Source organism: Daucus carota, chromosome 3 (assembly GCF_001625215.2).
Source record: "Daucus carota subsp. sativus chromosome 3, DH1 v3.0, whole genome shotgun sequence".
NCBI lineage: Eukaryota > Viridiplantae > Streptophyta > Magnoliopsida > Apiales > Apiaceae > Daucus > Daucus carota.
Window position 1 is genome coordinate 16,443,829 of NC_030383.2, and position 70,904 is coordinate 16,514,732.

At 33.2% G+C, this 70,904-nt stretch overlaps 8 protein-coding genes, 1 long non-coding RNA gene and 1 other non-coding gene across 15 annotated transcripts; 2 read left to right on the forward strand and 8 right to left on the reverse strand.

Moving 5' to 3' along the window:
• Positions 1–1,078: 1,078 nt before the first annotated feature.
• On the reverse strand, positions 1,079–2,234 carry LOC108214035 (uncharacterized). 2 transcript variants are annotated; one of them, XM_017385810.2, is made up of 3 exons: positions 2,114–2,234; positions 1,967–2,031; positions 1,079–1,674 (listed from the first exon to the last, which is right to left on the reverse strand). In XM_017385810.2, exons 1-3 carry the CDS (start codon positions 2,196–2,198, stop codon positions 1,357–1,359), a joined length of 468 nt encoding a protein of 155 aa, XP_017241299.2. In that variant the 5' UTR covers positions 2,199–2,234; the 3' UTR covers positions 1,079–1,356. The 2 variants fall into 2 exon arrangements, with proteins under 2 accessions (XP_017241299.2, XP_017241298.2); XM_017385809.2 differs by having other exon boundaries at positions 1,084–1,674; positions 1,967–2,037.
• An 8,309-nt stretch (positions 2,235–10,543) lies between these two features.
• On the reverse strand, positions 10,544–14,824 carry LOC108213693 (uncharacterized). 2 transcript variants are annotated; one of them, XM_017385487.2, is made up of 7 exons: positions 14,678–14,824; positions 13,835–13,892; positions 13,684–13,748; positions 13,146–13,583; positions 12,753–13,020; positions 12,572–12,654; positions 10,544–10,858 (listed from the first exon to the last, which is right to left on the reverse strand). In XM_017385487.2, the coding sequence occupies exons 1-5, from the start codon at positions 14,717–14,719 to the stop codon at positions 12,826–12,828; spliced, it is 798 nt and encodes a 265-aa protein (XP_017240976.1). In that variant the 5' UTR covers positions 14,720–14,824; the 3' UTR covers positions 10,544–10,858; positions 12,572–12,654; positions 12,753–12,825. The 2 variants fall into 2 exon arrangements, with proteins under 2 accessions (XP_017240976.1, XP_063944972.1); XM_064088902.1 differs by lacking the exon at positions 13,835–13,892.
• Positions 14,825–19,219: 4,395 nt separating this feature from the next.
• LOC108212316 (uncharacterized) lies at positions 19,220–20,572 on the forward strand. The gene has a single exon (XM_017384047.1). It carries the CDS (start codon positions 19,220–19,222, stop codon positions 20,570–20,572), a length of 1,353 nt encoding a protein of 450 aa, XP_017239536.1.
• Positions 20,573–22,308: 1,736 nt separating this feature from the next.
• Positions 22,309–22,389, reverse strand: TRNAS-UGA (transfer RNA serine (anticodon UGA)). The gene has a single exon. It is a non-coding gene; the product is annotated as a tRNA-Ser (tRNA).
• Positions 22,390–27,851: 5,462 nt separating this feature from the next.
• Positions 27,852–40,241, reverse strand: LOC108214838 (serine protease SPPA, chloroplastic). Of its 2 annotated transcripts, XM_017387051.2 has the most exons (13): positions 39,677–40,240; positions 39,157–39,340; positions 36,357–36,494; positions 35,269–35,439; positions 35,092–35,195; positions 34,466–34,533; positions 33,681–33,847; positions 32,691–32,760; positions 31,197–31,351; positions 30,485–30,590; positions 29,514–29,601; positions 29,294–29,437; positions 27,852–28,531 (listed from the first exon to the last, which is right to left on the reverse strand). In XM_017387051.2, the coding sequence occupies exons 1-13, from the start codon at positions 40,088–40,090 to the stop codon at positions 28,301–28,303; spliced, it is 2,040 nt and encodes a 679-aa protein (XP_017242540.1). In that variant the 5' UTR covers positions 40,091–40,240; the 3' UTR covers positions 27,852–28,300. The 2 variants fall into 2 exon arrangements, with proteins under 2 accessions (XP_017242540.1, XP_017242541.1); XM_017387052.2 differs by lacking the exon at positions 27,852–28,531 and having other exon boundaries at positions 29,297–29,437; positions 29,509–29,601; positions 39,677–40,241.
• A 7,798-nt stretch (positions 40,242–48,039) lies between these two features.
• LOC108212317 (uncharacterized) lies at positions 48,040–57,923 on the reverse strand. 3 transcript variants are annotated; one of them, XM_064088839.1, is made up of 12 exons: positions 57,632–57,923; positions 57,373–57,444; positions 56,594–56,692; positions 51,466–51,827; positions 51,100–51,329; positions 50,742–50,960; positions 50,278–50,638; positions 49,887–50,122; positions 49,602–49,805; positions 49,332–49,424; positions 49,109–49,225; positions 48,040–48,679 (listed from the first exon to the last, which is right to left on the reverse strand). In XM_064088839.1, exons 4-12 carry the CDS (start codon positions 51,824–51,826, stop codon positions 48,326–48,328), a joined length of 2,175 nt encoding a protein of 724 aa, XP_063944909.1. In that variant the 5' UTR covers position 51,827; positions 56,594–56,692; positions 57,373–57,444; positions 57,632–57,923; the 3' UTR covers positions 48,040–48,325. The 3 variants fall into 3 exon arrangements, with proteins under 3 accessions (XP_063944909.1, XP_063944911.1, XP_063944910.1); XM_064088841.1 differs by having other exon boundaries at positions 57,621–57,923; XM_064088840.1 differs by having other exon boundaries at positions 57,529–57,923.
• Positions 52,411–53,942, reverse strand: LOC135151070 (uncharacterized). The gene is made up of 2 exons (XM_064088600.1): positions 52,946–53,942; positions 52,411–52,848 (listed from the first exon to the last, which is right to left on the reverse strand). Exons 1-2 carry the CDS (start codon positions 53,836–53,838, stop codon positions 52,413–52,415), a joined length of 1,329 nt encoding a protein of 442 aa, XP_063944670.1. The 5' UTR covers positions 53,839–53,942; the 3' UTR covers positions 52,411–52,412.
• On the reverse strand, positions 54,062–55,482 carry LOC135151398 (uncharacterized). Its single transcript, XM_064089832.1, has 2 exons — positions 54,154–55,482; positions 54,062–54,085 (listed from the first exon to the last, which is right to left on the reverse strand). Exons 1-2 carry the CDS (start codon positions 55,480–55,482, stop codon positions 54,062–54,064), a joined length of 1,353 nt encoding a protein of 450 aa, XP_063945902.1.
• A 5,400-nt stretch (positions 57,924–63,323) lies between the features above and the next one.
• LOC108213884 (uncharacterized) lies at positions 63,324–64,980 on the forward strand. The gene is made up of 4 exons (XR_001805394.2): positions 63,324–63,731; positions 64,009–64,113; positions 64,199–64,647; positions 64,775–64,980. It is a non-coding gene; the product is annotated as an uncharacterized LOC108213884 (long non-coding RNA).
• Positions 64,981–67,075: 2,095 nt separating this feature from the next.
• On the reverse strand, positions 67,076–67,594 carry LOC108212319 (protein GLUTAMINE DUMPER 6). The gene is made up of 2 exons (XM_017384050.1): positions 67,301–67,594; positions 67,076–67,156 (listed from the first exon to the last, which is right to left on the reverse strand). The coding sequence occupies exons 1-2, from the start codon at positions 67,592–67,594 to the stop codon at positions 67,076–67,078; spliced, it is 375 nt and encodes a 124-aa protein (XP_017239539.1).
• Between the last annotated feature and the right edge of the window lie 3,310 nt (positions 67,595–70,904).

The window sequence follows — 70,904 nt, forward strand, 5'->3', positions numbered from 1 at the left end:
TAGGGGAATTTGACAAATATACTAATTTTTGGATATTTATTTACAAATATCCTAACTTGTCTAAAATTTTACAAATTTACAATCTTTAAATCTCACAAGCAATTAATTTGCAAAAATATCACTTCTCATTCTTTTTTACTTCTCTCCTTTCTCTTCCTTATCTCTCTCACTACTCCCTTTCTCCTCTCTCTTCCCCATCGCCTTCTCACAACTCCTCTCTCCTCGCACTACTCTCTCCTCTGTGCACTTACCTCTCATCATGTGCATCGCTATTTGTATCCACACATTTTTCAACCACTCTTCACTCTCACCATCACCATCACCATTAGAAACAACCACAACGATCACACACAACCTCACCCTTCTCTCTCTCATCATAGCTAGTGCAATTGCTACTTATTCAGTCACCTCCTCTTCCAAATCTAGTCATCTTCTCTTCAAATCCGCCTTCTTCGAGAAAGCAACCATCTTCGCACCATGCTGACTTCTTCCTTCTAGAATCCACTCAATCCTCACCCAACATCGTCTCTTTCAGTCTCAATTTTGTCACCGTCCACTGTCTGTCGACCTACTCCAACTCTGGTATTATTTTTTACAAGTTTTTGAACCACCTGAAATTTATTATGCAACTAGGGAGTGTGGTTATTTTAATTTAGTTGATTTTGTAGTTGTTTTGGTGATATTAATATTGGCCCCGCAAGTGTACTATTTTTTGTCATTTGGCGACTTATTATGAAATTTAATGTAATTTTCAACAGATTTTTTCAAAGTTACATTTATAATTGCATATGTGTTTACTAGCCGTTGCAGATATGGTTACATATGCAACCTCTATATTTTTGTAAATAATTTTTGAAAAATAATATTTTTAAATTTTATTTTAAAAGGTGACAGTATTTTCGTGAAAATTCTTTTAGACTCGGGTACTTATGAAAAGAAGACTTTTTTCCAATATTTAAAATGAGACCAGAAATCAGACGTTCAGTTTTCTTTACCGAGCTAGTCAAAAACGTCAAAACAAAATTTGAACGCGGGAGTCTGTGATACTTCTCGAGTCAATGTAATATAACCCTACGCATCAAATTTCTATTAGGAAGAATACTTAGCACTTATATGATACCTTTTCATATATGAAGAATGGCAAAATACTGATAGAAGTATCGAATACTTAATCTTAATAAAAAAAACTTTAGAGAAGGTACCTTATACATGCAAGACTGAAATTTTCCGCTTCTTAATCCAAAAATGAAGCAGCTACAAAAAATTTTAACAAAAAACTAGTCGCAGACGTAAAAAAGGAAAACTATCTTTTCTTTCAATTCTAAAACCAGTAAATATTACTATATATAACTTCTTCTAGTTGTTTTTTGGTGCATGAGATTTTGGTGGATGATAATCAGCATTGAGAGCCACAAAACTAGTATACTTCAATTTCCTCGCAGCATGTCGATCTCTACTAGTCCTGCTACTTCGTCTGCAGTCTGAGCTGAATTTTTGCTTCCCTTCACGGCTGCATGAGTTTCCCACAGAATGAGCTGCACCAGCCAAAATTGTGGTGGACATCTCTCTTGTGTTCTGCATCTCTTCCATCAAAACCCTTCTCTTCATCATATTTCTTCCTAAGATATTGCCATTTTTTGCTTCCTTTGGAGTAAGAACACCTCCAATAATAAACTGTGATTCCCAACACCACATTTAGTTCTAACTCAAAACCCAAGGGCCTGTTTTGCTAAGCTTATTTCTGAGAAATAATGGCTTATCTGTGGAGAAAATAAGCCCTTATTTTTTTGTCTAGATAATGAATATGAAACACCTCCTTAATACTTATATCAAAAAGTTATAAAAATATGTAATTTAAGTAAAAACTTAATAAGCCGTTATTTTATATCCCAAACGGGCCCGAAATTAACCGAATAGAAAGAATTAAAAATTGTTATTTTTTTCTCATAAATATTTAGAGCTATACCTTTTCAACAGCCCAAGGATTCCTGTTTCCTGCGACAGCACCAGCAATGCCGTCATTGCCTGCAGCTGCAACTGTACATAAAACTTACTATAAAAACCCATATACAAAAATGTAAATCTTCGCTGAAACAAAAAAGTAAATATCTACCTTGAGGAATCTGAGAATCTGCATAAGAGTACCGAAGAACTAACAGAAGCATAAAGCAAAGGCTGATAAATTTAAAAGAAACCATGTTTCTTCTGATCTTCTTTGAAATATTCTTTTGTGTTGTACGAAAGAGGAAAACCTTTGAAACAGAATGGGCCATTAATAAACTCAAAAGTCCAAGAGACAAGTCAAACCTAGGTTTCATAATCAGTAATTTTAAATTAGGGTTGCTATAATCGAAAAAGTTGACAGATGTCTGAAAAATTAGCCTACAATGTTCGCGAAAAGGTGTGCCGTACCGTGGAATGGAAGATACAGCTGTTTTGCGCTTGTCTGCCGCCATGCATGCTTCGAGGAGAGTCTCTTCTTTTCATCATCATATTTTAAGTCTTACAGGTATCTCTGTTATTCAGATTTCAAGTGCTGCTTATAGCTAGCTAGGTCTAAATAGCTTAAAAATCAGTGTCCCAGTGCTACGGGCAAAACCTCAATTTCAATTTTACTTGCAGGTGTCATTAGATATCAGATATGAGTTAGTTATCAAACTCATCGTTCAAGTACATATCAATTTTATTACTAATCTTTACGGGGTCTCACTTGACTCACCAAACTGATTTGGCGGTATTAAAAACATCGAGCACTCCGTTAAAAACATCAATACTTGAACAAGAGACTAAAATTTCACATTTGCATTTATGTTGCCGTCTAAGATTAGTAACACCACATAACCATGAGCAGCGACGTAAAGAAGCAACTGAGTACATATCAAATTTTTTGGTTGCCAATAAAAATAAACGTTATATCCTAGTACCTTACATCCAAGAATAAGAAAAAATTGTTTTGTATTAGTAATTGTACTGCTATATAACATAGTTCCACCGAATATCTTATATATTTTGTATTATTGTAGTGACCACTAGATGTTGCCCCTTTTTAATCTCAATGAAAGTGCCAATTACTTGTTTGATACACTGAAAAAAGAAAGGAAAATACAGTTGACAATACTTGCACGAATGTCGGTCAATATAAATTCAAATTTTATGTTATGTAATATAATGTATATATTCTAGTTCTATAAGTGACATGAGGATATATACATAATTTACCGGACATTCAAATTAGACGTGTTTCAAGGTGGACTGAGGAATAATAGAAAAGAATTTATATGACATCACACTGCGGTTCAAGTATAACTTATCTTTATTTACATTATTTTCTTCCTCATTTATTAGTTTTTTATTTACTAAATCTTGTTTATTTATTTGTAGTGTCCTCAACAAGTAGGATGTATATAGTCTGAATTTTTTGTTATGAGATACATGTGCGATATAATCATGCTTTCTCAGAAAAATTTTAACATGAATGCGGAAGTGTGAGAGAAACAACTCAAACACTATTTTTTAAGTTTCAAACTCATTTTTTTTATTTTTAAAATGTCATCGTTTATATTTGGTAGGGTTTTGGTTCTAGGAGTTATGGCAAAAGGGAAATTAATGAGATTCGAGAGAGCTGGGCTCAATTTTTTACTCTTGAATGTGTATAATCGGTTTTTTTTTTTTATATGTAATTAATTAATTCATGTTCACAATTCGTGTTTTCTCATAGAGTAATTTCATATATATTTTATGTACTAATATAAACTAATATTATTCAGTACACATGGCAGGAAATGCCAAAAAAAGAAAAGGGGCACAAACATCATAACAAGCATGTCGAGATTATATGATAAACAGATTTATTGTGAGAGATTTCTATGGTGCAAGATATATGATGTAACTTATTTGCTTTTGTAAGGAAGTCATTATGTACAGGAATTTTTTTTATAAGAATTGTTATTAATATTGTATTTATTTCTAACGTTAACAATTTTTTAAATTTATTCTAATATAATTTCTGTGATATTTTAATTGTTGGTTGCAGTGTATTTAAAATTTCTGAGCAATGTTAACTTCTTGGTGTATTGTATTTATAATGAAAAAGGTAAAAAAAAAATTAAAAAACAAAAAGCAACAACGTCGGTTAAATTAGGAAACTAGGGACTCTATTGACAATACCAAAGGTGTCGGTTTTTTAAAGACCGACACATAAGACCTGTACTTATAGCGTCAACATTCCAAAACAACAACATACTAGGTCATGATTTCAAGCAATATCAAAGGCCTGGGCATTTTAGAAACAGACGCATTTGATAAGTACTTATAGCGTCAGTATTTTAGAAGACCGACACAGTGAGTCATGATTTTCAGCGACGGCATTTAAGAGGACCGACATGGACCAATAGCGTCGACATTATATAAAGTCGACGTTGTTGGTTCCTCAACAGCGACTAATTCCCCTTCTGCGTGTGTCATTGAACCGACGAATTTGATATTTAGCATAGTCTATATTAACCGACGACTCAGTTTACGTATACCTACAGCGTCATCTACATTTACTATGCTCTTTGACCAACGTTTTATGACTTTTTTGACTAGCGCTGAAATTTCATTTCGTACTAATGTAGTTTTTAGCATTTCAAAGTTGTTTGTTGTTTTGTGTTTTGTGTTTTGTTTATTCCGTAAGTAGTTGCATAATAAAATCATTACGTTGAGTGCTATACAAAAAAGTATGTGTATATAGTTTTATTTTTCAACATACATATTATAAATTTTAGGTATAATATATACATATATGCGAGGATGAAATCATAAGTCAATCTGTATTTGGTTCAATTCAAATAATATTAAAATGTATTTGATATAAAAATGACAATATAAAATACTTTACATATAGATAGAAATATTGGGATTAGAGAAACAATCTATGCCCTTGTTTGGGTGAGAGAAATAGAAACTGCTTCTTACTTGTGCTCCGTCCAGCTAAACTTATTTATTATTATCCGTCTCTTTGTCAATTGTAAAAGAAAATATTTTTTTGTTCAAAATGAAACTTAAGTTATTAGAAAAGCTTAATTAAAAAATCAGAATTCTTTAAAGACGTACGTGGCGAAAAAATGGTCGTACAATTTGCTTGTGTACGGGAAGAAGCTTAAATATCATTCAGGGTTCTAGGGATTCTTAATTTGATGTGGATTTGTCAATTTTCCAGGGGGCAACTTATGCTAAAAAGTGAAGTCTCATGTGCCGTTTTCTAGATATATTCACATTGGAAGCCACAGCTGGTATAATAATCTTCATATACTCTATAATCTATTACAGTCAAACTAACACGCTTAATTTCTCCATTTTTAAATACTTTCTCCCTACCTATTTTGACAATTGAACATGTGATTAAAATTATTAATTTTATAATTTTACTTCTTAATTAGTGATATTTGAGTAAATTTTTAATTCGCACAAAATTTAAATAAAAATAGTAATTATTAATACATTTAAAGCACTTAAAACTGGTGCAAAATAAAAGTCAAAAGGTCATAAAGTAAAGAATGCAGAGAGTAAATCATTCTTCTTTCTGTCCCTCTCATTTCTTTACGTTACTTTTTGAAACACTTTTTAAGACTCATTTAACGTATAATTTCATAATATATTTTTTAAATTTTTTTCCCTGAATAAAAGTTTGATATTTAAACTTTTATTCATAAAAAGAAATTTTGAGAAAAAAATTGTGAAACTATATATTATAGGAGCCTCAAAATGCGTGCAAACAGTGAACGTAAACTACCTGGAGGGACGGAGGAAGTATAATAGTTGATTAACTATTATGAAAAAAAATAGTTGATTAACTATTTAATTAACGCTTTCAAGAAAAACACATGCTTTCCCGGCACCTACGGCCACGCTGATGAAATTATTTAAAAATCATTAATCTTGAATCGGGGGTGATTATTCAATTGCATGAAAAGGAGGAAAATGTGTGAATGCGTTGAAAGGAGTCAATACAAATTGGATGAAGACTTGTGGTCAAATGGCATGGAAATTTTACATATGTTTATGTTTGGTGCTTCAAGTTCAAGGTGCAATACAGGTAGGGATGGCAGTTTTACCCGACCTGATGGATACCCGATCCGTTCCGACCCGATTGGGTCTACCCGAACCCGATTTTTTTGGATCTGGATCCGGATCTGGATCTTATTTTTAGACCCGAAAGAGTTTGGATCTGGATCTGGATCTCAGGTATTCCGATCCGAGACCCGACCCGAAGCCCGAAACCCGATTTAAACCCGATCCGAACCCGAAACCCGATAAAAACCCGATACAAAATATTATATATATATATATATTATATTTAATGTAAAGTATATATATTGAAATATTATGAATTATTAGGTATGAATATTAATATTTTACTTAATTTTATATGCCCAATACATAATTTATATTCATTTCATCAATATTTTTCTCAATTATTTTGCATTAAAAAATCTAAATATAATAAAAATATAAAATATAAATGATAAATTGAATGATTGTATATAATTAAGTTAACATGTTTCACGTGTTTATTGTACTAAATGAAACCTGTAAAATCCTTTTTTATATTCCTAAATTTAAAAAAAAATAAGCCATCACATTTTTTTAGATATATAATCTTTAAATTTTATTTATTTTTTAAAATATCCGAATTAGACCCGAACCCGAACCGAAACCCAAAAAAACCCGACGGATCGGATCTGGATCTTCATTTTCCAGACCCAGACCCGGACCCGACCCGAACCGAAATATAATGGATCGGGTCTGGATCTCAAGAAACCCGACCCGAACCCGACCCGTTGCCATCTCTAAATACAGGTACATGTCTGGTGCCCAAAGCAAGTCTGTTCGACATGTGAGAACATGAAAGCGCTGTATTACTATTAAACATTCGGCATTCCACTATGTTTGGTATTTATATTGTGTTTGGTTGGAGAGAGTGGAATTAAATGAGTAAAATTACTTGAACTAAAAGAAATAGGAGAGAAGTTTTGAAATAAATTTAAATGAGCGCAAAATTGATAGCAGACAATGTGTGACGACCCCAAATCCGCTTCCCGCACATCTGGCTCATCACTAGCATTTGACATCAAAACAACACTTGCATAGATATTAATATTATACAATATCCGACTCTCGCCCCACAAGTCCAGGGTCGATCGTCTAACTTACATCCAAACTACTAATATGATTACATATAAACAGGGTTGAAACCGAAAGGAAACAACTACAGCTCGAGTTCCTACTATTCTTCGTTGTCTGGTAGCTTCAGCTGGAGTGATGCGCCTTTCCCTTATCCGAGCTCGCACCCGCTTCCGAGCGGTTAACTTGATTCGTGCCATACTCGCTTTTTACTGCTAGTTGATAAAACGTAGATGCAAGAATGAGCACTTACATGCTCAGCAAGCTCACATAATTGTAGATAGCATTTAACAATTTATGCATTTAGGGCACAAAAAACAGTTTAAATCAACAAAGCATCAAATACCAGAACAAGTTTTAAATCAAAGAATTTGCTGGTCTTCCAACCTCTCGATATCACTACATGGTCCGATCAAATACCATTTCATGAATATCGTTCTCCTGTGTAGTCCTAGTGGTCTGATCGTCACCACTAGAGACACACCAACACTCTCTTTGCTAGCATCAGGGTTTAACACTGGAACCCTACTATTGGCCTTACCAGATAGTAACTTTCATCTCTACCACAAATTTAATAAATTCGTGTTGACCAGCCGAACAAGAATTCTCCGAGTAGAAAGAACATTCTCCAAACAAACTCTTCTGATTTATCAATCAATCACTATTAACCAGAAGATGTGAACAATACATCTTCTATCAGAAACAAATCCTTAACCAATCAATAACTCATTATTGATCAAAAGATGTGAACAATACACCTTCTATCAGAAATAATTCTTTAACCGTTCCCGGACAAAAGGAAGGTTGAATTACGTAATCAATTTTAGGAGTTCACTTTAATGATTTATAACTTATATTGGAGCGAAGGACATAGTCGAGGTATTTAAAACATTATTTGATCAAATAATTAAAGTAATTAAACAACTTAAATAGAGATAAGGATAAAGAACTTGCCTCGGGTCGTCCTTAGCTTGACAATATTTTTCCTCGAAATTAATACTTATATTTATGCTCCGTCCTTTTATATTCTTAACCACATATAAAATAATAACACTTAGTAATTTCACTGACAGAAAAAGATTTCAAAAATAATTATATAAATACATAACAACTACACCTCAAGTCGAAATAATGCTTTAGTTCTTTTAATTTAATTAATTAACTTTTCTAATTACATCCTATATTTAATAGTTCTCTTAACATATTCTCACATGTCAATTAATTAGAAAAAGATCCTTCTCATATATTACCCAATTATCCACTTATAATGAATAGTATTTTTATTATTTAGCTGACTAAATTATCTTTCTTAATATTCTATTGTTCGGTAGCAACTTAGAGCATCTGCAAGGGAACAAAACCCTTAGCTAAAATGTCTACATGGCACTTAGGTGGCATCTAGGTGTCAATTTTTAGAGAATATGTAAAAGTTTTGGACTCTAACCATATTCTTCTTAGCAAAAATTATAGATAATCATATTTTGATTGGCTATATTTGCTGAATCAACAAACTTTTTAGGTATAATTTTAGCTATCATATTATACATAATACCATTGGAGTGTCAACCCTTCCTCTTAGGTAAAAATTTACATAATCATTATTTTATTATATTTTAGCTAACAGTTTTTGTTATTACCTTTGGAGATGCTCTATTCCTCTAAAATTCCCAATTATTCAACTATCTTATAAATCCATCTCTCTCTCTCTCTCCCTCCCTCTGCAGACTCCACCGAATTCCAGCGAGTCACCGTCCTTCGACGCCGTTAACAACGACGTCGCCTCCTCCCCCGATGAAGCTCGCCCTCCGCCTCCGTCAGCCTTGCCGGCGCAAGCCACGGCCGCGCTCCGCCTCTCCCTTTACTGCTCCGAGTCTCCACCCACTAAACCAACTATATCCCAACCCTCCTTCAATTCAATTAACCAACAATAATCAACAAAACCCCAAACTCCATTCAAGAACTCTACCCTAGTTTGATAAAGCTTCTGGGCACAACTCTCTCTAATACAAGAAATACACTAGTTTGGTTTATTTAGATAGCTTTTAATCAGTGTGGTAAAGCAACAGTTTCAAAATAATAAGGGAAGGGGTCCATATGAATTTAAATATTACCATTAAAAGCCATGAACAATTAACTTTCTATTTATGAAAGATGATGGCTTGTGAAGTGATACCTTTTTATATTAAGGTTGTGCTAAAACTGATCCTTTCCAAGTTAACCTCCTGGTTTATACTTCTGCTCAATTTACTTTCCCCTCTTTTTATGTAAGGAAATGGAAGTGATAAAATGGCAAATCCTTTGGCTTTTATAGGCATTGCTAATCGTCATTAACACTTAATGACCTTCTAATCTATTATTTGTTTATTCTTCTTTACTTGCGCAGCACACAAAATTCTTGGGCACCAAGGTGTGCACAACTTTCGAGGTTTGCTTATATTATCTTATTTTTATTTTATTTTATTTAATTATTATTATTACCTCGCATCGCAGTTATGTCTCGTTTTAATTACTCCTGTTTCGTTTATTTAACAATATTTTATTCCCGACTCATTTAACTATTCCTATAAAATATATCTTTTGAGATTATAAAAATACTAGGATAATTAATTAAACAATTATTCTAATACCTCTCTACCTATTTTGAATTTTAATACTTATAACGAAATATTTATTTTAACCAACCCACTATATTTATAATCTCCGGATCACAATAAAACTATATGTCTACCAACTGATTTACATAACCGGCTACCCAATTTGTTAGCCAATATAATATAGACTCGTATTAGCTTTAATTATTTTACGTACCAATATTTTATTAACAATAAATTCATAATTATTCCAATAATAATTTTAACCGTATAAATTAAATAATTAATTTCTTTACGTACTTGAAATTTCGCGGGTGTTACATAATGTAAGGAATGGGATAAAAAATGAAAGTTGTTAACAATTGCCCATAATATAGTTCATTTTTCATTTCATTCATTTCAGAATCATTTATCCCAACCAAACATAACATTAGGGAATTGAAATTATATGTTTCTGGCAAAAAGAATAGGTGATATATTTCTCTTGGAATCATAAGACATCATTTATGAATTTAAAAGGTTTACGGGGGTGTATTCGATTGGGATTTTAATGGATTGTATGTGATTTTGATTTTGGGCGGATTCTTGATAAAATGTCACAGAGTTGATAAGATTGAAGCACAATGCTTCAAAATCCCATTGATTTTTGTGGGATTTCAAAAAACTTGAAATACACGGTAGAATGCCACAAAATCCATCATTTTATGAAATCCAAAAAAATCCATCAGCATTTGAATACCATTATATTTTAATGGATTTTAAACAATCTCAATTGAATACCATCTGATTTTAAAGCATAATTTAAAATCTCAATTGAATACCACCAGATTTTGTAGCATAATTTAAAATCCTAATTGAATACCTCAAGATTTTAATGGATTTCAAACAATCCCAATCGAATACTCTCGGATTTCATGAATGAAAAAATATGCTTTAAAATCTCAATCCAATACACCTCTTTTATACTTTGACAGGCATTTTTGTTTTTTGAAAATGAGAATGAAAGCTTATCATCTAACCATCGGACATGCAAGATGACCGGGGAAATTTAGATAATAAAACTTTAATGTCCGAAAAGAAAAATCCGTCTTCTTCCAAGCATCCTGAAAATATAAACAAATGAAACGGGGAGAATATAAGTCCATATATATGACTGATTATATATACATATATGTTATTAAAAAAATAAAGGATAATATATCCAATAAATAAAATTATTAAAATCATGTGTATATCATTTCAAGTGGTGAAAAGAAAATTAATTAAAGTCCCAACCAAAGATAGATCTTTGATGAGACACGAAGGGAAAAAATAATATACCAAAAATATAAAATAACAATTATTAACAAGCTAACAAAATGGCACATAATTGCAGCCAACAAAGTGGCACATATTGCAGCCAACAAAGTGACACATAATTGCCCCTTACAAGCCAAAAATATGCCATCAATCATATGGCCACCCATAAATGGTACAAAATTAGCCATCAATAGAGGCACAATTAACATACTAACCGATTAAATGAGAATCAAGACATTTTCAAAAAAATTCAAATAATTTCCATTCCATACAATACTTAACAACAACTAAGATCTGCTTTAAAGCATAATAGGATTCCCAGAAAATTATAGAAAATTCAAAGAGGCACTCTAACGTCCAACAACTCTATATATACTTCATAAAAACAGACAAAATATCAGCTGATATATCACATACTAGGTTAACTATTCAGCGACCTGTTGCAGCTTTAGTTTTTGTATTGAAACGAAAGTGCAACATAAGAAGTATAATGGATACACTAATTTTGTACTTTCCTTAATGCTTAGTGCAGATATTGTTAAGTAAGATACATTAACAAAGCAGAGTACTATATTTGTCTTAGAACTCCGTAACTCTCAAATTAAAAATAACAGTACATGTAAGATGAGTAGAGCAAGCATATTTATAGAATTCAATCTAATCATATGTACTCAAAGTTGCTTAATTTAGTCCAGCACATGCACACAGTAGATAACAAATTTAATTACAATGGACCAGAATAACACCACTTTAAAGTTACACGGTTTGCACACCAAGCCACCTAAACGTTTGGTTATGATAAATATATAGGTTGTCCAAAATTTTAAGTTTATTTATTAAGTTTGCTTAAAAAGTTCAAGTTTAAGTTCGCACTTCTGAAGGTTTTAATCTTAAAAAGATTAATATGAACCTTTATATTCCGGACAAATATATAGTGCCATTTGAAAATACATTACGACGACCTTGAAACAAACAATTTAACTAATAAACCTCTTTAGTTGTACTGCAACATTTATAATTACAATACCATTATGGAATCTACCATATAGAGTTTCATGTTAGAAATTACACATTTATGAATATTAGTTTTTGGAAAACTTTTATTTTTTTTAGTCAAGGTGGTGCTGAACTACAATAGCCCTGCTGCAAACACTACATAGGGAGCATGAAATATATTATACCAGTTTATAAAGCTCTGACACATTTCTCTCCCCTGACACAGTACTTTTCCACTCCTTAAAATGCCTATTACATCTAAATGCAATCATTAATTGAGCTGCTGCAGATTAGAATATTTCTATAAAATTAAGGTGTGATCCAGGAATTTTAATGTATGCATCACAATTTTAGTTTGCACGGTTTGTCTACATATATAGAAAAGCTATTACTGTAGGCTATATTATTTTTTTACACATGCCTTAGAGTTTAAGGTTTACCAGTAAAGCACTGAGATAAATCTTTAGTACATGTTCAATCTGCATACTTAGAATACCATAAGAAGATTTAAGTTTGCTTACAAATAGTCCTCGATCAGACGCATTTTCATACACGATCTTGAAGAAGGACTTGATCCACTTGACTGGCACTGGATCAGATGACACTGCATAAACATGAATAGAAAATCAGCAATCAGCAAATTAGTCATAAAAAAAAATCAGCTTGAGGTCATGTTAGATAGCTCTGTTCCTAGATTTATACCTTTCACAAACTCCAGGCCATGGTCTTCATGATCGTAGATGCAAACTCTCAAACAATCATGGATTTCTTTCTTTTATCTAAAAGCCACAAGGAAATCACCGTCTTTCATTCCTGCGCCACTCACAAACTGTAGCAGTCCTTTTCCTAAATAGCACACCTCACCTCTTTTTTTAATATTGATAGTCCACGACTTCTCAAGAAATTTAAACACAACAAAACTACCATCCTCCCAATGTTTATAATATTCCTCCCACATTGGTGACAAGATCTGGAAATGTACCAAAAATACAATACACAATTATAAATTATGCATTAATGAACATAGGGAGAAATGAATAGATTCCCATATAGTTTATGTGTACAGGATCCAACGTAAATTTTAGAGAAAATTACCATGTTTCCTCTGCTCTGATCAATATCTGATTCCACAAACATCAGATATGTGTAATCAGTTCGGTTCGAGCATGAATTGAAAGATATCGGGGCTATTGATTTTTCACACTCAAGTGTGTTGGTGTCCAGCACGTACTGAGCTTTGTTCAGTGCCTCCCACTCTTTGCTGATTTCTACATCATTTGCTCTGCCTGTGGGGCATTTACACTCAAATGCTGTATCTTTGAACAGTCTAATCACGAATAAACCATCTCCAATGTAATCAAATTGTACCAAGTTCAAGATCTTTACTCCGTAAAATTTCTTGAACCTATTCAGGCTACATATTTCCTTGCGTTCAATATTGTAGTCCACACACCATAGGACTTTTTTACAGCTCAGTCCTATCATGAACGGTAGTGTATGACCAAATGTGGCAACAAAATCTTCAGGCATAGTCTTCAGTCAATATATAAAGAACAGATGAGTTAGAAAAATACAGCAGAAAATGTGAATGTTGTCGCGTACTAAATTATGAATAAATCATCTTTTTGTTTACCAGCACACCAAAACTATTGATATCCTTGCTCACCGACAAGAAGTTGTACATCACCTGTTGCTTTCCTGTAAAACAATGTTAAGATCAATCAATCCACACTTAAAATATATAGATAAAATTGCCAGTGATTTAGATCATAACAATGTCGCACCACTGTTACAAATTCCTTCCCACTTCTCCACCAATTCTCTTTTCTTTTTGGCCAGGTCCTGTTTAAAGCAAAACTCATGTGCTATGCCGTTAGTTCCTTCCAATATATATATATATAAACTAAGCATAGATAATGACTATTATTGATGATTAGTACTATAGTTTACACTATCGTGGTTTTGTTTGTTTTGGATATTTTCATAAAACTTAGTTTGTCGGAGAAAAACAGGACAAACAAATAACAATTATTCAAAAGAGCACACTATAATGCTCTGCAACTGCTATTTTGTTCATTCGTTTTGCTGAGGCTGGGTTAATGAGTACTGATCATGGAACGCAGCATATAAACTGATGAAAAACAGAACACTATATACACATTTTGAATTCACATATCTCAGTAGACATTAAACTCTCACTTAACCTCATCCGAGGAAAGCTCCATGTATTATAGTATTAGGTTTTTTCGACAAATATTACTAAGCCAAATTATTAATCCAATGTAACACAACCTGAACTGCTCAATACCCGGGAAAATCTAATAGAGTACAAAACAAATAAGGAATAAGTTCAATAACTAAAGTAAAGCTATTAAACACCATCAAAACTAAACTTCCAAGCTCTGGATTTTAATGCTCCAGTAACCCGAGAAACCCTAAAACACTTGATTACATTTATCTCAAACAAAGAACCATGTATCGCAACTATGCTAAAAGTTTTCAACAGATGTTCCATCGATGATCAATATATGTAATGTTTTTAAAATTGAAATCAGGGTTTCAAGTTGAAAAATAAGCACATTACAATCGTAAAACATAAATTTGTATAGGTTGGTTCAGCGTTGTACCTTGCTCGAGTTTGATTCCAATATATCCAAAGCTGACTTCATCTTCTCTATCTTTACTTCGGCTTTTCTATCGTCTTCTTCGTTTGTGTGTTCTTCGTTGAGAATGCAGAGTTCCTTTTTTGGACAAACTCTGTTTTGAAGTCTCAATAAACGTTTCAACTCTTTTTAAAAACCCTTAACCATGTCCTAATCTTAATTTTATATTTTACCAAAAACTCACCAAATTAAACGTTTATTTATTAATACGTTGTTAAATTTTAATTTCAAAAAAAAATATTAGCGGTGGTGATGGAACCAAAATAATTATATTTTTATGTCGATATAGATATGAAAAAAATTAAAATTTTAGAAGTGTTTATAGTTTTTAAGTTGAATAATTGAATTTATTGTTTTAGTAGCTGTTAAACCCGAAGTACACGATTTTTTTTTTTGTGTTTTCCTAGGCTAATTCAATTGTTTTGATTGTATTAGTATAAGTTATAATTAGTAGATGTTTTTGTATAATTATATATATTGTCGGCCGAAAATAATTTACTTATTTTTTTCGTTTGTATACTTTGACGACTATACTGTCTTTTGTTTTTTGTTAGTTCAGTAAACATTACATGATACATAATAATGGCTGTTTAAAAGCATAATTTTTCCTAGCACACATCATATTTCAAGTGTTATAATGCGTATCCGTTTAGCAACTACGCCAAAAACCAAATTAATGGATTCTCTCGAGCGATCGGCTTCAGCTTTCATGCATATTAAAATTTCAAACACAACATTCCAACCATAACACACGCACGATCAATATCTCTTATTTAGAATTCCTATCATTTTTTTTGTACATTATGTAATGATCAAAAAAAATATTAAGTCCGATATACGTCATAAGAATAAGTTTTAATATTTTTATAATTATAAATTTTTATTTTAATAAGCCTCACCATCATAATAATAGTAATTTTTCGAAGGTTATTAAAATTTCCATGGGAGCTCGCGTAGCGCGGGCATAATTCTCTAGTTAGCCATAAATAGAGGCACAATTAACATACTAACCGATTAAATGAGAATCAAGACATTTTCAAAAAAATTCAAATAATTTCCATTTGTACAAAGAATCAACTTTAACATGATAAAGGAAATTCTAATTAAAGAAATTCAAATTTTTATACAATGTACTTGGAATCTAAGTAAAACATCAATCACTAAATTTACTATAGCAAATACTAAAAAGGTTAATATCAAAATTTAAAATATAAACATATGAGTCGATCACTATTAAAGGAAATAATATTGCATGATAAAATTTGTCTCTATTGTAACCGAAAAAATTAGAAATTTAATGCAGACAATTAAATTCAAAAATTAAATACAATTTTATAAAACTGAAATCATAAATTATGCCAAAAAATTAGTCAAAGATAATACAACCACCACCGCAAACCACCACCTCATCTCCCCGGAATCTAATATCTCGTATGAACAACATATAAACACCAATCAAAAATCTATGTTTGGTCAAGCTCTCAAGATTGCAAAAAACTTATTCTTACGCAAGCAAATATCAAAAAGCAAAAGATATATTTTACGAATAATAATATTAAGATTTGATGAACATATCTACATTATTAACGGATCACATAAACAATAAAAAGAGTGTGAATTAGAAAAAATACACCTTAATTTTGTGGAGTATATTCACCCAAAATGAGTCGTTTTCAAAGATGTCATTGCAAATGTCGGTGAGTAGATCGAGATCCCAATATTTGATTCAGTTGAAAACACAAATCGGATGGATCAAATAGTGTGAATAAGAGATCAAAAGAGATCAAAAACGTTATACTAAATTTTTTATCTAAACATACAAAGAAATATACATAATTTAGAAGAGATGCACTAGGGGTGATAAAAAACCGCCCAAACCGCATAAACCGCCCGCACCGCACCACAAAACGCGGTTTTTAATTTTTGTTGTGCGGTTGCGGTTTGAATTTTTCACAAATCGCGCGGTGCGGTGTGGATTGCGGTTTTAATTTTCTTGAATGCGGTTCAAACCGCACCGCACCGCAATATTTAATATATATTTTAAAAATAAAATTTATATATATTTATGTATATATTATAATTATCTATGCACAAATAAAAGAGAGAGTCATACCTTTACTTACAAAGCAGGATGTTTTCTTTAATTTTAATAACTCTGTGCATTGTTTTTTGATAGATAATAAATTAAAGTAAAACAAAATTGAATGCAAAATGAATAAATAGGGTTACCATTCGTAAAAAGAAGAAGAAAAAAACAAGAAGTATCATACTTAAATAAGGGCCTAGTTCAGCCCCTATCTACAAAGAGTATTTCTTGAGCTCATTTCATATGTTTCATTCTCCACTGGACTCTGGAGTCGCATTGTTGTGGAATCATATTTAGTTATAGGCACTGAGAGGATAAAGTAGGTCGACCCAAAGTCTAGTTCGGGCCTCACTTGGATTGGCCTCCCCTTTTCGTTGTTCGCAGGATTCGTGGGATTGACCCAGTGCATGAAGAACTCGCCCATTTAGGGATTCTTTTGTTGAAGATGGCAGTAGACCAGAAGGCCGGTTGTTTAAACTTAAAAGTTGCGATTTAAAGCTCTTTCTGATTTTAACTGAAAATTGTTTATATGTATAATAATAATTTTAATCTAAAATCTAAACAATTTATATTTGTATAATAAATTAGAAGTCAGTTTAAAGTCAGGATTAGGCAGAAACTGATTTAAAATCAGAATTTAGTTTGAGATATTTTTTCCAGTAATTAAATTTTTTGAACTTTTCTTTGATAAAAATTAATCATAAGTCATAAATTATCCATAAATCACTTTTATTTTTATTATTACATATTTAATAACCCATAAGTTATTAATAAATGAAAATTATCAAAACAGATTTTTTAAACTCCCTGCTTATCAAGTAAGTCACGTTTACCGAAGATGTCAAAACAAGTGATTATCAGTCTGGGCAGATTTGAATCAGGGAGGATTTTGGAGTCTACGATGAGATGATTTTAGTTGCTTTGTAAAGATTTTAATATGATTAAAAATGGTGTGAATTATTGGACTTCTCGGTGTTGAGGTAAGTTTCTGATTGATCTTTCTAGTGTTTTAAAAATTATGTGTTTTATGTTTATACTTGATTGTATAAGTTTGGGCTAAGTGATTATACTTTGAATTGATTTATGTTCTCGTATATGTGCGGTATTGATCAGGTTTGTGAAAATAAGGATCGATTCATCGGGTTGTAGTGACAGTATTCAGAAAATTAAGGATCGTTATCACCGGGTTGTAGTGACAGTATTCAGAAAATTAAATGACCATTTTGAGATTTTTTTTTTATCCAAAAACAGTTGAGACTCTCTCTTTTCTATTTTCAATGCACATTTATCAACAATCTTCCTTTTTTACCCTTTGTTACATCATTTCAATAAACATGCATGAGTAAAAATTAATAATTAAATAATTATTTAAGGGTTTGTCTAGTGTGTGCCCATGGGCACATGCTAAGCGCCGAATTTGATATGTTTGGGAAGTTTTGATTGGTGTAGGTGTTGTATTTGCAGGGGGATCCACCATTATTAAGATAGGAGAGCCAATCAAAATCTTTGTAAAATTCCGCGCTTAGCATGTGCCCATGGGCACACACTAGAAAAACTGATTATTTAATATATGTGAAACTCGTCTAAATTGGGAAGGAGATTACTCCCTCCTTCCCATTTTAATTGTCCACTTTGCTCAAATCACACATATTAAGAAAAATTAAATATGATATGTTGTTATCATTGTTATGCATTAATTATACAAAAACACTACTCCCTCCGTCCCATTTTAGTTGTCACATTTCCTTTTTTGTTGGTCAAATTGACTAATTTTTGACCAAAGATTACAAGTCACTCCTTCATTATTTCAAAAATCTGAAAATTACATCTTAAAGTAGATTAAAAGTTATTTCCGGTGACATATTTTTTTTATTTTTTCAATTGATAAAATATTAATAAATTGCAGTCAAACATGAGTCAATTTGACCGGCACAAAACCAAATGTGACAACTAAAATGGGACGGAGGGAGTACTAAATTTTCATTCATTTTGTTAAAAGTCAACATAGTTTGCATTGTAAATCATGAAAATTGTACATGCTAATAAATGTTAACATTGAAACTTGTATAAAATTGTATTGGACAAAGAAGTAGGACAAATAATATGGGAAATTTTTTCTTTGCAAAGTGTACTATTAAAATGGGAAGGAGGGAGTATAATTTTTGGAATTCAAATTAGTTTACATAAATTTCATGAATGGGAATAAATCGTAATTTCTCGATAAAATACAATTTTGAATTTCCTTTGAATATACCTAATATTTATTGAATGGTAACAATTACCAAAATCGTAATTTAATGCACCACTCGATGTCAGCTCAATTCTTATTTCTTATAAACCGAGTGGAAAAAAAGGCCCAAGCTCAAAATCAAGAAACCCAAACCCTAGAAATCGAATCAGCCACACCATCTTCTCAATCCATGTCTCAGGTTCCATTCTTTCAAGTCCAAGACGACCAAGTCGTTGATTTAAACGACGACGACGGGGTTGCCACACTTGAAACGACGCCGCTTTGGTCTCGACATGTTGATGGGTTTGATTTTCACACGCCTGATCTTAATTTACCAGCCTCTGAATTAGATACAGCTACTGTGTCTAATGTGCGAAATACCCCATCTCGATCTCGGATCTGGGATGGCTCCGACCCGGAACAGGACCCGGATCCTTCAGTGTTAGATGTTGATGTGGGGAATCAGATGAGTTTTGTGATGGATTTGTTTGGTCACAGGATTGAGCACTCGGGTCGTGACCCGGATCCGAATCGGGACCCGGATTTCCGGGTGGTTGAAAGGGATGGGAACGAGGACGAGGATGAGGATGTTTCTATGGAAAATTTGGAGATGGGTTTGTTTTATAACTGGGCTGACGAGTCGGATCTTGACCCGGCTTTGGGTCCGAATTGGGAACCGGATTTGGGGGATGGTGATGATGATTGTTACTCTGGGTTCTTTTGTGCTGATTGTGGTAGTGTGGTTCTTGAATCTTTGGGGGGTTCTGAAACTGTGTCTGATGCGGGTGAATCGGTGGGCTTGGTGGAGCGTGATTTTTTTATGGGTGATTTGGAGGGTGTGGATATCGAGTGGGAATCGGCGGAAAGAAGAAACGGGGCGAGGAATGATTTATTATTTGGTGATGAGAATGTGGATGCTGAGGGAATTTACTGGGGAGATACAGTGCATGTTAATAATAATCGAGATTTTGAGTGGGAGGAAATTGGGGGCTCACTTGAAGATCGTGATGTTTTGAGTATGATTTTTGAAGATGGGGCTGATGATGATGAGTCAGTTGTGCCTGTAGCGGGAGAAGTTGGCAGAGAAAGAAATGAGACTGTAGTGAATTTGGAGTGGGAAGTTCTGTTGAATATTCATAATTTGGAGGTGAATCATGGGTTTGGGCTCGATGATGATTATGGTGCTTATACTGATGATGAGCAGTACACAGAGTATGCAGCTCTATTTGCACAGTTTGGTGAGGATGACAACCCAATACAGGGAAGACCACCAGCTTCCAAGGCTGTCGTTGAGAATCTTGAGTCGATTCTTATAACTGAAGGTAGTGAGAATGATAATGTGATTTGTGCCGTTTGTAAGGATGAGATGAATGTTGGAGAAACTGCAAAGCAGCTGCCTTGTTACCATCAGTACCATGAAGACTGCATTATGCCTTGGTTGGGGATCCGGAATACCTGTCCAGTTTGTCGCCATGAGTTGCCAACAGATGATCCTGCTTATGAGCTTAGGAGGAGAGGTCTTTTAGAGATGCACACACAATGACCTGGCTTTTCAAGCCCTTTTTAGAAAATGGCGAGACTCCTGATAAAGAATTTCTTTTGTAGCTCAACTGGATGTCTAAGACAATCATTGTTTATAAGTTAGAGATTTGATATGGTGACATCCTAAATGATTTTGTATGCAATATGATTGTGTAGTTGAATGCATCCTAGCTATTGCTTATATTTGGGTTTTGTTTATATAAATTATCATCAGATGTAGAACTATCTTATCATACTTGTCTAGTTCCTGAATATGTTTGAGATTGAGGGGCCATTTGGCAAATCTGAAAAAATCTGAATTGAATGATTAATATATCTAAATAATCTGAATCAATGAGGTATCTGAATTCTGAATGAATAATATTGTTTGACAAATAAAAATGTAATATACTATCATAATCATTATTATTTTTAAAGTTTTTGCTAAAACAAATTTTGTTATAATTTGGGTCCACGATGATTATTTACATTAAAATTTCATAATATCGTATTTGATAATTTATGTTAATTAACATTAATTTATAATAAACATCATTAATTATATTATTCTTAAATAATTAAATCTTGATAAACAAGATTATTAATATGCATCAAATTAATGAATATAATTTCCTTTTTAAAATTATATTAACCCAGTTGTTGACTATCGAAAAGATAAGCTAAGGTAGTGGCACAACAGCTGAGTGATTCATTTAGAATATTTATCCTGTACCATTCAGCTCTATATTAATGATTCAACGCAGGGAAAAAATTTGTCAAATAGTCTGAACAAGATGAAGCGCTCAGATATGTAGTTATTCAGCTGCATTAAGAAGTAAACAAATGAGCCCAATATGTCAACAAAGATTTCAGGGGGCGTTTGGATTGAGATTGGGAATGAGAATCGGGAATCAGAATTACCTAAAAGGAATGCGGTTCTCATTCCATACAACCAAATAACCCAAACACTAATGCATGGAATCGAGGTTCTGAATTCCATCAACCCGACTCATTAATCATGATTTGTTTGACATATGTTAGTACTGAAGTTACAGCTGGTCGTGTTTGTAGCGACTTGAAGGAAATAGCGTTCTTGACGGCTGGGTGTTTCCTGTTGGTGATTGCTAAGATTATAGTGGATGAGAATTGAGTGTTGGGTGTTTCCTGTTGCTGATTGCTAAGATTATAGTGGATGAAAATGATGGAGATAAGATTGATGGCTTCTTCTTTCCAAAATCTAAGTACTCCCAAATGAGATGCTTTCCTTTCTTATCAATGATCATGGTCTTATTTTCTTCAATACATGTAGTTTCTAAACTAAAAAGAAATGATTGTTTATCTTTTGCTTTAGTTTTTAGTCATTTCTCGCCGAAAGATAGGTTACATGATGATGAATACTGCACAGATTTGGCATCTCAAGTATGTTTGTTTTGGACTAATGTTGAGACAGTTTAAATTGCCAAGAAACATCCATGACATAAAAGTTTCTGCAACAGTAAAACTTTGCTGTAGAATGAGAAAATCACTTGTTGCTCCTAGAAATTATCTCCCTATCAACTGTCAAACAACCTTTGACATTGTATAATTTGTAGACGACGTAAGTATTTGTCGTCTTCACCATGACAAAGTATTTGAGCTTCATTCCATATCTACCTGTGTTTTGGATAATCATCTTCAAGACCATTCTCACCTTCACCCTGCTCAACTCCAGTTTAATGCCAGACAACGACTTTTCATTCATATATAATTCCAAAAATTCGTCGACAGCAGGGATCGAACCTGCGCGGGCGAACCCAACAGATTTCAAGTCTGTCTCCTTAACCACTCGGACATATCGACAAGTGATCGAAGGTATCAATTTTATCATACATATACGATTACTATTTTGAATCAAAATTTAATACAATCAATGATTATGAATGTAGGGAAAAAAACTAAATAGAAAAATATTTAGCATGTGATGTAAAAAAATAATAAAAAATATATTATATAATTAATTAAAATTTAAATAATAAAGTACAGTTGGGTTCATACGTTTTTCAATTAACCATTTATGAAGCATTGGTTAACATCAGTCATTTCTTGGTAAGAAGTGAATACTGATGAATGAAAAAAGTCAAAAGTAACCATAAGAGTTAAACTGAAGAGCGAAAGTCTTTCAAAAATCAGTGACTTTGGTTTATAATATATTAGTCACTTTTGTATTTTTTAATCCTTTTTTGTGGAAATTATCTTTGTAAACACAAAATCTCAATCATCTTCTCAAATACTTTGTCATCTTGTGAGTTGTGGCCATGAATCGATGATGACATGGACGAGCTAGCATACTAATAGATATTCCGTCTTCATCACTTTAATAATGGAGGAATAATTAGAGTTTTACAAATGCTGATGAATATTTACCAAATCGGTCAAAAAATAATTAACTAATCGTGAATTTGTGGGTAATTTACTTAAAATCGGTGCGCTCTTACGTGCAAAGTTTCTGCAGCTTATTAATAAACAAGTTTGGATGTGAAATGTGTCAACTTTAAAACAAGATACAATTTGAAAAGTTCAATAATTATCTTTATTATATGGACTAATGAATAGGTTGTCGTAAAAGCTGCATTAGAAAATACCTGAAAGATGCTCTGCCTTTTACAATATACATGGAAGATACAGCTCATAAGTTTATAGGAACTCTTTTTTTCTTTTTGGAATTCAACACACTCATCTGACTATCGTTTTCTCGGCCGAAACCGGATGGTAAAAAAGGGGACCAGATTTAATCACGAAGACACTGTTCAGAGATTATTTAGATAATTTTTTTTTTGTCAAGATCTACATACTCATAGATGAGTTGTATCATAGATACAATAGCTGCAACACGGATTTGTTTCATCCATCAAAGTTTATCATCTAACCGAAAGATACGAAGGTATCTCCGGACGTCTAGATAATAAGACTTTAAAGTCTGAATAAGAAACCCAAAAAATCTTCTTCCATGATCCTGAAAATCAAAACAAGCAAATAGAAACATAAGAATAGTAATTTAATTAAGTATAAAAGGTATATGTAGTAGGGAAAAAATTCCAATTATAACCTATAAATCTTGACAAAAACAGAACATCTTATTAAATAAAATAAATTTGAACTTATAAAAATATGAGATAATTATAAAAAGTTAAATGTCTAACCAAAGCGAGAAACTTTGGTTAGACACACAAGTGCGAAAAAATTCATAAATCATTCTAACTTTTCTTATGAGAACAATAATAACATTAACTAAAAAATTTATATATTTGTCAGGAATAAAAATCAATCTCGTTTTAATAAAAATATAATATAAATATATTATTACTAATATTTAACCACTAAATTGCAAAATACTGACATTAAATTATTAATATATTAAAGTAAATATTTCATAAGTAATAAATATAAGCTCGCTAGAAAGTATTTGATATTTAGATTTATATATGCACAAAAAAATAAGATAGAGCTAACAAGCGATAAGTGCAATTGAATACAAGGAATAATACTTTAAATAATTATCAATAAAATAATTTACTAATATATACTAGTCATCAAATATGACCTCAACATACCTCTTAAAGGCACAATCATACCATCAATTATGGCCCCCAAAATGGTACTCAGACTATTAAAAGTCACTAAACAAGTCATAAGACTTGACCGCGTATATCAAAATTCATTTATGAACAATAAGAAATTATATGATATTTATATAATTAACCAACATTTATCGAGAGAATTCAAAATTTGAATCTTAGAGAATTGATAAAAAGGAATCAATTTCTAAATTAAGGAACTAACTAATTACAACATATATCATTCAAAAATAGTTGACCGACTTACACCACATTTAAAAAGCGGTAAAAACACATTTAAGACATATAGATCTAAATAAAATTTTGCTTAAAATATCGTTATTAGCATAAAAGAAATAATGCTAATTTTTAGTCTTTCCAAATAACCTATTGATATGAAAATTTTAAAAAAATTCATGATCCATAATAACTTAATCTGAAAAAAGCCGAGGAACAGTATATATATAACAATATTGAGACTCGTCATGAAGAACAAGAAAAACAAAAAATTTTAACGTAAATTATTCGTACAAAGATTATACCGGCATCACAAGCAAATAACCATATTTCTCAAGTTCAATAATAAGAATGCACCTCAACGAACACAAACTCAAGAAGATATACATCAAAATGAAGAAACGATCCAAACCTAATTTAGCAACAAAAAGATTCACAAGAAGGCTTCTCATTTTCCCAAAAGCAACATATAACCATGTGGTCAATATTTTTGTAAAGAGAACTATACTCGACTAATGTGGTAAAATTTATTGGTGGAGTCTAAATTTACATACAAATTTAAACGTTAACCGACACGACCCGAGACCCGACACAGTCATCACAAACACCAAAAAACAAAAACTAATCAATTATTTGAGTAAAAAAAATCTAACTGTAGTAGGCTTTTCTGGATGAGAAGCATGAGAACCAATCGATTGATATATGTATATATAAGAATTTGAAAACTTGATTAGAACGAAGAGTTTCAGCTTTTGATTGAATACTCGACGATGATGGAGAAGCTGGAGCCGATGTAGATGACTGAGTTGAGATGACTCATGTGAAACTGGTGTGTGAGAGGGAGGGAGAGAGGGAGAGGGGAGAGAGAGAACAATTTTTTTAAAAAAATGTATGTTTATAATTTGTTTATAATTGACCAACTTTTGATTGATTAATTTGATTTTTTCGAAAAATAATTTAGACCCGACTAACGATTAATCGAGATAGAAACCGTCTGAATAACGACTAATTCTGATTGATCACCAACTTTAGAACACGTTCAAAACAGTTTGAATCATTAATATCGAGTTCGCCCGAAAAATATTAAGACATCGACATGGTTTCCGTGACAAATTTTGAACCAAGTATTTTTCTTACAAAAGGTGATGACAAAATTTTGGCAAACGTAGTGGGTGTTTGGATACACAAAAGAAGCGCTTTTCTTGTCTGAGAAGTGATTTCCATATTCTGAGGAGCGTTTGGACAAATAAGCAGCAGAGCTTATTTAGAGGTTTATAAGCAGAAGTTGAGAAGCCAGGTTTCCTGGCTTTTCTTTTTCTCCCCGGGCTTATTTCTACTAATTTACTGAATCACCGGTTAGGACTTGAATTTGATGCTTACATGAAAGTTTATAAGATATATTGTAATATTATTTTATAAAATCATATATTTGTGACTAAAATTTATAATAATAAATTTTGCTCTAGACAAGTTGATTTATATTTTGAAAAGTATTATTAATTTATAAATTCAAATCATTAACAATCAATTAAATAAATTATAAATAAAATTATCCAAACATATACAAATTTATAAGCCACAACACCCAAACACTTTAATAAATTATAAGTCGTGACTCACTTATCACTTATAATCCACTTCTTCACTTTAAGCAATAAGCAACTTCTTTTAAGGCAAGCCAAACGACCCCGTAGTAATACAGTTGATATTCTCTTTGATCTGGCTGCTGGTATTCAACTCGTTTCATGCCCTACATGATTCTAAATAATATACTCCCTCCGTCCCAGCCAATTCTTTACGTTTGGTTTGGGCACGGAGGTTAAGAAATATGTATAAAGTAGTGGAAAAGAGGAAGAAAAGTGGGTGAAGTGGTGGGACCCGTCAATTTTTAATGAATAAAAGAGAGATAGTGGAGTAAAAGTAGTGTGAAAAGGGAGTAAAAGTAGTGTGAAAAGGGAGGAAAAATTGGGAAGTGGTGGGACCCATTGACTATTTTTGGTAAGTTTTGGAATGTAAAGAATTGGATGGGACATCCCAAAAAGGAAACTGTAGTATCTTCTATACTTGATGAAATTGCGACGAAATTCTAGTGGCCAAAGCACTAGGCAAGCAGGCATGCGCAAAAGTATATATATCAGTATATAAACAAGATGTGATCATCTTTCTTGTAAATTCTCCAGAAACATTGGGATTTATATCAATATCGCAATAGATCAGAGCATATAGATAAGATGGACATTAACAATGGTCCCAAAACTCTCTCCCAATGTATTTCAGTTCTGCTAATGAAGCTATCTATCTTCAACCTAAATTTCCCTCAGATGCCAGCAGTCTCGCCTGTACAGATTCAGCGGTTTTGGATTAGGCAGATCATCTCCTTCTGCTTCACCGCGTCGATTGAAATTGCAGTACAGTCTGCTCAGTGGCCGAGCCCTTGCTCTCCTCTCATCAGCTGGCTCGCTCTTGCCATTTCATTGGCCTTTGCTGCTCTTTTTGTTGCAACATCCATTGATGCCTCGAGATTTGTAGTTTTGATACATGTTTTGGAGCATTTGTCGGTCTTCTTTGCTGCCACGGCCTTCTTCATCGCCATTTCAATTCCGTTTCCTATGTATATCAAGTGCGTTAGCTGGACAGTCTATGTCATCTCTCTGTTAGCCATTTCCGTTTGCCATCTTTACTAACCGACGGCATCATCCATCGAGTAATAAACAGACGAAATCCGACGACTATCAGACTCGTAGCTGCACTCCAAAGAGACTCGACTCGACTAATGAATCAATCCATAACATTCACTAGGTACATCAACAACATTCACTAGGAAGATGAACGGTTTTATTTCAATCTCCTTGATGATGTACAGCAGCCCCAATCTTCCGTATAATATAGCTAAAGTTAACCACCCAAGGCTGTTTTCTAGCTAGTTAATTGTGTATTAAATGAAACAATGCTCTAGTAAATATTTGATATGTACCTTCTACTATACATATTCACATCACAGTTTGCTGAACACTCAATTCTGCATTAAGTCTAACTTCTTCTGCAGGTATAACCTCGAATGCGTACCGTTGTGCAAGGTAATCGGAGAGTTCAATACTCAAACTTAGTTGGGATGACAGTTTACTATCATGCATTTGGCCTATTGATGATATGAAATATGTAACAAAAAGGGCAAAACTCTTCATGCCTGCCTAAAAACAGATTAAAAGAACTAGCTACCCAAAAATTGACCAGCATTTAAGCTTAATAATGAAATCCAATGGCCAGAAAAGGTTACCAAGCAACAAAAATTAAAAAGGGATGAAGAGTGTAGGTCTAACTAGGTAGCTCTAGCTTTAATTTGATTCATATGTCAATCTGAAAGAGAAATTAATGTATCTTTCTTGTCTTGTTTTGGCAGAGAGCAAATGGAGGTATAAAATCTATATTTTGAAAAGAACACAGAGAATGACAGTGATAACAGATATGGAGTTCAGTAATACGATATATGAAGTTTAAACAAAATTCAAAATTTCAACATCCAGCAGGACTGGGGGTGGGGGAACTTAACCTTAAAACATATATAAATCACTATAGATTTCTTTGTTGTTTACATGGATGCTGAGAAGTGGGTCAAGATTGCATATACAATCGCAAAAAACATGTCCATCCCCTTCACCTTTTCCTTGATAGATAAATCCTAATGCATCTTTGTTACCTTGTATATATATCTAACTTGGTACATTAAGTACCTTGGAAGAATGAGTACCTCAAGCGAATGAGCATAATCTTACCTGAATTCAGGCGCCTGTCTTATTTCTGTTTCTGTCTATTTTGGTGATAAGAAACTCTGCTAGTCATTTGTGGAGATACCCAGTCCTCAAATAGTGCCATTAAAGAAAGCTGGAATCATGAACTTTGTACAAAATGATAGCTTCGGATCATATAGAGCTTAGGTAGTCTTTAATAAGACTCATGAAAGCGTTGCCATGTGAAGTGTTTTCGGATCCCTGAAACATGATTCCATCCATTCGGGCTTGAACTCCATCTGCAGATGCCAAACCTTGTAGTAATTCTCTTAATGTCTGGTCTACTCCAACTATAGAACTTCCTATGCCACTCAAAAGTTCAGGTAGGGTCGACGAGGGTCTTGACAGCTCAACAAGAGTAACCTGGAGAAGTTCAAGACAGAGTCTTATTAATAGTTTCATGTTCGGCAGATTACATAGATTGCAATTTTCCAACAATTTTGGAGGCATTTTCTTTTTTATAAGTTAGTTTGAAGTTTGAAATATTGCACACACACACACACACACACACACACACACACACATATACATACATACATACATACAAGATGTATATCAGATCTGGAACAGTCTGATTACTACTAACATTACTCAAGGCTCATTACATTGTTTCTGCCCTTTGGATTCCAAACTTGTATTTTTTTTTGTATCACAATGAAACATTTTTTGTATTTCACCATAAGGAATAATGAAGATTTGAAAGTAGCAAATTCTCAGTTTTCACCCTTGTATTGATCTTTTAAAAATTTGCAGCACGTGACATATCAGGCATGTTACTTCAGTTCTTGCATCTTTTTAATCATCTGACACACAGGTCTTCATAATTTACTAATATATATAACAACAATGATGACAATATAACTTCACTTCCATGCAAAATATAGAGCAGAAGTAAGCCAATAGCCATCCAAAAAAGAAATGGCCAAGTGGTAGAGGCTTGTTGTAAAGGAGCTTATTCAACCATAGGTTAAAGATCCATATTCCATACCAATGGAGGCAACTACATTGGGAAGTGGTTTACCATTTTCTATAACTTGGGGTTAAAAAATCAAAATAAGGTTATGCCAAACCTGCGGGAATATGCAGACCAAATTTATGACACTTAAAAGTCTAATAATTACCAACCTGTTTGTCCTCAGGTATATCTGCTTTCTTCTTTGCAATAGCAACAGCTCGAGAGAGTCCACCAATAGCATCAACTAACCCTCGTGAAGCGGCATCATTCCCGGTCCACACTCTACCTTGTGCAACCTCCTCCATTTGATCTACCTGCCACAAAAGTTTGGAACTCAATGGCTGATAAGATTTACTAAATTTCGATGCGTATACTCATTCACTACCGTACTGTCATTGATCTTGAAAAGGCTGCTTTGTCTCTAAATTGTGAATATGCATTTTGAGCAGACTTAGCAAAAAGTTCTTCTTCATCTGGTCTGCAAGCAAAAATATGATTACTTCTCAACTGCACAACCCACTAAGGGGCACAAACCCACTAGGAAGCTTAACAATTGCGTTCTGATTAACTTGCAAGGATACTAGGGGTAGGAGAATTCTAGCCCAAGACCTCTCCTTCACCAAGTTCTGATACCATGTTATGACTAACTACTCGGAACATTTTAGGTGTATGGGAAAGCCACTGAATGGATGTTAAATTTTAACAACTTAAGAAAACATTATTAACGGTGCGAATATTGACAAATTTAGTAGTCTTGTCTTAAGTGATTTCTTAAAGAATATTGAAGGTAGCTGGGCCTGATAATCAAAAAAACCATTATGTCTGCTAATCAAGATAAACAGATATCTAAGATTAATCCACATTTACAGTTTCATTTTACAGAGTTAATACAAACATTATGCACAATACGAACGACACAATTTCAATATATCAGACATTTTGTTTTGTGTCCAAATTATATATCAAAGGACAATTTGCATAGTATTATACACATAAAAATTCAAGACAATGTAATTATTCAAAATCAGATCAGATAAACCATAGCAACATTATTACTGCTATTTATATAAATAATTTCGGTTTTGAGCTGTTGGGTTTATATCATTGACCTGGACAAATAAATTAGTACTTGAAATGAGTTGAACCAAGCAAAGGCCTAATTGTCTCAGTAACCCCATGTTGACCAATAAAGCTACAGATGGAGGAAGGAATATTCGATGAATCCTCAATTCTAGCATCACTTTTATTATCTATATATTATGTATTATCGATACTTCATTTTTTTGCTAATATTTTCATTTTCATTTTCATTTCCTATTAGAGTTGGCAAATGTTTGTTGAGATTAATGACAGCTCTCTACCTGAATGGTCTCTGATCAGCTGCAGTAAGCTCCGCATATCTTCCCCGTGATATAATATCCTTGTTGAAGCCTATTCTCTCGTATAGTTTCCCCAAATTAAACTTTCCTGCAAGAAAACATTGAAAATCATTGTTGCAAAGCTACAAAAGGCACAAAAAGCGAGTTTGCTATACAACCTTAGTAGTCCATAAAAATACCATTATTTGGAGAGTTTGCAGTAGATATTCGATTCAGTCGTTACAAAATATAGTCAGATGAGTACGTTGTTTAGGTGTTTGAATAAACTCAGATGTACAGGATCACCCTATATAGGTGTTTTGATAAACTCAGATAAATATCACTTATATTAGTCTTCGAGTTCCATAGTTTATAAGAGGCTAAAGAATAAGTATCTCTCCAAACTCCAGTTGTTTTTTGTTTTTCACCTTTTAGGAGAGTCAGAGATAACATTTAGTAGTTTTCATGTGTAACAAACATGGTTATAAGTTCAAATACTTATTAAGGCTTTTAAGAGATTATCCTCCTATCCAAACAGGCTCTACGTGGAACTACAGCAAAAAAGAAAAAGTTACTTATTCCAGCTAACTGAAAATTTATCTCTCAATCCAAATGTCTAACAGTCTTACCAGCCAAAAATGTAACATTTACAACTATTTACTAATTACTTCTTTAGTAAAGCTAGAACCTTTCTACAATAATAATTGTGGCTTACCTGTGACAACCCCAATTGAACCTGTCAAGGTAAGATTCTCAGAAACTATAGCACCTGCTGCCATTGCCATATAGTATCCTCCACTAGCTGCAACATCAGCCATTGATGCAACTACTGGTTTAGAGGCAGCAAGAAGTCTTATTTCCCTCCACATTCTGCAGAGTATACAACACCAAATGTAATTATTACACATCTCCACTCTAGTTCTTGCATATGTTTAATTTTTGTGATAAACCATCAAAAGGGACTCGGCCCTGCAAATCAAACTGAGACCACCCTACACTAGATGAATCGAGTATTTGCGCACAAGTAGGTGCCCTCAAGAATTTTTTTTTTCAATCACAGAATCAAACCCATAACTTTATCTCTTTATGTTCTTTATACGCTTGACACCCACTAGGCCAACTTTTTTGGGGTTTGCTCCAGTTTAACTTATTAATGTCCTAGACTTGCAAATAAAGACTAACAGAAAAACATGATATCTACAGAAAACATATTAGAGGAAAGAAAATTCAAGAAAGAGTAAGCTTGAATAAGATAATTTTGTACATCACAGGAACATAAATATTTCAAATAGGATTCATCTACCCCATCTTTAAGACAGTATCTCAAATAAGATAGTATCTTATAGAATGTATTCTTAAAATGTGAAATATAATATGTTACTACATACTAAAGCAATATCAGAGAGAGTTTAGGACAATCCTGAACTTTGAAGATATGATGACAGGGAACAGATATTCAAAGAAACTAGAGTCGCCATTATATACCTATCAGTTAGATATTTAATGTTTAAGTAAAGCTAAAAACAGCTGCAAATTTCATAACGTGTAACAGGAAAAACAAATGCAAATAAAATTAGAGCTCCTGGCGGCTGTCAGTAAGAGCCCGTTGGCTAAGCTAATGACTTATGACTTATGTGATAAGCTCGGAATTTAAAATATCTGTTTGGGTAATTCTGACTTATTAATGACTTGTGAGTTATTAAAAATAAAATAATAAAAATAAAAGTGATTTTATGGATAACTTATGTTATATGGGTAATTTTTATCAAAAAAAAAAATTTTAAAAATTAAGTCACTGAAAAAAGTACCTCAAAGGCTCAAACTAACTTCTAGCTTTAAGTCAGTTTTTGGCTTATTTATGACTTTAAGCTGGCTTCTGACTTATTATACAAACATACATTTTCCAGTTTAAAGTCCGGGCTTTAAGCCCAGACAAACAGGCTCTAAATCATTAAACTCTCTAAGGTATTAATAAGATAGTCCAAACTCATTTAAACTATAACATGAGATTTTAACCCAAAACCAAAAGAGCAAGAATCTCCTTTTAAATGACAAATAACTATTTTTTTTAAATGGAGGACCATAAATTGCTAAAACATTGCGTAATTTTGTGCACAAGTATCAGTCTAATTTCATATGCAGAAGATTGAATAAAAGTATCACAGAAAAGTAACCTAAATAAGGAAGAGCAATCATAAATTTTACTTACAGGTCAGAAGCCAGAGCATCACCTCCCGGACTATCAATCCGGATAATGACAGCCTTGTACCTTTTGGACTCTGCTTTTTCACACAAGAAAAAAAAGGGCTCAATGATCAAGAAGTACAGAATCAAATGATCAAGTTGAACAGGACCAAATGATTAGCACAAAAAAGGAACATTTTCTGTGTTCCATATTTTTCACAATAGTCCAACTATATTACTTGCCGAGTCGATGCATGAAATTTATAATATGAATAGGCATCTGGCATTGAAACTTAAACCCTAACTGACATTTACATTAACAGATAATGTACTAAACAGCTATATATCTAGAAGCAGATGGCAGTCTTTAAATGTAGTTGTTTTATTTGTATATGTTAAAGTGCGTGAAGCATGAGTTGCTAATTTCTAGGAGTAGAAATCAAACCTAAATGTTTATAAAAGCAACAAATCTAGCAATAATCTCAATTTATGGTGAATAATCTGAACTAAAATTCTTACATAGCTTTTTATCTTTTTATAATAGAACAATATTATTGGAAAAATCTGTGGACCTACATTGCAAATAGCAAAAGGAAATCCACCCAAAGTTTAAAAAATGAACAGCAGGAAAACACTAATTTAACAGATCCACAGACAAAAAAGCACTTGTACTTCGAAATTTGATGAAGCAGAAGTCATCAATCCCTCCAAATCTGTCAGACGGCACAAGAAAAAACATCTAGACCTAATATATATATAGAGAGAGAAGAAATGCAAAATAGCGGCTTAACTATAGTTCAATGTCTTAATCACGGATAATGACAGGAAATTGCAAGCCTAATAGGATAACTGAATGTACACATTCAATGTAATACATAGACCATCTGAGATATGGTATCCTCTAACAAGAAAGGTTGCAACTACAGCTGGGAATCTGGGATGCTATGCCCTCATCCAAAATTAAGATATAGAACATCACGAAGTTGTCTTATGGCAAGTGAAGCATGATATATACCTTTAACACTACGAATCTTCTCAATAAATTGCTCAGCAACTATACTTGAACCAGGTGTACTAAATCTACCACGAACACGACTAATGCTTCCAGATGCTCTAATTATAGCAATCTGGTCTTTCCCACCTGATAAACCAAGAGTCCATCCTTTTACTCTCGAATACTTCCTGTTGTTGGGATTCACAGATAGATACAAGTATCAAACAATAAGAGACAGTGTGATACAAGAGATACAACTTATTAATGAAGCCAGTCAAAATTCACATGACCTACTGAAGTGAAAAGTTAACAAGATGGCAGAACAAAACTTTTAATCTTCAGGGCTAAAAGTATCAAGTCTTCACAAATATCTATGTCCAACTTCGCAAAGGCCATAAAAGTTTTCAAACCACCAAAATCTTGCATACCTTGGACTTTACATTTTATATAGCAAAAGATTAACTTTCAGCTATAGAATAGAATAGTGGAATAGCAACAAACAGATTTGGTGCAGGTTATGACCTAATCTGCTTGCAGACAAAGAAGTAGTAGACGCGGTATACACATTCTTTTCTTAAATATCAAAAAAGCATTGGAAGCATTGTCTTGACAGATAGGAGAAATACAAACTATATATGCCAGTCTGGGAGAACATTAATTGTGACAAACTAAAAGAAGCACCGTGATACATTTTCAGTGTAAAGGCTAGAAACTAATAGTGAATCCGAAAAACAAAATAAAAGAGGAAAACAAATACAAACATGCTTGCTCGCTGAACACAAGAAGTAATAAGAATGCTAGAAGACCTGTAATCAACTGTCGGGAGTTTTTTATCCTCCTTAAGTCCCAATTTCTCTTTCAGCATCGAGGTAACCTGAAAATATTTGGCATTACTATCAAGAAATCTAAGACAAATACTTATTCATGTACTCATGTAGAGGTTATTGCGTGTTAGAATTAGATGTGAGAAGTGAGCAAAGGAAATTTATTACTGTAGTTCTTAGAGCTGGGTAGAGATAATAACTTGGAACTAGAATTAAAATTGATACCAAAAAATGAAGAAAACAGTATTATTTAAAAAGGAATTATTATGATTGAAGAGAGAACAAAGAAGCACACAAGGGACAGGACAAAATGATATCTATTCAACAGAGGTAGCCCATATAAAGTTGAAGATAAGGAAAGGAAATGTATCCGTTTGGATTATGAGCATAGTTAACGGAGCCTGTAAATGCACTTGCCTGAGCTACCTACTTATTCAGTTATTCTAGAGTTCTAATGCACCAAAAAAGACATGGAGGAAACGAAACATATCGAAAAAGTAGTCAAGGAGAGTGTGAATGCCAAAATAATGTTAAAATCTAAACGATCTTCATAAGATTATTTGAACAGAGAAATAGCATTTCAGCAACTATTAAGAGCCTGATCATACCTCATCATCATATTTTATATCCGTTATCCAGCCGTCTTCTTTTAGCCTATCAATTTGGTAAACTCCTTCACTAATGAAATTCTCAATTTCTTCTCGTGTCTTCCCTGCAGAACAAATTACATTGTCAATTACAATACTATAAACATAATATAAAATGACTATAAGTACCAAGTTCACCTTTCATGCGAGAAACTTTGTCTAACCAATGCCCATTAATATTATCAAGCAATGCAGTTAGCATCTCACGATTTGGTTCTGAAATACTTTTTCGTGTAAGTTGATCACCAGCACTCTTATATTTACCAATCCTCTGCACTTGTGGCTCAATCCCAACTTTTTCGAGAACACCTGCAAAAAAAAGTTTGATGGCACTCCGCTGCAGTTAAAAAGGAATCATGAGCTTTAATTTTTTTAGGCCCATGCATTTGCAATATAACATAGTTGCGCATTCAACATTGAGTCTATTGCAGAGAAAGATATTAATTGGATAAATTATTTTATAGAAACAGAACTTTTTATCTTTCTCCGAGTGCAAGTGTCCCAAAATTTTAAATTAATGGGTCTAGTATACTTGAGAGTAAAGGCTTCCACCTGCAGGCAATGCATTTTAGCAAGAATCTGCATAAGCTTAGCCTACATCAGGATCATTTGCATGAAATTAAACTTGAAAATTTCATACAAACCTATTGGCTGAACTGTTTTAATAAATAGATGCATTGTTCTAGAAGTGCTACATAAAATTGGTAGGAAGACCTATAAGTATTGTATTTTTTACTAAATCTTCGTTAGGGCATTGAACTTGGAAAATTGAATTTATTGAGCATAATTGTGTGTGTAAGCACAAATGCCCCTTACTATCTTAGTATAATAAAGCAAAATATAGGTATTACACAATAATATATAAAGATCTATGATTACTGAATAATGGTACTGGTATACTTGTCGAAATTGTATAAGTTTAAGAAAAGGCACTGGTACAATAGTCGGAATTGTATAATTTTTATAATAAGTTTTAAGAAGGTACTGGTACAATTGTCAAAATTGTATAAGAAATAGTAGGTGTAGCATGTTTAGAAGCCAAGGTAGCATACTAGAAGCCAACATACCTAGAATCTAAATATGATACTACTTATAGCCATAGTATAGATTTACCAAATAACTTGCTAGTGGAACTTATCTTTCTGCAACAAACTTTTTGTACAACACTATGATATCTTCCTAAATTTCATATAAGCCTCAAACAAAAAGAAGAGATATCTGCTCACCTCCAAGAAATTGTGCTTGAACACTCAAACCGTATAAAGAAAAGTAGGCACTTGGAGGGGCATATAGTTCCTCACAAGAACATCCAAGGTAATACTCTTTTTCTCCACAGGCGGGGACATAGCACAAAATGAACTTTCCTACAAGCAGAGAAAAATTCAACAAACATAAAAAAATTTTGAAATCGATTATCTTCGATCATGAAAAAAAAGCCTAAAAATCTTATTAGCATAACTAATAGTAATAATAACATCAACAACCATCACAAGCAATATGCTTTGACATGAAAGAGACAGTGCTGCTGACTTGTATACATTGCATTCTAAGAACTTGAACTAATAAAAAAAAAAAAGTATACACTGATCGATCCATGCATGCAACAGATTCTTTGGAGATGAAATGGATCTGAAATGGACAGAGATTTGGGGACTCGGCATGAAATCTTAACACATTAAATTTATACAGTCTTGATAAAATAGACATCATGACTGAGTGTTGCAACCAATAGATCAGTTGTGCATAATTTTATCACAAATTCATAGCACAAAATTGAAAGGATAACACAGAATAGAAACATGTTGTTCAGGCCTTCAGACCTTTCTCTGCATAAAAGGTTGTGAAAAGGCCTTAGATTCCATTAGAAGACTAAATTGCTGCAAGACCCAGTTTAGTATGACGGATCATACTCATATTTTATACTAATGTGCATTTCATCTCCTATCGACAGATCAGTATATATACGCTGACACTAATGCTCCTTTTGGTAGAAAAACTGGAATCGAAAGAAAAAATTGTGAAGAAAAATAAAGGATGTAACTTGTAAGATATCAGAGTGTAAGAAACTGAGTGCAAGATTTCAATGATGAGTTCTCTAAGAAAAGTGAACCAATCGCTAGTAATAGAGAGGAGGGAATAAAGATCTTATATATGTACCCATAAGGTAGAAAAGAATTTCATTCCATTCCTCTGTATGACATTTACCAGATGAAGTATAAATGACTTTGTATTTATAAAGGGTTAAATATCAAGTAGGTGACTCATTACAGCCCGATGACTCAAGTTGGTCACTGGTTGAAAAAGTGACTCACTGTGATCACTCACTTATTTAAAACGCACACTCCGTCAAAGTCAATTATAAAATCAGTCAAAGTTAACGTAAAACGTTATAATCCCCGTTAGTGGGTGACGTGTTAGCCTACTCGGCTCCATTTGGCGCTGACTGGATTTTAAAAAAATAAAAAAGGGAAAAGAAGAAAAGCAACGTTTTAAAACCTAAACCCAGTGTATACACACACATTCAGCAACGAAGAGGCGGGAAGGGAAGTGAAGAAGACGAACCCTAATCGCAGCGACGAACATTTTCCGATCGATTGAAGGTCTTCCTGGCAAGAACGTGGACGCCCTATAAGCTACTATCATCTGTAAGTCATCTTTGTGTGTATACGCAAGTAGTTACCATTAGGGTTTTGTAGTCATGCACAATGGGTTGATCATTTTTGTGTATTTTGTCATTTATGTGTTGTCTCTATATCATTTGTATGTGTAATCGTTATCTTTTGTATATAGGATATGGATTCTAGGGTTTTAATCCATCTGCATCATCACGGGGACTTTACCTCTGAAACTTTTAAAGGGAATGCTAATTATGTTGGGGGGAAAGTAGATATTATGGAAAATGTAGACACAAAGAAGCTTACGATGCTAACCATCCAAAGCTATTCGATGAAATACAAATATAGCAGGACAGATTTCGTTTATTTTCAAACTGATGGGCATAGCTTTAGGAGGGGCATTAGACTAGTGTATGATGATGATTCCCTTAGTAACATGATTGAGGTGTCTTTGCCTTATAAAAGAATCAATTTGTTTGTGGATCATAAAAAGAGGTTTGCTCATTCCACTGACCCTCCCAAGAGTGTGACTTTTGTTGATAAATTGAAGATGAGTGTTGGTGTTGAGGGGACAGAGAAAGATGTGTGTAGTGAGGATGATAGTGATGACCCCCTGTATGAATACAACAGTGAGGAAGAAACTGATGAGGAGCTTGTAGTTGCTAGAAAGGAGAGGAAACAAATTAAAGATGCTAGTTCAGAGAGTTCGGGGGATGAGTATGATGAGGATGAGTATCCTAGTGATGAACTTATGCCTTCCTTCAGTCTCAGCATCGAACCATTCAAAGTAATCACATCTACTATCCTATATCGAATCGAATAAATTTTAAAACCAAGCAAAAAATACATCACTACTTCATTGCTTGCAATCAATAAACCAAACCTACCTGAGATTGGCAATAAGTATAAAACCTTCGTCCGGGATTTTTCAAAGACCAGGAGGTGTACATCTTTGCCTTCTTCCCGCAATCACAAATATAGTTGCTGGCTGAAACTCGAGACGATCTTCCGGAGCTCATTGACATGGGGCTTTCGAATAAGAGATAGTTTAGAGACTATGTACGAAAACAATTAGAGTGACAATGAAAGCACATAAGATTTGGATGTTCAAAATCAAGAACCCTAAACCTCTCATGTTTGTATATATATACTCTGTAAACATAACGGTTAGTTTGAAAGAAAGACTCCACATAAGCGCCAGCTAATTGTTTGAGCCATGTCAGCATGGTGGACCGTTAGATTTATAATTGACTTTGACGGAGTGTGCGTTTTAAATAAGTGAGTGATCACAGTGAGTCACTTTTTCAACCGGTGACCAACTTGAGTCATCGGGCTGTAATGAGTCACCTACTTGATATTTAACCCTATTTATAAATGTGCTTAAACAAGAAGCCCATTAGAGTAACTGTACCTGATTTTTTAAAATTCAAAATATGTCGACGAATTTCTTCAATTTTACCCCATCCACAATCCAATGGTTCAATATGCAGATAAATACCAGCTACACGAGGATCATAGGCTGCCTTCGTAAAGTTTTCACAAATTTGCGGTAATGATAATCCCGATGCAAACCTGCTCTTCAGCTGATCAGTTATCTGTACACATAAAAGTTGTACACTTGTAAAATGTACATAAAAATTAATCCAATCCCAAATACTAAATTACTTAAAAATGCATAAGCAAAGATATAAACTTGTCAGGTAAGTAGTTCTGTGACTTCTGTCATAACTAAAAAAAATAAATCAGCACCAACCAAATGCTTAAAAAATCTTGCTACTTTTCTCACTCAACAGGGTACAATTCGATCAAAACCAAATGCCTAAATAAAATTTATCCTTGTACTAATTTAGTTTATTTGAACTAATTAACAAATTTTGCAATGAGACAAGCCAATCGCAACCGAAATTGAATCAAGATTTCTTATTAGATACCTGACCACGGAGTTTCATAGTCAAGACACTTCCCTTCTTAACACGCTGCCAAGGCAAAGCAATCAACATCCTCAGCTTGACAACAAAGCTCATCCAGCCACTTGGCTCCTTATACTCAAACTCCCCAGTTGGATAATCAATCTTCTTATTTATTTTAGTATCGTCCTCGACTGATGATGATATAGGAGTTCCGTTATTCGATACATCATCGTTGTTGGTTGTTTTGGTGTCGGGGGATGAGTTGAGGGCACGAACAATAAAGGGGGTTTTGGTGGGGGGAGTGAAGAGGGGTTTTAGGGGGAGAGAAAAGGGGCGGACTTGTTTGGGAAATGAGGAGAGAGATGTGGCTGAGAGGAGCTTCGACATGGGTTGAGAGAGAGAGAAGAGAGATGTTGCTGAGAGGAGCTTCGACATGGGGAGAGAGAGAGAGAGAGAATAGTTACATGGGAATATGGGATGGGGGAGTGAAGATGATGAAGATAATGTAAGAAGTTGAAGATCCACCACGTCGCGTCCTCTCTTCTTTGGTGACTCTGGCGCCAACCCCCTTTCACGTTAACAACAATTTCATTATTCTTGTACTCCAATATAATTCTTGTACAAGATTATTATGAATAAATTATTAACCTATTGAAGTTTTCTGTGAGATTATTCTAAAAATAATATATTTTAATTGTTTTAATTTATTTTAAATTGAATATTTTTAATAATAGGTGATATAGAATTTTTTTCTAAAAATTTGATAAATATAACTAAAATTACGTAATTTACTAAATTTAAAACTTCTTACTGTTTATAATTTTTATCTGTATTATTTTTATCTATGTTAAACTAAGTTTTTTAGTAGGTCGAAGATGTTCTAAATATGTAATTATCACGTTACCTGAAAAGAAATTAGTCATATCACTTTTGATTGACGGAGCGGGATATATAAAACATGATTTTAAAATATTGATATTTGATTTAACTTAACTTGATTTTCCGAAATTACTTACTCATTCATGTTAAAATAATCATGAAAGTGTCTAATTTTTCTAAATATAAATAATTATCTCTGCTGAAGGAATGTTACACTTTCTACATATATACCTAATTCCAACATTTAGTATATGAGTATAATTTATTTATTTTTTTGTGTTTGGTAGACAAAATCAATGATATTTACAATTAAATCTAATTTCTATGTATAATATTGAGATCGATGATGATAAATTTCGTCCATTTTTTAACACAATAAAGAATAAATAGACAAAATATGTACCAACGAAAGAGGAAATCCTAGTAGCATAACAGTGCAGTTGGAAAGGAATGAAAATTATTTCATTATCTGTGCCACACATATTGGCCAAAAGAAGAGAGTATATGTGTTCATCTTTGATACGAGCAAATATAATAGAGAAATTTCAATATCTTTTGTCCATCATTTGTACAAGCGAACTGGCATGATATTTATATTATTTTACCAACTTTTAAGCGGCTAGAAATTTTAAAATCAACTACAACAGTTAGAATTGTTTCTACATAAATTATAACATGCAATTCAAACATTTCATAGTTATCTTGGTGTATTTATCTTAGTTTAATTACTTATGAATTTACTATATTTTGAATGACATTTTCCAAGATTTATGCAAGTTCATCGAGAAGGGTTGTTAATGATATGAAATGCTTTTGTGACTATTGTTAAAAGACTTGATTAGCGACATCTTGATGTTTACGATATTCACAAGAAGGTACCATACTTGTGTCAATGATAGTGTAAATAATAAATATATAATTAAGTAAAACTTGTAATATTTTGTGCCTAAGTTTGCTTGCTTGATTTGAGTGATTGAATTACAGAGCACTCGATTTTACTTGTTAGCCACATCAGAACTTTAACTTATTGTCAGGATGGAGTTTTGAGAAGTCACTTTTACATGATGTCACTACTAGAAGATCTGTGAGCACCGTATAGGGGTGAAACCCATTATGGTCACGTCTCGTTATTGCAAGAAGATCTGTTGCACGGTCAAAGATTATGTACATACCCAATTTATCTCGGTATACATGTTTACAGAGAAGGCTTAGAAACCAAGACCAATAATTGTAGGACTCCTCATACACCAAGCCAAAACAAAAACAAATGGGATATTGATGATAGTTTGAGTCAACTCTCATAGTAACAAGTAACTTTCCATTATATATTCCCTTCAGGAAGGTATCGTCAATTGAAATTAATCACCGGTCAAGCATATTACCAACCATCAACCATAGGTTTGAGACACTCGAAAGCATGCTTGAATATATATATATATATATATATATATATATATATATATATATATATATATATATATATATATATATATATATATATATATATATATATATATATATTTCTCTTAGTATGATGAGACACAACGTCAATCTCAATAATTGTGCTTGATTTAAATTGGTCATGACGGCTAGTATCATTGGTAATTTATTATATGTAGTCAACGGCCAGCTCCTATACACCCTCTCAATAACAACACCCCCCCCCCTCCCCCTCCCCCTCCCCCAATGATTTCTTGTTCTGACCATTTTTATGAACTTGCTTCACTATTGGTATTAAGATTGTTTGTCACGATATATAGATCTAATAGACAATTCATCATTCTCAAGATTAAAAGTAAGGGACATCATGTTGTCACTTTTTTCATCACCACTAGAGTGTATTCCTCATTCTCAAACCAACTTGCCCGTGAAACATGTGTTTGGCGTTGTTTTATACGAGTTCTCGAAAATTCTTCTTTTACATCTTCTAAATCAGTTCAAAATAATCAGATTCATCTATGAAATTATCATCTAATGGACACTATTCACAATAATCACTGCTAGTGTAAACTCTATCATCGTCATCATTATTTTGGAGTGTCGATTCTATAAGCGCACTCGTACTTACTATTGGTTTAGAGCTTTGGATGCATGCAATATTTTGATTTTGATTTTAAATTTTAGTTGTAATTTCAATTTTTATGTGGAATTCCATTATATTTATATACTCTATTTTCATATTCTATTTTAATGTGTGTGCAAGACCATGTCTAATCAATTTCTATATGTACTTTGTTTAACGTTTATTATAATAATTTGTGATGTGTGTATTTGTATGATTATGTACACTTTTAGGAGGAGTAAACCGTATGGTTTAAATTGCATACATTTTACCAGTTTTGGATGTCGGAGTCTGCCTTAAAAGCAGGACAGACTATGTATGTTTGGTTTGATTTGATTTTTTGAGGTTTAAGTCACATTGTTAACAAAGTCTTTTTGTTAGGAGGAAAAGATTTATGGAGTGTTGACTCTTGTGTGAATTAGATGTTTTAATATGAGGAGTCAGCTTACTTTTATGATTGTCTCTCTCATCTATGTATTATTATTGTTTGAGCTATATAAACTTCAGACTAAATGGCTAAACATGAAGCTCGTGTGCTGATCACTTTCTCATTTTTGGTTCATTGAGTATGATATCATATTATAATTATCTCTAGTGATCATAATATAACTACATATGATTGTAGGTCATGATAATAAAGAAAAATGTTGAAGATGTGCAAAGAATGGACAATTATACATGTGGACAACAATTATTGATTCACAATAGGAAGGTATGAAAAGCTGAGAGTATACTTTCTGAGAGCAAGATCTCTGAAGACGGATTTCTCATGATCATGTTGGGTAAGGTAAACTACCTATTGACATAACTATATAGAATAATTATGTCAACAAGTAGTTTAAATTGCCCAACATGTCCATGAGAAATCCATCTGTATAGATTTTGCTCTCAACAAGTGTCCTATCATCTTTTAACATTTTCTCATTTTGAATCAATAATTATTGTCTACATCGATAATTGTTCATTCGTTGCAACGTCTTTAATATTTTTCTTGATTGTCAAGGCCTACAATCATATGCAATTATATTATAATCACCAAAGATAATTATAATATGATATCATATACATTAAACCAAAAAAGATAAAGCAATAAACACACATGCTACATGTGTAGCCCTTTCTTCTAATTTCTTTATAGGTCAGACGACAACGACACATAGATAGGAGAAACAACCATAAAATTAAGCAAGCTAATTTCCCTAATAAAACACCCAATCCAATACAAGAGTTAATACTCTATGAATCTTTTCATCTTAATAAAGAGACTATAAAAATAATGTGGCATAAACATTAAGAAATCACATCAAACCAAGCATACATAGTATATCTCGCTTTTAAGGAGGGTCCGACTTCCAAAAAGGATAATATGTACGCAATTTTAACCATATGACATATTCATCCTAAATTGTATACAATTATGTAAATAAACACACAATACGAATTATTAAGATAAAAATAAATAGAACACATATAAAGATTGATTGGATATGGTCTTGAACACGCATTAAGGTAGAGTATGAAAATAGACTATAAAACTAGAATGTAATTTCACATAAAACTTGAAATAAAAATCAAAAATCAAAAATCAAATCAGAATAAAAATATCGCATCATTTAATGCTCCAAACCATAAAAACAATTAAAATCCAAAATAAAAAGAAAAAATAAATAAATAATAAAAGCATAAATCAAAAGTTGTAAGATACAAAATCCTAAAAATGAAAAATACTAAATGGATCCACTGAAAATCAAAAACATTACACGCATCCATTAGAAAATAAAAATAAAAGATGAAGAGAGAGAGTGAGACCTCTTAAATCAAAGCCTTGAAATGCAAAACTCAAGTAAATATGATCTGAAATCAAAGATATAACATGATTGGATGAAGTTAAGCGAAGATATCTAATTAATTAAACTCAAAATGAAAAACCAAAACCTAATTTGGATAATCAAAGCCTCGACTGAAGAACAAAAACCTTGACCCCTAAATCAATTGATCTGTAATTTAAAATCTATGTAGTTGAATCGTTTACAAGTTGTATTTACCTATGAATTTTAAGATGTGAAATTGAGAGACAGAACATATGTGCGTGAGTAAACAATACAGGAGTGTGAGAGAGATATGTACATACCAAGATAGAATATATAAGAGATCGATTAAAGTAGGAGTTGTCAAATTTTGGATGGTTTTGTAGTGAAATCTTAGAGGGGTGTATTGGATTGGGATTTTAAAACATTTTTTTTTCATTCATGAAATTCGATGGTATTCGATTGGAATTGTTAGAAATCCATTAAAATCTTGAGCTATTCAATTGAGATTTTAAATCATGCTACAAAATTTGCTGGTATTCAATTGAGATTTTAAAATATGCTTTAAAATCCGATGGTATTCAATTGGGATTGTTTAGAATCCATTAAAATCTGATAGTATTCAAATGCTGATGGATTTTTTGGATTTCATAAAATGATTGATTTTGTGGCATTCTTCAGTGTATTTTAAGTTTTTTAAAATCCCACCAAAATCAGTGGGATTTTGAAACATTGTGCTTAAATCCTATCAACTCTGCGACATTTGATCAAGAATCCGCACAAAATCAAAATCACATACAATCCATTAAAATCCATAGACTAAAAACAATGCATTAAAATCCCAATCGAATACACCATGTTAGTATTTTATATGGGCTATATGAATATGGGTCATTTGAATATGAATGTGGGTTTGCTTGAAAGTGGGCTATATTATATATTTTTCATTTTATTTATATGGAAATTATGTTGACTCATTTTCTTATATAAATATCATAATTGATATTTAAAGATAATAGTTCAATTCATCTAATAATTTCTATTTTTCGTAAAAAATATAAATTAGATTTGTATATTTTATTATTTTATAAATTCGTATTTCCATTTTATGAATTATTATCGTAAATATTTTTATATAATGAAGATTTATTATATTCTAAATTTGTATATTACATTTCTAAGTTTATTATTTATTAAAATTGTATATCAATACTCATGTTAAAATTGGGGAATATTGGAATTATTCGTATATTAATATCATTTCTTGCATTCGTATTTTTAAAATTTATTACTTTTAAATATTTTAGAATTGTGAATTTTGTTATTAAAAATGTACGAAATATCTTATTATTTAAATTTGTTTATTATTCTAAAATTCCTAAAAATCAGATATTAGTGTATGGCACAGATTAATATTAGTGACAAATGAGGACTTAACCAACATGCGGCTTTAAGCTAGCACTTAAAGTTGAATGTAATTTTAAAGCGAAAAATGTCTGTTTTTGTAATAAGTTAGAACTCGGCTTAAAGTCATAAATAAGCCAGAAGCTGACTTAAAGCAAGAAGTTAGTTTGAGGTACTTTTTTCAGTGACTTAATTTTTTTGAAATTTTTTTTTTAATAAAAATTACCACCAAGTCATAAATTACCCATTTTTATTTTTATTTTTTAATAACCTTTAAATTATTAATAAGTGAAAATTACCCGAACAAACATTTTAATCTCTCAACTTATCACATTAAGGGTCTGTTTGAGAGTGCTGTTAAGAATTGCTGTGTTGTCAAAAAAAATGCTTTTAAAAAAAGTACTGGTGTAAAAATTAGATAACTGTTGGTAATTTTTTTGATATTTGCTAATTTTGAGTTATATTATATAAAAATAATTTTTTTGGTGAGTTTTGATCATACTTGTAACAACTTCCTGCAAAAGCTGAAAACAGCTTTTTCCAAAAGCATGTGAGGACCCGCTTTTTCTAAAAGCAGCTTTTCAGCTAAAAGCAGCTGTTCGGGAAAGCTGTTTTTAGAATTACCAAACAGTTTTTCACCTGTTTTTTAGTAAAAAGCTGCTGTTACAGAGTTTGTACCTAAGGATCTGTCTGGGAGTGCTGTTAAAAATTGATGTGCGGTCAGAAAAAGTGCTGGTAAAAAAAGTGCTGTTGTAAAAAAGTGCTGTGCGGTCTGCAATTATTGTAGCAATTTTGTTTCATATTTACCAAACAATTTTTCACCTGCTTTTCACCAAAAAGTTGTTGTTGCTGTCTGCAACAGCAACCCCAAATAGTACCTAAGTCATAAACTATGTCAAACAGACTCTAAATTCAATAGGAATTCCATGCAGCTAATTGAAAATCACAAAACATGAAGAGAGATCGATCTAGAGGTGTGTACGGGGACAAGTATTGGGCCTAGCCCAAAAATCCCAAGACAGTTGAAAGGCCCACAAACAAATAAATATGCAAGGGACATGCTGAATGAAGGGGCTATAAGTAGATGAAAACCTCTCTGCCAAGGAGGAGGTTGGAAATTAGAGGAAGGACTTGTATCTTACAATTTTTTACTCTAAATAAGAAGGGGTTATAAATAGATGAAGCCCAGCACATTTACCCAGAAATCAAAGAAATCCAAGAAGAGAATGTATGCAAAACTAGTTTGAAGCTAAACTCTAAACTCAAATGATTCCAAAAGACTAATCATTCCCCAAATTATATTTTCTCCGTCTCATTTTAGTTGTCACATTTGGTTTTGTGCCGGTCAAATTGACTAAGGTTTGACTAAAATTTATTAATATTTTATTAATTGATAAAATTAAAAAATTTATCATCGGAAATAACTTTTAATCAATATAATCTAAATTCCTGCTAATACCCATTAGGTATATGGACCTTTTTTTCCCAACCCGACCCGGCAATTACCTCCTACAACTATGCACCGTTTCTTTTTCCTGTCTCTTTTCCACATTTCAAATCTCCCATGTTTCAAAAGCTTAAACTAGACACGTACTTACTAATTTCAAAGATGCATCTGTTGATAACTTCCACAATTTTAGTCGGGAGTTATCAATTTCAAATTAACCACGACAAATCAGTTTTTATCACTACACCATAAGTGCTCATTTGCAACATTTTTAAATGTTACTATAGGGCCTAAAACTGTTACATTAAACCCATTTTTCAGAAAAGTAACACTTTTTGTGTGTTACATCCGCGAGCATTACCTTAGACATATAAGGTAACACTTTCTAGTTCTATTGTAACATCTCATAGAGTGATACCTTATGCAGATAGAGTAACGCTTTAGTATTTAAATGTAACACCCTACTGTGTTACCTTTGACTTGTAATAAAATCTTTATGAAATAGGACCCACCAGTGGGCCCCACACGTGGAGCCCGCACGTGGGCCCCACACGTGGCCCGCACGTGGGCCCCACACGTGGCCCGCACGTGGGCCCTACACGTGGCCCCCACAAGTGGGCCCCACTAGGTTACTCTCTAATGTAACACTAGAATTTATGTAAATGCAACACCTTTTTATATTTTTTTGCAACACTATAATAGATATGGTAACAACAGTTTCCAAAAGCATTGCCCTAAAAATCGTATAATGCAACACAACATATATCAATTGTAACACTTGACATAAAAAAAAAACTGAAATATACTGTTTGTTCATACATCATTTCCATAATATTTCAACCACAAAATAATAGCCAACCAAACCAACCACAAGCAATCCAAATCCTTCCACCAAACAACCACAAGCAATCCAAATCCTTCCACCAGCCATTACAAAATAACACCTTCCAAACTACTAATAATACCAAAACAAAGTAAACCACATTAATAACTACGAATACCAGAATGTTAAAGATACCAAAGTCTAGTCTTAAATGTACTGATGATAATGAGATGATAATCAAAGGCAGCTAAGAAGTTTCGCCGGCTGTCACTGGAGTTCCATTATCATCACCATCACTGGATACAGTAGCTCGAATGTCAACATCCAACTTCATACCAGGATTTGCTTCCTCGAGCTTTTTGAGCAACATTGTCATGTTCTCCTGAACTTTTCTGTTGACCTTGGCTTCCAGTTCACTTTCAATGCTTTCCTTTATTGTCCTCGTCAGCTGTTCTACATAAGGGTCTGTAGAAGAAGGTGCAGATGTTCCACCGGCATTTTTACAACTCCTCCCCACCAACCATTCTCGCCCATGATCCTTTCCACCTGCAACCAATATTTCTGGATCTTTTCCAGAACTGATCAATTTTTTCATCCGCTTCTGCAATAGAACACCATTGCCCACATTTCAGATATAATACAAGTACAGATTTCTAAAAAATTGCAAAAACCATTGTTCATTTTTTCGATAATATATGCAAGCTATAATTATTTTATAAATATGAAGTGAGGTGACTGGTGAGAGTGAAGGGGAATTTTTCATTTTATGAGAGTTTAAAACATATACACAGAATACAATATAAATTTATAAGTTAGATAATAAGATCATGTATGGATATTCCTTTTCTAGCCCCCAACAAATTGTTCACAAAGCTGCTCTAGATGAATATACACACAATACAATATAAATTCATAAGTTATGACCCAACCTCTTATTTAATGAAGCATATAAAAAATGAAAAAAAAGGGATTATAATAAATTATAGAAGACAATAACAAATTTAATCAGTTAAAACTAATATTAACTTACAATTCTTTTCTTAACTGCTTTTGCAGTTGGCATGTACTCCCTGTCTTTCTTTCGCTCACGAGTTTCAAAGTAGACTTTGGCGTTTGATGGTGAGGCTTGGTTTGGATCTTTTTTTTTCTGGGAAATAATAAAAACAAATCACGTGTCATTAGGGACAAGTATCCGACACATACAAGAATATTATTTGAAAATTCATATAACATGCATGTACGAAGTCACATACCAAGTCTGCCCTGACTTGTGCAAGAGACTTTGGACCTATAGTATGTGTATCCGTATATGAATTACGGCGCTCTGCATTATCCTCAGCTATTGACTGCAAAAATAAAAAAAAATCAACGGTAATACTTGGAAATATTTTGACTGTCATGCAGATGGTAATTATGATTAAATTAATGTCTAACATGTTCACATATATATACTATTGAATCAGTGGTGCTTGGACAAATTGAATAAATAAATATTTAGTGACTAGAAATATTTTTTTTAATACCTTAATCTCGTCATCACCCCAGTATATTAAGAGCTGTTTAAAATCCTCCAACGGAATGTCCTCTGGCCTGTTTTGGAGCCTTTCCTCATCCGAATTATACTTTGTATAGTACTTCTTCTTTATACGAGATTTGTGCACCCTCCACAAATCAGCAAGAGTCCTGTTCACCCACCATTGGGCTTCATCGGGAATAATATACCTTTGCTATAATATACAAAAAAATGATTATTTCATCATGTAAATATGGAAAGTAAATTACACTATAATTCAGGTGATATATATTACCCTAGTATATTCCCACATAAACTTCTTCAGTTCAGCGGGTACAACATGCCAGTTGACATAAGTAAGAGGCACATTATCTTTGACTACTGTCCCAAGAAACCTACTCAACTCAGAATCTACTCTTCCATCTTCTGAAATTGGCTGGGAGTGCTTATTCAACATAATTATAGGTCTTTCGGCAGCTGCCCTTGCATGAACCTTGGTCATTTTTGACCGACCTCTTGGCTTTCTAGGAGCTGTACAAATACATATTTAAAACAAAGACAGTTTTTTAATAGTTACATGTTCAAATTAGCTGATATTAACTCCAAGTTGTATTTAAATTGTATTAAACTGATTTTAGTTGAATTTTATTAACTTTTCCGAGCAATTCATATTTGTGATCCCATACCTTTTTCGATTTCTTCATCTGCAGCGTCTTCCATGTTTGCTTCAGGAACCTCATGTGGTTCTGGACCTTCAAGTCCCTGCTTTTGTTTCTCCCGCAAGGCCAAATAAGCCGAGATAGAACCAGCTGCTACATTATCGACCGGCTGTTTTAATAGCTTACTGCAACTTGGCTTTAAGACTTTGCTTCGAACTTTACTTGGTACAGCCTTCTGAGTTGCAGTGCCAATTTGCGTTTCTTCCGGCTCTGCTGTTTCGGTGGCAGTATGAGTTGTTTCCATCTCTATTATAGTGGCAGCATTGGCTCGCGAACGGGTTCTCGGTCCAGGTGCAATCTTCTTCTTCTCCTGGACTTTTTTCGCTTTCTGCAAATTGTAGGAAGTTAAGTAATACAAAATTATGTAGCACATCTTTTGATGTGCATAATCCCAGGATGTATCATAAGCCATGAAATATTTCACACTGTACCGGAGATGTGTCATCACTTGCACTTTCGCTGTCAAACTCCAGATTATAGTCATCTTCAGTAGTTGCTTTCTTTCCTTTCACCTTTTTTACTCCAACACTTATCAAACCATCAGCAACCTCTTTGAGCCCTAATTCTTTTATAACTTTCTTGTTTTGTTCCACACGCAAGAGTCGTTGTCTTTCATATTCAGACATGGGAAGTGGCGGTGGTGGAGGCAACTGCAAAATTGAAAAAGTCATGTCAAACAGTCAGTGTGGCCGAATAGCTCAATACAATCTTTGTGGATTGTGGTATTTCTTCTTTAATTTTATTTAAGTTTATCTAAGTTAGAACTCTAATACATAAAATTAGTTGTACCTGCTCAGCAATCATCTCATCCGCTCCACTTTCTTGGTCGTCACTTGTATTGCCTTCCAATTGTAATTTCCTTTTAACACTTCCTCTCTCCTGCTCAGCATCTTTGGATCGAGTAATCCTTCTTCCTACGATCTCAGGAGACTTCCCCTTCATCAATTTTTGTTGTTTCTGCTTCCATTGGAGTTGATGTGTCGTCACATATTGACGATCCACATGTTTGTTTACAGAATCTAAAAAATCCACAATCAGAAAAACAATAGTTACAAGGACCATAACTACTATTCTCCAACTTAAGTGCAAAAAATGAAAATAAGAATCATAATTTATAAAAACAGTAAAAAAAGATCTGCAATTCAACTTATCTACCTTGTACAATGTTTTTCCTTGGCCTTACGATGACGTGGGGTTGCATTTGTGGCAGCGGTTCAATCCCAGTATCAATGTGGTTATCAATGTAAAAATTGACTTCATCATCAGCAAGGCAATCCGCTAGATGCCCCAACACGTCCCGATCTGCTGTTATCAGCTTCCAGCCACCTTTTTTCCCTTTACTCACATAGACTCCTCCAATTTCGGAAAAGTGGAGGTAATCCTTTACATATTCCATGAGTACTGTATATGAGAATTCATCTAATTCTACACCAGGTACAAGCATCGAATCCCCACCAGAATAAGTTGATCGGTGAAAATTTCCACTGAAGAACAATCTAATATTCATAGTAGACATCCTGAAAAACATTAGAATAAAGGTCAGTCTCAGCAAGATATAGAATGCAAAAATATTTAGTCTGCATATTAACACTAACAAGATAAATACTACTAACATGATACACGCTACTAGTCTATATATAATATAAAACAAAATCATTTCCAACTTGATAGCTGAGAAATACATATATGAAGTACTAATGCGAGCAACAAATAAGGTACATCAGTACAAGCAAAACAATGACATTGTCTTTGAATCTAATACAAACATTGTTAACATCCCCAAAAAAATTTGCTGCGTCTAACTTAATTATTAGCTTATTAATCTTCAAGAGAAATTTTTTTTAGTGGGACATCTTCTCGACACCAGTTGGTTTCCTGAACTTCAGTATTTGCTCTAGAATGGATGTGAACAACATCCAAGTCATTTTCATTCACATCTTCTGAGAGAGCTTTCTCATCAGATTCATTGTCACACCAATCCCTTGGAAGTTTGTTGATGACATAGTATATCATTTTTTCAGTTGGATCTTCCACATAAAACACCTGTTTCACTTGCGAAGCCAGTACAAAAGGATCAGATTTTTGGTGTAGCCTGCTGAAATTCACTCGAGTAAGCCCATATGGGTCTTTTTCTTCTTGGTACCAGCAACATTTAAACAGGAAACCGATAATTCACCCCAAAAGTCAACTTCTACAATTTCTTCTATTGATCCATAGTAGTTGACATGCCCAATAATTGGGTTTTCGTCTTTTGAACTTGCGAAACTTGTGGTTTCAGCTGACAAAAAAACTCCACTATTTTGAGTTGTACATCGAGAATCTCTAAACTTGGTATGAAATCTAAAACCATTCACTATATAGCCGGTAAACCTTTTCGCCATTCGATTAGGACCCAATGCAAGAACTTTTAATTCTTTTGAAGCATTTTCCATTTTTCCAACCTCCCCTTTCAACCAGTTGCAAAACTCTTCAGTGTGCGTACGTGCCCTCTTGTATCTTCTTGAATTTTCAAGATTATCCACTAACGCTTGATGATCCCTAAATAATTTTTATGTCAGAACAGAGTATAAAATACAGATTCATGTTATACTTAATCAAGAGTCATGTTATACTTAATCAGGAGATGAGAACTTACTCTATCAACTTCTCAATTTCCTTGTTGCCACAATTGAACAAGATATAGCGATGACATGCCTTCAAATCTGCTTCTTTTAAGCGAATTGTTTTTCCATCTCGGTTCCTTCGTGTTCCAATATGACCATCCACTTGTGTTGGAGCCGAATACAAACTATTATTTACTGCCCCTTCATCGTATAGAAATCGTGAGCAGAATGTTATACATTCTTCAGCTAGATAACCTTCAGCGATGGAACCTTCGGGTTTACTTCTATTACGAACATAAGTCTTTAACTTTCCAAGATATCGCTCTATTGAAAACATGTTTCGAAGGTGTTCTGGTCCACCTAATTCGACTTCCTGGCATAGATGTACAAGTAGGTGAACCATTATATCGAAGAATGCTGGTGTGAAAATCATTTCAAAGTGACAAACTATCTCGATAATTTCTTCTTGCAATCTCTTCAAATCATCCAATCTAATGACCTTACTCCATAAACCTCTAAGGAATGAACTGAATCTGATCATTGGCAATGCAACCTCCGGTTTTGATGCTTTCTTCACTGCAAATTGTAATAAATAGTGTAGTATGAAGTGGGCATCATGGCTCTTATACCCCTGAATTTTTCTCTCAGCTACGTTCACATACCTACTAATGTTGGAAGCACAGCCATAGGGTAGTTTAGTATTTTTCAACACAGTGAGGAAAATTTCCTTTTCCTTCTTTGTCAAGTCAAAAACTGCTGCTCTAATCTCCAAGTTCTTTCCATCAGCAGATGAGAGAGGATGGAGGGACTTTCTTATACCAATTTCCTGTAAATCTAAACGAGCTTTCACATGATCTTTCGATTTGCCACTAAGATTAAGTATAGTACCTAATATATTGTCGCACACGTTTTTCTCTATGTGCATGGCATCGAGGTTGTGACGAAGGAGAAGATGACGCCAATATGGTAGGTCAAAAAAAATTGACCTCTTTTTAAAAGGGGAGTCAACTTTATCCCTTCCCTTAACTTTCTTCCCAAACTGATTTTTATACCCCCGCAACAACTCCTCAATATCTTCCCCGGATAAAGTTGAAGGACTCTCGGCCATTTCAATTTGGCCATTGAATCTTCTTTTATCCAGCCTCCATTTATGTGTAGGACAAAGAAATTTCCTATGGTTCATATAACACATTTTTCTACTATGTTTTAAATAACTTGAAGAAGTCTCGTAATGGCATACGGGACATGCAAGTTTTCCCTTGGTGCTCCACCCCGACAACATAGCATATCCCGGGAAGTCGCTTATCGTCCACAATACACTTGCACGTAAGTTGAAATTCCCACCAGAAAATGCATCATACGTTTCGATGCCAACATCCCATAATTCTTTTAGCTCCGCAATCAAAGGCTGCATGAACACATCAATAGAGTTCCCCGGAGAACTAGGGCCAGATATTAACGTGGAAAGAATTAAATTTTCTTGCTTCATGCATAACCAAGGTGGGAGGTTGTAATTAACCAATATAATTGGCCATGTACTATGGCTTAGAGTCATCGAACGATAGGGGCAAAAGCCGTCCGCTGCTACACCCAACCTAACATTTCGCAATTCTGATGCGAAATCAGGATACTTCGAATCCATTGTCTTCCAAGCTTTGGCATCAGCTGGATGCCTTAGTTTCGCATCTTTTTTCCGTCCCGTTGCATGCCACGTCATTAGTTTAGCATAATCCTTGCACATAAACAACCTCTGCAACCTTGGTTTTAGTGGAAAGTACCTCAACACCTTTGCTGGCACTTTGTGTATCAATTTCTCAGGATCATTATTAGCTTCATTGCCATTTTTTTCACGTACAACCCACCTCGAAGCACCACAATTATCACAGACATCTTTATCTTTGTTATTTTCCCAAAACAACATGCAATTGTTTGGGCAGCAGTGTATTTTGTGGTAGTCGAGACCTAAATCCTTAATAATACTTTTTGCCGCATTGAAGGAAGAAGGTAAGTGGGCAGTAGGAAAAGCCTCTTTAATAAGGTTTAGTAATTCCCCAAAGGCAGCTTCTGTAATTCCATGCGCACACTTTAAGTGATAAAGCCTAATTATGAAACTCAATCGCGAAAATTTGGTGCATCCGGGATATAATTGTTGTCTCCCCTCTGTCACATGGCGATAGAACTTTGTGGCCTCTGCATTTGGCACATCATTGTTCTCTTCCACATTATCAAATCTTTTACCGGTACATCTGAACATCTCTTCCAGATTGTCTTCAAAATCCATCCCCGTACCACAGTCCATGTAGTCATCATTAGCACGGCTTAATTTACTTTGTGAAACCTCACAAATCCATTTGAGATGTAAAGGGGAAGGCCCGCTGCAAATTAGATGGTCAAAGATAATCTCTCGATTATGCCACGTTCGATTGACACAATTTTTGCACGGGCACTTCATTTCGTCCCCTTTGCAAAAAATGGGGAAGGCATTTTCCAGGAAAGCTTTTACCCCATTCACATACTCCTGACTATATCTTGGAAATCCAATCCAAGCTGTATACTCGTCAACGTCCATTGCAACAATCTAGCGTGTCCTACGGATAAAAGAATAATATATACACAGATATTTTTATTTCAGGCCCCTTACAAATATAAAATACATAAATTACAAATAAGCATATAAAATACAAATATTATAAATAAAAATATGAAATACATATATTACAAGTAAGCATTTAAAATTCAGAAATCACAATTATATATATATATATATATTGCTAGACGAAAAAAGGTTCAGAAAAAAGGTATGTTGCTCAAGTTCTGGGCTCGAGCTGTGACTTCCAATGCGCGTGCCCCTGGTGTTCTATAACTAATTAACCATAACCCCTGGTGCTCGAGCTAGCTACTAATATGCTATACTTGTTTAATTTAAGCACTGGAACAGTATTAATACATCCAGTCCAGGATGATAGTAATAATACTACAAAATAAAATATTAATACTATGAAGTTTAATAGTATTTACATGTAATAGAAGGCCTGTTATGTATCCATCCATTATCCTAGTTTACATATCCAGTCAACAATTTAAGATGGGGGTCAAGCCGTCAAGCTGTTCTGTTGTCATCACTAGTCCATTATTTTAATAGTCATTCATATATAAGCTAAACACATAATTCAAAGGGAATTAGGAGTTCACATTATCTAACCAAGTTACTAGATAAAAGTTGAACTCATTAAAAAGTAAGGACATAGGACGACTATTCCCTACTAAGCCTCTGATCCTCTATCCATCCAAGTCATCTAATAGTCTTGTATTCAATTCACTAATCGTAATTCAATATTTCCGATGTCATCTCAACGCGAGACTCTCCACATCAAATCAAAACCATGAAATGACAAACAAACTTCAATTACAAACTCAAAGCATGAATTCACTAGTTGCAAAAGCATAACCAACAAAACTACTCGAAATCATTTATAATCAAAGAACATATTACACGTAAAAACAACAATCAGAACATAATTGAATACGTATACACATGCATCTGATATAGAGCAATATGCTACCAGAAAGAAACTAATGCACCATAAAAGAGACACAAAAACACAAGCATACATAATCAAAATACATAATCAGTAGGTAACACAGTTATATATAACATAAAAATGAAACATTTAAATTACCTCAACTATTGAAGCCCCGAATTCAAGCCTCGATGAGCCCTAATTTTCAGCCTTTATGAAAAGCCCTAATTTTCAGCCTCGATGAAAAGCCCTAATCACCTGCAATATGAAGACCCAAGTCAGTCAAAACTCTAATTAGCTCGACTGAAGCACTAATCAGCAGGAAACTAAACTATAACACGGCAAAACCAACTTGACCACAGCCATACAAACAACTCGCCTAACTATCAAAAAAACTAAACCAAAAACTAATAGCAAAACTCGTAATGATTTGAACTAAACTAAACTACTCTACTCACTGTGACTCGACAAGAACCCAGCCATATACAAGACCCAGCTCAGACAACTTATAAAACAAAAACTAACTACCAAGACTAACGATTCAGCGACTCGTAAATTGGGAACACAAACTAGCAAATGAACTACAGCCATGACTAGAAAACTGACTCGGTTGCAACACAAAACAATCGGAATCAAAAAAATCAGTGAAAAACCTCTTCACAGCAACACAACTAGCAAAATAAACTCAACTATGATGCAGACTATACTCAGACGCAGCACTTAAAACCCAACAACAAGCTATTCAAACGACTTCATCAAAACTACAGAAACTCGAAACTGAAACAGAGGAAATCAAAACATAAAAACCAAACATAAAAGACAAAACATAAAAACCAAAGATAAACACAAAACATATAAACAAAATATAAAAAACAAACCATAAAAATCAAACAAAAAAATGGAACATATAAATGGAACATATATTCGACGGAAATTACCTGAATATTGAAGCACCAATTCAAATCCAACTAAAAGCCCTAATTTCAAGCCATAGTGAAAACCCTAATTACCTGAAAAAAGAACCCCGAGTCAGTAAAGCCCTAATTAGGCCGAGAATGAAACTAATTAGAAGAAACCCATAAAACCCATAAAACCCTGAGGTCGATTTAGTGAAGCCTCGATAGCGAGAGCTGAATGTGAAGCCTCGACTTAGACAGAGCCTCGATAGCGAGAGCTGAGTGTTAACCTTCGATTTACCTCGATAATGAGATGAGTGTCAAGCTGAGATGTGGTGAGAGATGTGGGTGAGAGCGGTGAGAGACGGAGAGTTGAGAGCTGGTGAGAGTGGAGAGGTGAGTGAGAGTACTGTTAGTGAAGGGGGAAATGAAAATGGGAGTGTTTCACATTTGGGGGGAAAAGGCCCGCTTCCATTTTCACCTCGATAATAGCTGTCTTTTTCTTTTTAATTTTTTTATTGTTTTGATATATATTTTACTAATTTAAAATATTTCTGTAAATATTGTTTATAATGTAAATATAATTTTATTATATTATGTAATATATTATATAATATATAATAAATACTAAAATAAAAATTGTCACGAATTTGTATATAATTGATTATATTTCATTTATATATGAGATGAATTAATTATAAGTGTAAGTAAAATTAAAGTAAATTAAAGTAGTTATTATAATATTGTAACGTTTTTGAATAAGTGTTGCAAGTTGCAACACTTCAACTTTAAAGTAACACTGATTTTGTATAAACGTAATACTTATTAAGAAGTGTTGCACTAGTCCCAAAAAGTATGTCTATTGTAACTAAATAAAGGTAACGCCCATAAAAGAATGTTACAAATGAGCATTTATGGTGTAGTGTATCCTGCATTTAAATCATTTGTCATGATTAGCAAGATCTGGGCTGCAAATCAATTTGAAACTGATAATAATCTTCTCTTCTTCAGAGTTTCTAATTTTTTATTGTCGTTGATCGAACATGTGGCGATCGGTTACTATATTCTAAAAATTCACATGAAAGAAACGCGCTCCGCTTGGTCCTCACTCTTCTTCATCTTATAAACATGGTAATCTTCTTCACAATTTAGTTTATTATCTTCCTTCAGAAATTTATTCGATTATGAGAAGTTGTTGATTATGAGAAGTTGTTGTCGGTCTAATAGTGAGTTTGAGTTTAATAGTTGATAAACGATTTGGTGTCATGTTTTGTGTAGAATCAGTGTATAATTTTGTTTGTGTTTTTGTGGAATCGAAGCATCGAGTAGCCAATGCTAATTTTGTTTGCTTGATATATGTTTGATGTAATGTCTGAATAAAAAACTTGTATATATATTATACGATTCTACTTTTATCTTCGTGACTTTTTTTCTAAAGTGTTTGGTTCTTATTATATGTTAAGATCTTTATATTTTGATGCAGATTTGATATCTGGGTATGATAATATTATTTTCAATATTTGTATCCTTTTTTACAGTTAGCCATACTCTTTGATAACAAAGGTATTGTACATGGTAATGTCATATCCACCCCAGCATCAAACACAAAGTCATATGTTTCTATTGGTTAGTATGTTTTAATTCATAAATTTCACAATCACTAATATGATAGTAAAATTACCGTCTATGTTAGCAACTACATACCAATATATACTTTAAATTTGTAGTGCACATGTTTGATGAAATTCTGACAAAAGTATGTTGATAACATGTCTTTCTTAAAATTTGGAAATCAGGAGGAAGCCGCTAGATATAATTTTGCATTTGTAAGTATGTAGTTCGGAGTTTAAAAAGTACCTCAAGTAAATCCTTTATTTAATATGTTAATTGGCAAGTGCGAAGAGAATTAGTCCTCAAACAAACCAAAATTAAGAAAAAAATCATGCTTTGATTGGTGAATTTGCGAATGCATTCTTTATCATAATTTGTGTATAGTATACCTCATTCTAGAATGGTTAAACTTGCTAGAGAATATTCTTTAACTTAAAAATTTGTAATAGTATTATTTAATATAAAGTACTCTTTGATTCTGCGAATATTTGAATATTTTGATCATTAAAGTCTTATATATTTGTTCTAACTGTAATATTTTTCTAATTTTTAATTTGGTTTTAATTTATATATAGACAATCTGATCTTAGAGTAAGGGAAAGTATGTATTTTGAAGACACTATATGGTGTCAAGGAAGCTGCCAAGTTTGTTAATGAAACAATTGCTTGCTGGGGTTGTTGCCTATTTGGCTAATCTGGCCTCCTATCGGATTACGACTAATGGTTTTAGCAGTATCTTTTATAAGGATGTTTTACTCCAATCTCATGTTTTTTACCTGATTTGCATACTAAATTTTGAGTCTTTCTTTCCTCATGTAGGATTGCTCATTAGTTTAAGATGAGCTTATAGAGGGCGGAGGAATGTTTAAAGAAAATGGATGTGATGGAGAAAATTCAGTTTATTAGTTGTTAAAGGTCTTCCCTCCCAGGCTCAGGATAAAGGTAAAGATAAAATCCTTGCATTTACATTTATTAGTAAGAAACGTGTTACTTTAGAAAGTATTAATTAACTTGATGGAGTCTAAAGGTTTAGCTAATATTACAAACCTACACTAAGAGGTTCTGGATCTAAATAAACTTTCTAAAGCTTTTACGTGCTAAAGAATTAAACCCGCTATGCTGAAATATCCATGATCCTTTAAGTCTTCTGATTACTCAAGGTTTGGCTCTAAAGAGTTAAATGTGGATGTTGAGTATCCTACTTTCGTGATAAAATGAAGCAGCAGGGCAGAACAAGTATTATGTGTAGTGAAGGTCTAAATATGGTTTTATGAATCTGAGTGTTATATGGTTTTTTTTTTTTTGTGAATTCGTAGTGTTGTTTTAGAATAAAATTTATATTAGATCATGACATATATTGTCTTATAACTTATAATTTCTTTGTTTACAAATAAATTCATAATTATATATATATATATTAAAAAAATTTGATATGAAATTTCTGAATTTGAAACCACGTCCTTAAAGTGACAGACTATTATTAGTATAGTTGTAGTTGATTCTATTGTTCGAGTTGCATTTGTTGGATAGAAGCGCATATCTTCAGAACAGTAGTGGCTTCAGTGTAAATCTATTGACAGAGGTCCATAGCAACTCCCAGGGAATATAAGAGATTGTCCAATATGACCAGGTAATATGTTTATATGGGCAAATTTATTTTAGTCATTCATTTAGTTTTATCTATGAAAGGACATCTTCGATAAATGATTATTTTGGTATTTGTATAACTCACATAAAATTTAAATACACTTAGAATCCTCTCCATTAGGACATATTATTTAAATGATTTTATCAAAATTCAAATGGTCAACTCTAGCTCAAAAAGGATTTCCAAAATATATTTATTTTACATAAATATAAATGATACTCCATGTTTACAAAAAGATTTTCAATATTTATCTAAGGAGTATTCAAAGGTTTTAAATCGCAATTTATCGGACGAGAAATATCTGGTAATGATATTTTCTTGTTTTACAATTGCAAAAGCAAAATGCAAAAGAAATTTGAACAAGGAATATACATTAATTATATTCTTTAGAACACTCTTTTGACATTTATTTAAAGAGACAAAAATATTTTTCAAGTCTCAGATTTTAAAAAATTATTCCTCATTTATACAATGTATTATTCTATGGAATAAATTCTTTTAACATCATAAAAATATTTCCTTCAAATCTCAAATATCTTATCTTCAAGGAAATATATTTTAAATGTTTCACTCAAGTCAAAATATTAGCCAAAGTTCTGTTCAAACTAAAAAAGGCTAATCGTATTTTATTCAAAACCGGAGACTGGTTCTATCGTTTTAAATCCAAATAAAATACTTCTACTTGCTAGAATGACTTGAAACTTGAGATATATCATTTGAATAATGTTTTTGGTGCATAGTAAATTTTTCATAATTTTCTGAGAAATTTGGTCCGGACGTTATTTTTTAGGGGCTGACTGGGATCTTTGACTGGATGTTTGACCAAGTCAACTTTGACCAAAATTTCCAAACCACCATTTTCCATTATTCTATGATTTATCATATTTTTGGAGTAATTTATTGGAGGTTTCGAAAAATCGTCGCATTTAATAACGATACAAAGTTACGTTATTAATCAAATTCTTGGGAAGCGTGCTTGTCTTCTAGTGACACAAATCAGCTGAGAATTATCCCATAAAGTTGTTTGTCTTATTATATAAGTGGACAACTAGCACAACAAAACCACAATCCACACCCTTTTGATCTCCACCCTTCATTTTCCTTTCATCTCAACCATTCATTCCACCCACTTTCCTCTATATATACCAACCTCCCACACACCAAATACTCCTAAGCTAAGAGCCAAGAAAGAGCTGAGATTTTGAGAAGTTATCAAGAAATACAAGTTTATATTCTCTCTCAAATATATTTCTCCACCAAAACCTTCTCTCTCTCAAATATATATTCATATATTCAAGGTTTTGATCTACAAGCTTTCTTACACTAACCGAGCTCAACCACAACCACTTCCAAGCTTTTGTAAGGGCTGCCCAAGTAAGTTCATAGTGCCAAGATCCGGCCGAACCTCCGGCGAATTTTTCCGACGAACTTTACCGGTCCATCTCTCGTAAGTGGTTACTACTTAGCTTCTTATTTGTGTCTTAACCGACCATTTTGTTTTAGAACTTTGTACCCAACTTCTCTTCATCTTAAAAGTTCTTCTAAAAGGTTCCCCAAAAGACACCAAAAGATCCGGATTTGTTCAAGATATCAAAGATATATCTTTCTCTTTTAAAGAGAACAAAAAGAACAAACAAAAATCCGTGAAAGTGCTCACTTGATTTGAACTTATCTCCAATAAGGGAGATATTTGACATAGAGTCAAATTCGTTATAAAAGCAAGATCGTACTTCCATCTATCGCCTTAGCATTGTGTGGAAGAGAAAGATACGATTCTAACGGCTTTTATACACGAAAGCTTCAAAAGAAAAGTTAGCAACATTTTTATTGTTGTTATTATCCTTGCTAAACTTTGAAGAAGCAAAAGAAAGCTTATTCGATCCCAAATTAACTTAACTTTATATATCTCGGGAAAGATATCGAATATTCCGAACTTTATTCGTGAAAGCTTTCTTATATCCTCAGAGGGTTGTGTATCAAGTTAAAAGAGAGGATATTATACAATCTCCGTGATCTTCAAATATATCTCAAATCGGAGATTTGTAAATCAAGTATTCTTCGATCACAAAGAGTTGATCTAAAAGAAAAGGAATACTAGTGAAGTCCTAAGCTCTCAAGCTTAAAAAGAAAGACTTATTTTGATTACTCCCCAAATTAACTTAACTTGGAGTAATCAAAAGTATACTTGTTCACAAGTATACCTAACTTGACTATAATATTTTTAACTTGAATATTATTGTCATCTCCGAACTAGTACCGTAACATACTAGTTCAAAACATATCTTTTACAACTTGTTTGTTTTCGTAGATATTGTTTTCTAACTTTTGCAGTGAGGTGAAGTGAAGTGAGGTGATTCTTGTTCTAAGACCCAAGTCTTAGACGTACTAACGGGGAGTTAGTCGTCTTCGCACCGTGAAGAAAAGAAAAGACCCAAGATCTAAGACCTAAGATCCAAGACCGGCAAAAGCATAGAAGTACAAAGACTACACCAAGGTTCTACATCGGGTTTGAAGAAGTAACGGGGAGTTACGTTTTAAGATAAGTCAAGTAGAGGTTTTACATTTATTGTGAGGTTGTAACGGGTAGTTACGCACCAAGATAAATATTTGTAAGTTTAGATTGTAACGGCTTCTCCGCCAGCTATAAGGAGTACATCTTTCTTATAGTGAAAAATCTCGAGTCCGGAGAGGAGCTCGGGGACTGGACTAGGGGTGTGAGAATCTATTAGAGGTTGCTCCATCGCGAACCAGGATAAAATCGACAGTGTTATATTTGCTCTTTATTTCCGCACATATAATTGCTAAACAACACGGTAAAAATATTTAAAACTTGGAAAATATTTTTAAAAGGCAATTATAATTTTTAAATTGGACATTAAGCTATTCAACCCCCCCTTCTAGCTTAATTCAACGCCTTAATCAGGACCTAACAATCTACAATTGTAGAATTGATTTCGAATTTACAGTTTAACATAATTTATGCATAAATTTATATTCTTCATCTAAATTCTCAATACTTTCTTCTACAAGCCGTTTTAAGTCATCTACGAAATGCATTTTATTTCAGAACTCTGCTCTTCATTTGTCTCAGAATGCTGACACACCAGGAACCTTCAAATCAATTACCAAAAGGGTGAAAAAGGTAAAGTTTTTTGACATCTTTAAAATGTTATATTTCTATTGAAAAGTCTCAACTCTTATGACCACTAATATTTCTTATTAGGAAATGTAAACTTTATAAAGTTAAATAATATAAGAATAAACTGAGTTGATGAAATAAGAAAGGAGGAGGTTTGGTAGTGAGAGAGAGGATTACTTTTTTTTTTTCCTTGGACAGTTCCTTCCAAAATTGTATCTATATAGCGGGTTAATGAGTCATAAAAAGGCAATTCATGAATTTTCCATTTGATGATGTGTAGGGAGGGGCGGGTTGATGCTGCACTGGCCCTGTTCATGAGATGAGAAGCAACTCCTGTAATGCGGATATAGTTCTCTTCAATATCTGTATTGATTCCTTTGGCAAGGTTGGTAAAGTGGATATGGCTTTGAATTTCTCTTTCATGAGATGAGAACACATGACCTCAGTCCTAATGATGTCACATATATCAGCATGATAGGAGTACTCTACAAAGCTAATAGATTGGACTAAGCTGTGAATATGTAGGAGCATATGTAGCTGAACAGGAAAGTCCCATGTGCATATGCTTATAACACCATGATTATGGGTTATGGACTGGCGGGAAAGTTTGATGGGAAGACCTGGAGCCTGAAAGATCCGGAAGTGAGCGGTCTTGGAGCCCCAGCTATGGGTATAGGTCCAGGGGCAGAAGGCATACTAACATTCTCTGAAATAGAGAATCACAACCTGGCAAATAAGGCCACTGTGGCACATGACGCCACAACTATCTCTACTTATTCAGTAGCAGGGAGTACATGGATTGGTTATGATGATATTGTATCGACGAGTGTTAAGATTGGATATGCATAGTCCCTTAGAATTTGTAGTTACTTCTTTTGGGCCCTCAATGGTGATCACAACCGGAGCATTTCCGGAACAGGTACCACTACTATGCTCCGTTTATCATTTTACATTTACAGAGCCCAGTTCTGAGTGGAATTTATTTAGTTTTCTGTATTTATTATATTTGGTCTTACTGGACTAACTGTTTTGTCGAAATTTTGCAGCATCCGAGTTATGGATTGATTAAGATGAATAAAGGCTGACGAGATCAGGAGCTTCAACTACACTCTCCATTTTACTTTTCTGAAATTCAACAACCTGGCTAACTATGATTGGATTTGGGGAAGACCATACATATTTTTCTTCTTGTGTTGTATCTGATAATTTTGTGAAATTTATTGCCATTCAGTTCATTTTATTTAACAGCCTATACCTAAGAGTGTTTAGTGTAGTTGTAAGATCAATTGAATTAACAGTGAGACCAGAAGACTTCGACTCAGTAAAGTTTTTTAATGGGTGAAAGACTCAGTAAAGTTTTTTAATGGGTGAAAGTCGATGTGAAATGACTTAAGCTGTTCTCGAGTTTTCAATGTAATTGTTAAAGTGTTTAGCAATTTCAATAATTTACACATTTGACGTGCATATATTTTTTTGGTTCTTTTAGGATTTTCTCAGCTTCCTCTCGCTCATGGAAAAGTTCTTACACCATCTATAGCCATATATGTGTATGTATAATTCACATGATGCATATAGTAGCTGTGTTGTTACTGAAGACAAACTAAGCACAAATAAATATTAATTTATTGCTTGAGTTTATACTATGCCAAAGTTTATACTATTCCAAGTCCATTCTCCAGAATCATTAGTACATAATAGTTTTACGTTACTTATATTCTACTATTATTTCTTTTATATCATTTTTTTCTTTTTGATTAGATTTATTAAATATGTGAATTTTGCATTTTACTAAATTTAATTTCAAAATTTTACTTTTAAATAATAATAGAATATATTGTTGGAAGTAGGAAAAAATATTTTTATTTTATTTTAATCTAATTTGAAAATTATTGTACATTGTCTCTTTGTATCTTTTTAGTTGCTGAATATAAGGCATGACGACGCCAAAAAATTGTCAATTAATATCTTATTTTTAATTTAAAAATTATCGTATAGTCTATGCCATATAAACTGCCTAAAATAACTTTTAAATTTTCTCTGTTTGCTAGACGTTTATTTTATTTGGATTGATCTGTGAAGTTCACGTTGTTTTGAGTTATATATTTGTGATGCTCTGAAAGTAATTGTTTACGAGTTATTACGAGAAGTGGTTTTTGATTGTGATATTAGTTAACGATATTTTTATTGTCATCGTCGAATACTGGTTGAAATTTGAAAAATTGAATGGAACATCAACAATTTCCGTGTGCGAAGCACGGGCAAAAAGCTAGTCTACTTTAAGATGTAATTTTCAGTTTTTTAAAATAATGAAAGAGTGATTCATAATTTTTGATCAAAATTTAACCAATTTGACCAACAAAAATAGATTTGTGACAACTAAAATGAGACGGAGGGAATATCAAATGACACGAGCATTAACTATAATACGAAGATGAAGGATTGCTGACTGACATAAAAGATCATGATAGTGTCTCAGTGTCGAAATCACAAAATTGGACTCCAATTTTTCTTTAAAAAAACAAGTTAGTAGATAACACAAATGATACTACCACCGTTCCACAATTTTTTATCGTTTGTTTTTTGGTTCGGCTCATTTTTTTACATTATAATTTTTTTCAACAATAATAAAATTTTATAATATAAGACTCTAACGGCTATTTGTTTAACCGAAGCTGTTTCTGCTTCTGGTTTCTGTTTTTCTCGACCCGTCTGTGTAAATAAGTAGAAACTTTTATAAAAAGTTTAGAATGCTAACTTTTCACTCCTTTTATACTTTTAAATACTTTATTAACTTATTACTCTCACTTCTGATCCACTTCTTTACTTTAAGTAAGAAGACACTTGTTTTCAGTTGGACGGAGGGAGTAAAAATATTAATAAAATCGAGTAAAAACAATCATCAAACAAGTTTCAAATTTGTGAGCTTTAAGAAAAGAAATATTCGAAAGTGCCAAACACCCTAAATATGCTAAATTAAAATTCATTAAAGCAACACACTGCTGATGCGCAAAAAAAAAATTATTCTTTTACATTTTCCATGATACCCACCTCATAATATTATGATCGGTTAAATTTAAGATCTCCAAAAATTAGTTTTTGTTCATTTAGATAAAATGGAATGAGTGAAAAATGTAATGAAAAATTATATTAAAATTTTATGAAGAAAAATGTATAAGATAATAATAATATAGACTAAATATGAATGAGTTTAATTATTTTATGATAAAAATAGAAAGAAAACATGATGTAAAAGTGAAATGGATAAAATAAAATAATAAAAATATAATGATTAAAAAATGAAAATTAGAAATATTTTTTTAAACCAACATCATGTTAGAGCAGAGAATTCATCCATTCTCCCCTGTTTCATTCCATCCAAAAAACACAACGCCTATGTCCAAGGCGGGGCTTGATTGACTACCCTCAGGCTGTGCGTGACGAAGACCAAGATGAAAATTCAGTGAACCGTTAATTCATAATTCAAAATATACACCAGCACATAAGCAAGGCCCCTGTACAGACAACTGACAAGTAGTGCAGAACAATAACATTATTATTTACGACCCCTAGACCTTATGAGCAAGAACAACCTTAGGCTTTGCCAGACATGTGGGATTCTCTTGTCCGGCCATGACAACCACGAAACTTGGCTCAGTGGCTCGGAGTTCATTCATGTCCTTGGACTGAAGCTCTTCTTCACGATCATCACTCGTCGACGATGATGTCTTGATCGGAGAGCAAGCAAGAAACATCAATGCTACTGTGATGAGTCCCAGCACTACTCCGAGGCCGCCATAGAGGTATGGTATCGGTGAGTTCCACTGCAGAAATTTTGTGTTGGCTAGGGTTGTATCATTCCCCTTCATGCTATGTAACTCTTGTTAATGTTAATGATATTTCCGTATATGTGTGAAATTCGAGAGAACATATGTGGACTTAAATATTTATAGAAGGAACATATATTTGTGTAACTTTATATGGTGTAGAAGAATCAGGATATATCCTTTTACGACAGGTTAAGTTTGGATAGTTTATGTAACATGTGCATTATATATGGACAAAGTATATTTCTGGTTCTAGGAATAAAGGGAGATCAACTTCATTGTAATTGCTTGTTTACCTGTATTAAGAACCAGATACGCATGAACTATATTAAAGTATATAAGATATTAGAGCATTTCCAATAGCGTTCGTATAATTGTTATTTAAATTGGACCTGCAAGACATATATTATGTATAATTTGTTGAACCGACATTGTACTTCAATGATATTAGCTATATTAATTGGCTATAATATAAAAATAATATGTTATTTATATTTTAGATTAATAAAATAGGATATATTAGTTCAATATGGTAATAGATGATGTGCAATCTTCCTCTAGATTTCTTACAAACATGTAGAGGTCCGACAAATTTAACTATCCATAAGAGATTAGCTAAAATTATAGACAACGGGTCAATGTGATTGGAGTGTGTGTTTTTGGCTAGGTTGGTTATATTTTTTAATTTTGGTATGCCAACTCATATTTTAGCTAAAGGTTTTCAATGGTCGAAGATACTCTTATTTTATAACCCGTGAGCTTCAATGTCATATCACAACATTTTTCTAAATAAATTTGTAAATAAATAAATAAAAATTATACTATATATTAATCCAAATAATATATTTTAAGATTTTATTATATCAATAAATCATATAATCCAGCATATTTGTACCTTTTTAGTGGATAATTTTTTTCTTATATAATATAACACAAATTTGATAAAAGAGTCTAACTTGAATGAATAAAACACGTACAAAATATTCTACAAATAAAATCTAAAATAGAATATTAAATATTATTTATAACTTCATTTTAAAATTATTATTTTAATTTTAACTGTGAACTTATTTTGACTTAGATGCGAATTAGATATTTTGAAATAGTATCTCAAAATTTTGGGATTGATACGAAATTCCATAACCTGCATCTGCATGACACTTTTTCTAATATCCAATTTATTGTGGTGCTGTTTCTTCGTAAAAGATTTGGCAAGATATCACTTTTTTCATCTTAATTGTGTTTTCACACATCCACCTCGCATCTTCAGCTTTGGCATCTTGGAGATACCGATACTTATTGTTTGTTGGACCTGCAAGTGTATCGAGTAGTTGATGGGAGGACACGTCCTAATTTAGTAACGAAAATTGAAATTATGTGTATGATTGTGTACGATAAACATGAGGTCCTAATTTAGAATTTGTATTGTCCCGGCTCCCTACTGATTTGGGAAAAAAATATAAGAGGATTTTCATGTTTATATGATGATATCGTTTACCCGACGGGTGTCCACATGGTTGGACAGTGGCCTAATTATTCGAAATATTCACAAATTTTTATCCGTTAGATAAATTTTTATAAATTTCGTAAAGTGTTTGCCCATTAATAACCAGAGTTTCAAATCATGACTGCGTGAGGTTCAAATTCTCATGTTATTATGAGAAATGCTGGGGGCTCTAAAAAAATTCTACATACTCGGGATCAAGTATCTATGAAACACCTAACTATGATCTTTTAATTGTCATATACTAACATCAATTTTGTTCTGCATAACGCCCATGTTTTAGCACCTCCAGTTATACTAATTTTGCGTTTGCTGACTTTAGATTGTGTAGAAAATTGATTTGATATGTGAGATTTTTGATTCCAAGATAAGAGCAAGGAAGGAAATGGGATTGCAAGTTTGATCTATGTGATATAATTATGCTTTTGCTAGTGGTTGATTTAACAGGAATACATGATCCTCTTCTAATACGGATACTGCTGCTAATATGTTAGTTGGTTCAGTAAAACAACAGTATAAAGCAAGCATTGCATTAGCATTGACTTCTCAAGTCAACAACTGGTTACAGAAGCAATTGTGGAATTAGTTAGTTTGTTATTTTGATTAGCTGTCAAGTAGTGTTGCTAGCTGTCAAGTAGTGCATGTGCTTGTATATAAACTCAAGTGGTGTATTGTTTCAGACTTGAACAGTTTGTTAATATCATTTTCATTTCTCAACTACAAACATGTATGGTTAGCTTGCTTATTCTATTATGGTATCAGAGCCATCCATGGCTGATTTCTCCATTGTTCTCTTCTTCTTCTTGTCGAAGCTCTGTCTCCTTACTCTCTATTGATTGCCTTTGTCTTCTCTGCAATCGCTGGTTTTCGATCTGGTTTACTAAGGTGCTGCGTTTCCAAACCCTAACTTTTCCGTACAGTTTTTTCTTTCCATTTCAGTCATGGTGCTTAATAGCTTCGCAAATGTTGTTCAAGGTATTCATAATACTCCTAATCCTGATCCGAATACTAGTAATGATAATTCTCAGTTCAATCACACTTTAATCGAGAACAATTCACATCCTCTGTTCTTGCATAACAATGATCACCCTGATTTGATCTTAATTGCTAAGAAATTGATTGGACCTGATAATTTTGGTCCATGGAGTAGATCGATGCGAATAGCGTTGAATGCTAGAAATAAGTTTGTCATTGTATCTGGTAGCTTTGAGAAGCCTGCCTCAGATTCACCTCTGTTGCCTCAATGGGAGAGAGTGAACGATATGATCATTACTTGGATCCTCAATACTGTTGCTGATGATATTAGTGATGGATTGAGTTATGTCACAACTGCTAAAGAGGTTTGGAATGAACTTCATGAGTGTTTTTCTGGAACCAATGGATACAGAATTTATCAGATTCAAAGAGAGATTCATGGTTTAGAACAAGGTACTAACTCTGTGGAGGTGTATTTTCATAAACTCAAAGGTTTATGGGATGAATTAGCTGTGTTAGAGCCTGGTGCTCCTTGTGTTTGTGGTGCACACAAAATTCAGTTTGAGAAAGATCAAAGGAGGAGGTTATTACAATTCTTGATGGGATTACATGAAAGTAATGCTACTGTTCGTGGACAGATTCTCAAGATGAATCCCCTGCCAACTCTTTCTCAGGCTTTTGCATTTGTCAAGCAAGATGAGAAATCTAGACATAGCTATAATCCTTCAGTTGGAGGCTCTTCTCCTTTTGTCAATTCTACAGTTTTACACAAGATTCCTTCTGTTTCTCCCTTTGTTATTGATGATGAGAACAAATTGTGTCCTATTTGTCCTAGTTCTAAGCAAAGTAAACTTCCCTTTACTTTGAGTAGTT

What these genes read in the sequence shown, in the direction of transcription:
- LOC108214035 (XM_017385809.2), bottom strand. Translation starts at nt 2,198, where the DNA reads ATGGTTTCTTTTAAATTTATCAGCCTTTGCTTTATGCTTCTGTTAGTT. An exon ending in AGATTCTCAGATTCCTCAAG is followed by an intron (nt 2,038 to 2,113) that starts GTAGATATTTAC and finishes TTTTATGTACAG; the next exon opens with TTGCAGCTGCAGGCAATGAC. An exon ending in ATCCTTGGGCTGTTGAAAAG is followed by an intron (nt 1,675 to 1,966) that starts GTATAGCTCTAA and finishes TGGGAATCACAG; the next exon opens with TTTATTATTGGAGGTGTTCT.
- LOC108213693 (XM_017385487.2), bottom strand. Translation starts at nt 14,719, where the DNA reads ATGAAGTCAGCTTTGGATATATTGGAATCAAACTCGAGCAAG. An exon ending in TCAATAGTTTTGGTGTGCTG is followed by an intron (nt 13,584 to 13,683) that starts GTAAACAAAAAG and finishes TATTGACTGAAG; the next exon opens with ACTATGCCTGAAGATTTTGT. An exon ending in ATCAGAGCAGAGGAAACATG is followed by an intron (nt 13,021 to 13,145) that starts GTAATTTTCTCT and finishes GTACATTTCCAG; the next exon opens with ATCTTGTCACCAATGTGGGA.
- LOC108212316 (XM_017384047.1), top strand. Translation starts at nt 19,220, where the DNA reads ATGTCTCAGGTTCCATTCTTTCAAGTCCAAGACGACCAAGTCGTTGAT.
- LOC108214838 (XM_017387051.2), bottom strand. Translation starts at nt 40,090, where the DNA reads ATGTCGAAGCTCCTCTCAGCAACATCTCTCTTCTCTCTCTCTCAACCC. An exon ending in TTTGAATTTTAAAAAATCAG is followed by an intron (nt 36,495 to 39,156) that starts GTACAGTTACTC and finishes CTCTGCTTGTAG; the next exon opens with GAAAGTTCATTTTGTGCTAT. An exon ending in GCTGATCAGAGACCATTCAG is followed by an intron (nt 29,602 to 30,484) that starts GTAGAGAGCTGT and finishes TTTTGCTTGCAG; the next exon opens with ACCAGATGAAGAAGAACTTT.
- LOC108212317 (XM_064088839.1), bottom strand. Translation starts at nt 51,826, where the DNA reads ATGTCTACTATGAATATTAGATTGTTCTTCAGTGGAAATTTTCACCGA. An exon ending in ATGAGATGATTGCTGAGCAG is followed by an intron (nt 50,961 to 51,099) that starts GTACAACTAATT and finishes TCAATTTTGCAG; the next exon opens with TTGCCTCCACCACCGCCACT. An exon ending in CAAGTGATGACACATCTCCG is followed by an intron (nt 50,639 to 50,741) that starts GTACAGTGTGAA and finishes TACAATTTGCAG; the next exon opens with AAAGCGAAAAAAGTCCAGGA.
- LOC135151070 (XM_064088600.1), bottom strand. Translation starts at nt 53,838, where the DNA reads ATGCACATAGAGAAAAACGTGTGCGACAATATATTAGGTACTATACTT. An exon ending in GAAATTGAGAAGTTGATAGA is followed by an intron (nt 52,849 to 52,945) that starts GTAAGTTCTCAT and finishes AAAATTATTTAG; the next exon opens with GGATCATCAAGCGTTAGTGG.
- LOC135151398 (XM_064089832.1), bottom strand. Translation starts at nt 55,482, where the DNA reads ATGGACGTTGACGAGTATACAGCTTGGATTGGATTTCCAAGATATAGT. An exon ending in AGGGAAAACTTGCATGTCCC is followed by an intron (nt 54,086 to 54,153) that starts GTATGCCATTAC and finishes TATGAACCATAG; the next exon opens with GAAATTTCTTTGTCCTACAC.
- LOC108212319 (XM_017384050.1), bottom strand. Translation starts at nt 67,594, where the DNA reads ATGAAGGGGAATGATACAACCCTAGCCAACACAAAATTTCTGCAGTGG. An exon ending in AGGTTGTTCTTGCTCATAAG is followed by an intron (nt 67,157 to 67,300) that starts GTCTAGGGGTCG and finishes CGTCACGCACAG; the next exon opens with CCTGAGGGTAGTCAATCAAG.